The 67,972-nt window shown below is 48.0% G+C and overlaps 19 protein-coding genes across 19 annotated transcripts; 7 read left to right on the forward strand and 12 right to left on the reverse strand.

Annotated features, from left to right (window-relative positions):
* Nucleotides 1-14,467: 14,467 nt before the first annotated feature.
* Nucleotides 14,468-14,847, forward strand: MYCFIDRAFT_80885 (uncharacterized protein; the record flags this gene model as incomplete). The annotated part of the gene is made up of 2 exons (XM_007932650.1): nt 14,468-14,512; nt 14,569-14,847. The coding sequence occupies 2 exons, from the start codon at nt 14,468-14,470 to the stop codon at nt 14,845-14,847; spliced, it is 324 nt and encodes a 107-aa protein (XP_007930841.1).
* Nucleotides 14,848-15,907: 1,060 nt separating this feature from the next.
* MYCFIDRAFT_144047 (uncharacterized protein) lies at nt 15,908-17,705 on the reverse strand (the record flags this gene model as incomplete). Its single annotated transcript, XM_007932651.1, has 5 exons — nt 15,908-16,328; nt 16,401-16,603; nt 16,666-16,797; nt 16,854-17,156; nt 17,214-17,705. 5 exons carry the CDS (start codon nt 17,703-17,705, stop codon nt 15,908-15,910), a joined length of 1,551 nt encoding a protein of 516 aa, XP_007930842.1.
* A 927-nt stretch (nt 17,706-18,632) lies between these two features.
* MYCFIDRAFT_144851 (uncharacterized protein) lies at nt 18,633-20,096 on the reverse strand (the record flags this gene model as incomplete). Its single annotated transcript, XM_007932652.1, has 1 exon — nt 18,633-20,096. A coding segment is annotated over one exon (1,464 nt), but the record flags the coding sequence as incomplete, so codon positions are not given.
* Nucleotides 20,097-20,863: 767 nt separating this feature from the next.
* On the forward strand, nt 20,864-23,659 carry MYCFIDRAFT_178616 (uncharacterized protein; the record flags this gene model as incomplete). Its single annotated transcript, XM_007932653.1, has 19 exons — nt 20,864-20,926; nt 20,953-20,983; nt 21,034-21,169; nt 21,200-21,219; nt 21,240-21,310; nt 21,353-21,407; nt 21,428-21,530; nt 21,559-21,587; nt 21,619-21,657; nt 21,681-21,690; nt 21,731-21,759; nt 21,783-21,801; nt 21,849-21,876; nt 21,911-21,954; nt 21,990-22,130; nt 22,174-22,399; nt 22,450-22,871; nt 22,912-22,954; nt 22,982-23,659. The coding sequence occupies 19 exons, from the start codon at nt 20,864-20,866 to the stop codon at nt 23,657-23,659; spliced, it is 2,187 nt and encodes a 728-aa protein (XP_007930844.1).
* A 921-nt stretch (nt 23,660-24,580) lies between these two features.
* On the reverse strand, nt 24,581-26,098 carry MYCFIDRAFT_37303 (uncharacterized protein; the record flags this gene model as incomplete). Its single annotated transcript, XM_007932339.1, has 1 exon — nt 24,581-26,098. One exon carries the CDS (start codon nt 26,096-26,098, stop codon nt 24,581-24,583), a length of 1,518 nt encoding a protein of 505 aa, XP_007930530.1.
* A 4,007-nt stretch (nt 26,099-30,105) lies between these two features.
* MYCFIDRAFT_36838 (uncharacterized protein) lies at nt 30,106-31,093 on the reverse strand (the record flags this gene model as incomplete). Its single annotated transcript, XM_007932313.1, has 3 exons — nt 30,106-30,204; nt 30,264-30,375; nt 30,432-31,093. 3 exons carry the CDS (start codon nt 31,091-31,093, stop codon nt 30,106-30,108), a joined length of 873 nt encoding a protein of 290 aa, XP_007930504.1.
* A 74-nt stretch (nt 31,094-31,167) lies between these two features.
* MYCFIDRAFT_178619 (uncharacterized protein) lies at nt 31,168-31,555 on the forward strand (the record flags this gene model as incomplete). Its single annotated transcript, XM_007932654.1, has 2 exons — nt 31,168-31,265; nt 31,306-31,555. 2 exons carry the CDS (start codon nt 31,168-31,170, stop codon nt 31,553-31,555), a joined length of 348 nt encoding a protein of 115 aa, XP_007930845.1.
* Nucleotides 31,556-31,882: 327 nt separating this feature from the next.
* Nucleotides 31,883-32,713, reverse strand: MYCFIDRAFT_36825 (uncharacterized protein; the record flags this gene model as incomplete). The annotated part of the gene is made up of 3 exons (XM_007932311.1): nt 31,883-32,263; nt 32,336-32,487; nt 32,557-32,713. 3 exons carry the CDS (start codon nt 32,711-32,713, stop codon nt 31,883-31,885), a joined length of 690 nt encoding a protein of 229 aa, XP_007930502.1.
* A 483-nt stretch (nt 32,714-33,196) lies between these two features.
* Nucleotides 33,197-34,803, reverse strand: MYCFIDRAFT_80892 (uncharacterized protein; the record flags this gene model as incomplete). Its single annotated transcript, XM_007932655.1, has 2 exons — nt 33,197-34,495; nt 34,552-34,803. The coding sequence occupies 2 exons, from the start codon at nt 34,801-34,803 to the stop codon at nt 33,197-33,199; spliced, it is 1,551 nt and encodes a 516-aa protein (XP_007930846.1).
* Nucleotides 34,804-35,182: 379 nt separating this feature from the next.
* On the forward strand, nt 35,183-37,018 carry MYCFIDRAFT_190754 (uncharacterized protein; the record flags this gene model as incomplete). Its single annotated transcript, XM_007932656.1, has 2 exons — nt 35,183-35,321; nt 35,385-37,018. 2 exons carry the CDS (start codon nt 35,183-35,185, stop codon nt 37,016-37,018), a joined length of 1,773 nt encoding a protein of 590 aa, XP_007930847.1.
* Nucleotides 37,019-37,124: 106 nt separating this feature from the next.
* Nucleotides 37,125-38,003, reverse strand: MYCFIDRAFT_80894 (uncharacterized protein; the record flags this gene model as incomplete). The annotated part of the gene is made up of 1 exon (XM_007932657.1): nt 37,125-38,003. The coding sequence occupies one exon, from the start codon at nt 38,001-38,003 to the stop codon at nt 37,125-37,127; it is 879 nt and encodes a 292-aa protein (XP_007930848.1).
* Nucleotides 38,004-38,828: 825 nt separating this feature from the next.
* MYCFIDRAFT_80895 (uncharacterized protein) lies at nt 38,829-39,587 on the reverse strand (the record flags this gene model as incomplete). Its single annotated transcript, XM_007932658.1, has 1 exon — nt 38,829-39,587. The coding sequence occupies one exon, from the start codon at nt 39,585-39,587 to the stop codon at nt 38,829-38,831; it is 759 nt and encodes a 252-aa protein (XP_007930849.1).
* A 10,637-nt stretch (nt 39,588-50,224) lies between these two features.
* Nucleotides 50,225-52,177, reverse strand: MYCFIDRAFT_37349 (uncharacterized protein; the record flags this gene model as incomplete). The annotated part of the gene is made up of 6 exons (XM_007932340.1): nt 50,225-51,037; nt 51,105-51,278; nt 51,331-51,501; nt 51,575-51,690; nt 51,750-51,963; nt 52,016-52,177. The coding sequence occupies 6 exons, from the start codon at nt 52,175-52,177 to the stop codon at nt 50,225-50,227; spliced, it is 1,650 nt and encodes a 549-aa protein (XP_007930531.1).
* Nucleotides 52,178-53,611: 1,434 nt separating this feature from the next.
* Nucleotides 53,612-55,304, forward strand: MYCFIDRAFT_190757 (uncharacterized protein; the record flags this gene model as incomplete). The annotated part of the gene is made up of 2 exons (XM_007932659.1): nt 53,612-54,956; nt 55,009-55,304. The coding sequence occupies 2 exons, from the start codon at nt 53,612-53,614 to the stop codon at nt 55,302-55,304; spliced, it is 1,641 nt and encodes a 546-aa protein (XP_007930850.1).
* Nucleotides 55,305-55,392: 88 nt separating this feature from the next.
* Nucleotides 55,393-57,376, reverse strand: MYCFIDRAFT_157276 (uncharacterized protein; the record flags this gene model as incomplete). The annotated part of the gene is made up of 1 exon (XM_007932660.1): nt 55,393-57,376. The coding sequence occupies one exon, from the start codon at nt 57,374-57,376 to the stop codon at nt 55,649-55,651; it is 1,728 nt and encodes a 575-aa protein (XP_007930851.1). The 3' UTR covers nt 55,393-55,648.
* A 583-nt stretch (nt 57,377-57,959) lies between these two features.
* Nucleotides 57,960-58,726, forward strand: MYCFIDRAFT_212396 (uncharacterized protein). Its single transcript, XM_007932661.1, has one exon. The coding sequence runs from the start codon at nt 58,203-58,205 to the stop codon at nt 58,599-58,601; it is 399 nt and encodes a 132-aa protein (XP_007930852.1). The 5' UTR covers nt 57,960-58,202; the 3' UTR covers nt 58,602-58,726.
* Nucleotides 58,727-61,140: 2,414 nt separating this feature from the next.
* MYCFIDRAFT_178626 (uncharacterized protein) lies at nt 61,141-64,695 on the forward strand (the record flags this gene model as incomplete). The annotated part of the gene is made up of 5 exons (XM_007932662.1): nt 61,141-61,177; nt 61,206-61,476; nt 61,540-61,566; nt 61,596-64,642; nt 64,670-64,695. The coding sequence occupies 5 exons, from the start codon at nt 61,141-61,143 to the stop codon at nt 64,693-64,695; spliced, it is 3,408 nt and encodes a 1,135-aa protein (XP_007930853.1).
* Nucleotides 64,696-64,727: 32 nt separating this feature from the next.
* MYCFIDRAFT_178627 (uncharacterized protein) lies at nt 64,728-65,545 on the reverse strand (the record flags this gene model as incomplete). The annotated part of the gene is made up of 7 exons (XM_007932663.1): nt 64,728-64,813; nt 64,842-64,886; nt 64,914-65,046; nt 65,098-65,154; nt 65,199-65,315; nt 65,397-65,461; nt 65,494-65,545. The coding sequence occupies 7 exons, from the start codon at nt 65,543-65,545 to the stop codon at nt 64,728-64,730; spliced, it is 555 nt and encodes a 184-aa protein (XP_007930854.1).
* A 34-nt stretch (nt 65,546-65,579) lies between these two features.
* MYCFIDRAFT_178628 (uncharacterized protein) lies at nt 65,580-66,836 on the reverse strand (the record flags this gene model as incomplete). The annotated part of the gene is made up of 9 exons (XM_007932664.1): nt 65,580-65,859; nt 65,930-65,992; nt 66,065-66,280; nt 66,310-66,380; nt 66,419-66,437; nt 66,466-66,513; nt 66,542-66,589; nt 66,618-66,633; nt 66,665-66,836. 9 exons carry the CDS (start codon nt 66,834-66,836, stop codon nt 65,580-65,582), a joined length of 933 nt encoding a protein of 310 aa, XP_007930855.1.
* Between the last annotated feature and the right edge of the window lie 1,136 nt (nt 66,837-67,972).

Here is a 67,972-nt window from a genome sequence, read left to right on the forward strand (position 1 = left end):
GGCTTTCGCCCATTACTATACTAGCTATATATACCGGCTATATTTTAAAGTTTGCCGTACCTGCCTTTTTTAGCCGTACCTACCTTCTTTCCTTACTCTAACGTTACTATAATATAGGCTTACGCGACGCTTACTCTATTGCCTAGCGCTACCGCGATACTATCTCTCTCGCTTTATTTAACCTTCGTATCGATACCTATACCTCTACGCTCTATATCTACTATCTCCGTAATACCCTCGCTCCGTACGCGCTTTCGTATACCTTCGTAACGCACTTTTTTCCTTAATTCGACGACTTTTATAATACCGAGTCTACTTAACTAAGTTACGACGCCTCGTAAGAAGGGACCTACTACTTCTACGGGTCGTAATAAGACCGGAAATAGTAGAACGAGTATAGTATATTACCGTAAGAAGGCTACTACTACTACCGCTAGATCCGGTACTAGAAAGGGCGTCGCGAGTAAGGCTCTACGTAAGACAACGGCGGGCAAGGCTCTACGTAAGACGACGACTAGCGCTTCTACTACTAGTAGTAACAATCGTACGAAGCGTCGATAGCGCCTAGGAAGTAAGTCCTATTTATAGCCGGTAGCGTAGCCGGTAGCGTAGCCGGTAGCGTAGCCGGTATTCTTACTATCTTTTTACTAATCCTTCTTTAGCCGTAGCCCTCCGTAAGATTCGGAAGTATTAGAAGAGTTCTAATCTCCTAATCCGTAAAGCTCCTTTCTAACGACTTGTTCGCGAAATTGCCTAGAATTATAGAACGGACCTTCGCTTCTAAGCCTCCGCGATAGGCGCTCTTTAAAAGGCTATAGAAGCCTACCTAGTTCGCATCTTCGAATACACATTTCTCTTCTACCTCTTTTCGGACTATACTAATACTATTTTAGCGGTTAACCTTATAGCTATCTACGCGAAGCGTATAACGATTATAGATAAGGATTTTAAAGCACTCGATTAGATTCTAAAAGGCTAGAATATCTATATTCGAGATAGTGTATAAGAAGGGTTATATTAGTAGGTAGATAGGGTAGTAGTAGGTATAGGTAGTATTCGATAGAGAACTAGGAGGAGAAGGAGGAAGGTAGGCTAGTTAGCCTAATGCTAAGCGCTAAGCCCTGCCTAAGGCACTAAGACCCTAGCTTCACTCGAGCTAGTTATATACTAATTACGTATAGCCTCTAATATACGCTTCCCTTCTAAAGGCCGCGCCCTCGTAGCCTTTCTATATTCCAACCTCGACCTCCGTTGCTACTAACTTAGCAAGTCTAATAAGCTACTTAGCCGCGCTAAATTAAACACTTAACTACCTAATTATATAACTATATTAAACCTCACCTTCTAACACAATGTCTAACTTCTAACTGCGCTATCCCTATATATAATAAACTATAAAGTAATATATATCTATAAGAATTGAGGGCCTTCGACTAATTATAATACGAGCGCGTCTTCCCTACTATAATAGGTAGACGTACGAGGTATTGTAGCCCTGCCTCCGTTCTAAGTAATGTCGTACCGAGTTCTTTACGTCTACTCTTAAAAGACCTAGAAATGTCCGCTTCCGAGGGTTGTTCTTATTATTACGAGGGCTATTATTTACTATCGTGGTTTCGCTAGCCCTAATTGGCTAGGTTTGGCAGCCTTTAAGTGTTAATCTTATCTTATCTTTTCAAAAAATACGGTTCTTTCGGTTTCTATAGGTAAAGGCTATTATAAGTGTAGTAGTTAAGGTTCGCCTCGCTTAAAGGGTCGGAAAGATCGAGGAGTAACTTATTGTCCGTAAGATCGACCCCGGCTAGCTTAGCTCTATAGTTTTTGCCCTTAGTTAGTCTATTAGTCGCTTAATCTTTTAAGCGGCTTAAAGTTTTAACTTAGCCTTAAAGTTTTGATTAACCCCTTAGTGCCTTAGGCTCGTAGTATAGGTAAGGTTGTCTCTATAGGCGTAGCGATAATAGCAAGTAATGTTAATAATAGTAGCGCTAGTCGCCTTAGCGCTAACTTCACCTTCTTCTAATTTCCTTCTTTAACTAATAATAACTCGGCAACACCGTTACTAACATAGCTGTATCCTTCCTCTCTTAAATAGCAATACACTCCGCAATACTATTACTAATATAGCCGCGCCGGCCGCGCCGATTGCCTAGGCCTCGAGGTCTCGATAGAACAAGGGGGCGCTAAGAGAAGGGTCTTATAGGATGCGCTAATAAAGAGGTAGTTTCCTAAAAGAGCAGCGAATAGTTAACGCGTTATAGCGCGTTTGTTAGCACTCGGTGCGCGTTCGCTATAGTAGTGTAGTCTTATTATCCTAGTTTGCCGGCCTCTAATTAGTTAGTTAATAGCACCCCGGGGGTAGCATTGTCCTAGGCCCTAGTAGTAACATTATAGCCTCTTAGCCTTCTTCTTGTTCTTTATACTAGTCTAATACTCGTCTAACAACTTAGTTATATCCTTAAAAGAGTCTTTAGCCTCCTACGAGTCCTATTTAGGTAAATAGCCTTGCTATCTTAGGAGGTACTCCTTCTTGCCTTATCTAGTCCGATGCTTTAGTATACGCTCTATAGACTATAGCTCTTTACTATCGGCTAAGACTTCTTCTAACTTAGTAGGCGCTTTATCGCCTTCGCGCTAGTAGTATAGTTTAAGGAGGGATATATAGAAGGTATTGTAGATAGTGTGATAGGGTAGAAGCTATAACTAGTAGGCCTGTATACCCTTAGCCTCTCGAATGCGGAATAGGCTAATGTATCTTAGTGCGAGCTTAGGCCTTGTTTTGCTATTAGGTAATAGGTGTTTGCGGATGCGGAGGTTCTTAGTGCTAAGCATAACTATGTCGCCTTGCTTAAAGGTTATTAGCGTATAATGCTTATTATAATAGGTCTTTTAATACTCTTAAGCCTTTGTTAGCTTCTTAGCTGTCTTAGTATAGATTTCTCGCATCTTTTAAACCCTCTTAATAGCCGCTAGTGTTTTAGGGGTTAGTGCTTAATACGCTTCCCTTTCCTTGCGCTCGGCCTCGAGCGAGGTAAATAGATCTTATAGTAAGGCAGCGTTCTAGCCTATTATAGCGAAGAAAGGGGAGACCTTAGTAGATGAGTGGACACTGTTATTGTATACGAATTTAGCTGGTTATAGGAGGTTGACCTAGTCCTCGGGGTTCTTATTAATGTAACTACGCAGGTACTACTGTAGGGTAGCATTTTGCCTCTTAGTTTGGCTATCTGTTTATAGATAGAATGCTATAGACAGGCGATGCTTAAGTCTTAGTTGCAGGCATATTTCACTCTAATAACAAGACACGAATATCGAGCCTCTATCGGAGACTATCCCTTTAGGGGTTCCCTAATAGCTATAGAAGATGTTGTTCTATAGGGCTTTAGCTATATTAATAGCAGTCTAATCCTTCCGAGTAGGGATATAACGAGCCCCCTTAGTAAATCGATCTACTATAATAAGGATAGCACCAAAGATGTCCCTGCTGCCCCTACGCTTAGTAGGCGGAAGGCCTATAATAAAGTCTATTATAAGCTCTGCAAATGGTTTCTTTAGAACAGGAAGTAAAGCTAGCTCGCCGAATAGTAAGTGCTTAGGTGCTTTGACTCGCTAGCAAACTGTATAGGTCTGCACACATTCCTTTATATACCGCTTACTATTTAGCTAGTAGTACATATGCGATAGGAGCTCGTACGACCTCTCTATACTATAGTAACTAGCGAGCTCACTATTATAGTGCCTCTTCAAAAGTTCTTGTCTAATCGATTGTTTAGCGGGGACATAGTATCTGCCCTTGAACTTTAAGTAACCCTTGTCGTCGATCGACTAATTGTTATTACTCTTACTAGATCGAGTCTTTCGTCTACTTATAAGCCTATCGATACGTTTAGTAGCAAAGGCGTCCCTCTGCTAAGTACGTAACAGCTCGTCTATAAACGGTTAACTATCCCTATTTGTAAGGTTATTTAATAGTACCCTCGCTATTAAACAAGGTACGCATTATATATATCTAATAGCACTAGTAGCTAGATTAACTATAGTAGTGCTATCGCTATTACTATATATTGCGATGTCGACTAGGGAGTTATTATAACTTCTCCTATCTATATCCTTAGCCCTTGCCTTAATACGCACTGTTAATATAGTAAGAGTATTAATATGCTTTAAGCCGTCGCAGAGTCCGGTAAGCCGCTTATCCTACGCTTGCTTATTAACAATACGGGCTATAGTAATCTTATGCTATAGGGTTAGAAACAATAAATTAATAGATTGCTAAGTCCCGCTATCGTAGTTAGGTCGCCTCGATAGGCTATTAGTAGGGTTGCTTACGCCTAGCCGATATAATATATTAAAATCAAACCTAGCGAGGTAGACGGCCTATCTAGCCTATCGACCTATAACCCTAGTAACCTTAGTAATGCTACGAAGGTTGTTATAGTCCGTATAGACCTAAATAGGGTGCTAAGCACTATCGAGATAATAGCGCTAGTGTTTAAAGGCTTCTACGATTGCTAAGAGCTCTTACTCGTAGGTCTCGTACCGACGTTCTATATCGATTATCTTCTGTAAAAAGAAGGCAATTAGGTGCTAGTAGTAGTTACTATCTAACTGCTAAGACATTATAGCTAATATAGCGAACTATAAAGCGTTAGTCTTAATTCGGATCTGCTTGTTTAGTACAAAATAGTGTAATAAGGGGACCTTAGTAAATCGCTTCTTTAAACCGTTAAAAGCGGCTTGTACTCTATTAGTCTATTTGAACTCTCTAGTTAGGTTAGCCTTAGTTTTAGTAAGCTTAGTCAGGGGTATTATATACTGTAAATAGCCCTTAATAAAGCGACGATAGAAATTAGCGAAGCCGAGGAACGACTATAGCTCCTTAATTAACGTAGGAATAGGCCATTTAGTAATAGTTTTAATCCGATCAGGATTAGCCTTAACACCCTTAGTTAATATAAGGAAGCCGAGGAATGATACCTCTTTAGTAGCAAAGGTACATTTAGAAGGCTTACAATACAAGCTATAGGCCCGTAGGCGGTCGAGCACCTTACGTATAGCGGCCTAATGTTCCGCAATGTTAGGTAAGTATATATAGACTAGGATGTTATCTAGGTAAACTATATAGAGGTGGTCTAATAGGCCTAAAAGGGCCCGATTGATATAGGACTAGAATATTATAGGGGCATTAGCTAGACTAAATAGTAAAACTAAGTACTCGAAATAGCTATAGCGAGTGCGAAAGGCTGTCTTCTATTTATCGCCCTTGCGAATACGGATGCGGTAATAGGCGTCCTTAATGTCTAATGTAGTATAGTAGTAGGCACTAGAAAGGCGATCGAGGGTCTCGTTAATAAGCAGAAGTAGACAGCGGTCTTTAATAGTAACAGCATTAAGTCTACGGTAATTAATATATAGGCGCAGGCTACTATCTTTCTTTAGTACGAATAGGATAGGTGCACTAGTAGGACTGTTACTATACCGAATACAACTATTAGCTAGGTTTTCTTCTAGGTACTTACGCAATATAGCAAGCTCGCGCTTACTAAGGTTGTAGAGTAGTCTAAAAGGAACCTCTTTGCCCTCTATAATATTAATCTTATAATCCGTCTCTTTAAATATAGGCAATGTCGATGCTAGGTAGTATTTAAACACATTAATATAAGTCTCTCGAATAGGCTCTAGTATACGAGTAAGCTAATTAGGGTCTATGCTATTAGGGGGCATAGGCTTATCGTTATCGCCTAATAGGTTAACTGTTAGGTTAGCTACGGCAGGTGTTAGGTTGCCGATGAATAGGACCCTAATATCGTTAGGGCACTCGCTAATATCGATGTGTTTAATGTCCTCTTTCCTAGCGATTCTAAATCGCTACTATTAAAGGCCTAGGTCTATAACTATAGCGTAGTACTTAAGAATAGGGTTGCTAATAACAATATCGGAGGGGAGGCTGTCTATATCTACCGCGTAGGCAGTAAAGTTTAGTAGGCGCTTATTACCGAGGTCGTCCTTTAGGGCTATATAAATATAGTAGGCTCTATAGGTTAAGTGCCGAGCGTTATTAAACTAAGCAAGGGTTAGCAGGTTAGTCCTAGGCAATTGTCGGAGGTCTAATTACTTAGCTAGGCGATAGTTGATAAGGGTACTAACTAAATTTCCTAGATCTAGCGTAACCTTAATTTTATAATTATTCCTATATACATCCCCTACAAGATAGGTGCGTATAATAGCTAGCATAATATCGATAGTCTTACGCCGTACAAGGCTAACAGTTAGTGCGGCGCTTATTCTTTTTTCGACTAATTAGAAGGTTAGCCTATAGGGGTAGCGTTAGCTGCTAAGAGATGCTTTCGGTGCTTAGCGGTAGCACGGTCGACTCGGGCCTAATCCCTAGGTTTGTCGCATTAGCCTAGTAGATAGCTAGTGCTGTCGCAATTAAAGCACTTCAATCTAGTTAGGAGGTTGCTATAGCTACTATTAGTCGAGCGATTAGCGTTATAAGGATACGAGCCCCTTCTACGGCCCCTATTACGGCCTCCTCTATATAGCCGTCGGCTACGGCCTCTTCTACGGTTATTGTTACTGTTCCTATTATTAGCATTATTGTTTTAGTAGGAGCCTTAGTTGCCTCCGCGGCTACGGTTGTTAGATAGTCGTATCTTAGATTCTAACCGTTACTAAAGCTATACTGCACGCTCTATAGTTTCTACTTTAATTATGAATTAAATTCGTATAAGATTAGCCTATTTAAACACACGGCGACGGTCTAGTTTAAGGACAAGCTCCTACCTCAATTTGGGGCGTATTTCGGAGATCTATATAGAGTCGGTCTTAGCCGGAAGGTTATCTTCGAGGGTCTTTAAATAGGCCTTAAATAAGCGAGCCGATTAATTACTAGTAGTCTTTTGTTTAGCTCGAAGGTACTAGTCCTAAGCGTATTGTTGCCTTAGTATAGGGTTTCTAAGGGTATCTAGTATAATAGTCTTATAGGTTTTCTACTAAACAGCGGCCTAATCGTTAAGGGAGTCGAAATAGTTATCCTACGTGCGCTTTAGGTCGCTATTAATATACTGTATAGCGTAAACAACTAGGGAGTAGTCGTCTAGTAGCGCTCTTAGTATATTGCGCTAGTTAAGTTTATAGTTACAAATATAGTCGTTATACTGCTTTCGACTAGAGCTATTAAACACAGTGCAATCCTTAAGCTTCGCATCCTTCTTTTAAATAGAAGGTCCTACTACTAGCTCTAGTCTAGCAGTAGTTGTTAAGGCTTCCTATAGGCGGCGAATCTCGAGGAGGTTATCCTTTAGCTATTATTCTTAACGTAGGGCAGTAAGCCTGTTTTAGGTAGCTTCTTAGAGTCTCCCTACTAGTTAGGGGCTAAAGGCTAGTTAGCTATATCGACGGTTAACGATATTATTAAGAATGTCGTCGATAGGCAATTCTAGGTCGTTACCTAGAATTATAGGTTCTTTAGCAGGCTTAGCAGTAGGCCCTTTAGTAGGAGGCACTTTAGTAGGAGCTTTAGTAGGCACTTTAGTAGGCACTGTGCTACTAGCGTTATTGTTGCTAGCGCTGCTAGCGGCAGTACGGTTGTTGTTTCGTAATAAACCGGCTATTATAAGGGGCGACACTAATAATGTATTATTAGCCCCTAAGATACGGATATAGCGGAATTAGTAGATATCGGCCTAGTATGCTTAACTTAGTATAATAGGCCGTGTAGAAGGCCTTGCTTAATAATTGGTACAGTTGTTTTAATAGAATAGTACGTATAGGTCCCGTTCTTTAGGCGTAATATAGTTAAATTAATAGTTTTCGTAGCTATACCGCCGAAAGCTTGAAATAAGGACTATCTAGCTGCTGCCCTTAAAGGGTAGATCGAATACTATATAAGAAGGGTTATATTAGCAGGTAGATAGGGTAGTAGTAGGTATAGGTAGTATTCGATAGAGAACTAGGAGGAGAAGGAGGAAGGTAGGCTAGTTAGCCTAATGCTAAGCGCTAAGCCCTACCTAAGGCACTAAGACCCTAGCTTCACTCGAGCTAGTTATATACCAATCACATATAGCCTCTAATATAGTGCTAGGTAGGATAGATATTCTAGTAGGAAGGATATTCGTAGTATCGTCTATAAGCTTTTCTATATACGAAATAAGCCGCTATTATACGGCGCTATATACCGCGCTCTAAATACTCTCTAAGTATATATATATATAGTATAGTATGCTTTATTAGCCGTATAGAATAGAAGTCTTCGAAAATCCCGTTAGTACTAAGGAGTTAAAAGGCCGGCTACGCTACCGGCTACGCTGCCGGCTACGCTGCCGGCTACGCTACTAGCTACGCTACTAGGGTTTTTAAAGAACTAAAAGAAGATAGATATTCCGGTTGATTTGTATTAGTTTAGATTTTAATAAAAAGAAAATAGGGAAAAATAAGGAAGGTTAAAGAACCTAATACTTATAGTTATAGGCATTATCCCTGTTTTCTAGACTATATTATATACCTGCCTTCGCAACTCTACCTAATACTCCCTCTAAATATCCTTATACTCTACCTACTAGAAATTCAACTAGGTACCTAGACCTATAGCTGCCTCTATATCTTTTGCTATCTTCTATAGGTTAAAGGACTCCTCTATAGCAGCCTCTACCTCCTTATATAATACGAAGTTACTGCCTACCCTATCCTTAATATCTCCTAAATAACTAAGAGTTCTAAGGAACGAACTAGTATTCGGCCTTAGTATAGCGAGTAACTAGTAGAACGTTCTATAGCGCTGCCTTATAGCTCTTTTATATACTATACCGATACCGAGAGAGGAGCTATCCTAGTACTTAATGTTCGAGAATAGTTTAGTTAGAAAGTGCTAGAACTTCTTAAGGAGGGCTTCTAGGGAAATCGATAAGTTCTACCTAGATCTAGATAATAACATTCTACCGAGTAGTTAGGGAATTAAATAGCGAGCGAAAGGATAAAATTTATATCTAATAAGTGCAGTTTCTAAACTAAACTATAATAGCTTATATATATATATATGCTTTTAATTAGTTAGTGCCCTTAGCTAATTGTCTATAGATTTAGGGTTATATAAGCACCTTCCTATAACTAAAAAATGCCGGCTACGCTACCGGCTATACTCTCGTATCTTATAAAGGGCTTGCTTCGAGTTACGTAGACATTCTTACACTTCTTAGAAACCGATAAATTCTATAGTTCGAACTAGCTAATCCTATAGTTGCTTAGCAAACCAACCTAAACTAAACTAGATCTTCGGCTTAGCAAACTAAACCAAACTAACCCGAACTACTGCGGGGTCTATTCTTGTCTTTCTTTATAAGCTCTATAAGGGGTACCGCTGTCTTAGAGTAGCCCTCGATAAATTTCCTATTATAGTTAGCTAATCCTAGGAATAATTGTACGTCTTTAACGTATATAGGCGTTAGCTATTCCTATATTAACTTGGTTTTTTCTAGATTAATCCTAATTCCTATAGTGCTAATAATGAATCCTAGGAACTTAACTTCCTTCTTATAGAATTCGTATTTCTTAGGTACAGTCTTAAATCCTACTTAAGTAAATCGTTTAAAGACGTCCTATACTATTCGTATATAGTCCGCAAGAGCTCCCTTAGTATAGACTAAGATGTCGTCTATATATACGATAACGTATATATCTAGGAGGTCTCGGAGGACTTCGTTTATAAGGTCTTAATATAACGCTAGGGCATTCGTAAGTCCTATAGGTATAACTAAGAATTCGTAAAGCCTATATCTTGTTCGGAATGCTGTTATCTACTCGTATCTAGCTACTATACGTATTGCGTAAAACGCGTCGCGTAGGTTAATCTTCGTATACTAGTCTAATCTAGTTAATCGGTCTTATATTTCTTCGATATTCGGTAATAGGTACTAATTCTTAATCGTAATATCGTTAAGTCGTCTAAAATCGACTACTAGCCGTCCTTCGTCTAATCCGGCTTTTAGAACGAATATTACTAGTAAGGCTACCGAGGATATCGACTTCCGTATCTAGCCTTTTTCTAGTTTCTCTTTTAGCTACTTGTCTAGGGTTTTAAGCTCTTTCTTAGATATTGCGTATAAGGGTCCCTATAGAGGCTCTTTCCTAGGCTGTAAGTGTATCTTATAATCCTATAGTTAGTATTTAGGTAAGGCCGCCTTACCTCTCTCCTTTTTAAAGAGTCGCTTCTACTTACTATACTCTTTAGGAATGTCTAGGTCCGAGATTCTAGTTTTATTCTTTAATAGCGTATAACTTCTATCCTTCCCGTAATTATTATTATAACCCTCCTAACCTAACGGTAGTATCGATCTGGGTTGAATACGGTTCTCCGTAATTCCTATCGACGTAAACGTCTTATAAGTCGCCCTACGTTTGTTAATCTTATCTATCTACGAACGCTGCCGCTATATAGGTTAAATACCGATTATATAGTCGTATTCCTTAAATATAAGTACTTCTCTTCTCTAGTCTACGACTAGGTTATACTTTCTTAACTAAGGTATACCTAATATAATATTATAACTAGCTATATTAGTAATATCTAAGACAATTTCCTCGTAGTGCTATTAGATAGCTAGTAGTAACGGTATCGTCTCTCGTTCTATACTAGGTAGCGGTAACCTATCTACTACTATAAGTTTATACGCTCCTTCTCTTCTACTTCGGGTTGCGATCCCTCGGCTTTTAACGAATAATTCGGAGGCAAAGTTCCCGCTCGCTCCGGAATCTATTAATATACTCGTCGGGTACCCGCTAACGATAACTTTTATACGGAAGACTGCTATTAATGCTTAAGCGCTTTCGGTATTAAGGAACTCTCTTAGAACGCTCTAATCTAGAGAGTTAGTCTGTTTCCCGACTAGTTAGTAGCCTAACGTTATTCTAACTAGCTACGGATCCGTAGTCCTACCGTTCGTGCTTCTTCGGTATATAATTATTATTTTCTTCGAGGGTATCGTTATATATATCTCGTCCTTACGCTACTATAGCCTTTCGGTATTACTAATTTAGTCGCTAGACCGCCTAATGTATATCTTAAGTAATAATCGTCCTCTCGTTAGGTAGAACGTATCCGTAGGGCGTAATTATACTTCCTATCGGTACTCGCTTTATAATAAAGTTATAGTACGTATAGTCTATAGGTATCCGGAGGTAATTCTAGAATTTTGCCCGTAAGCTTATCTAGAAATAATTGAATTAAATAGGATCGACCCTCTATTATCTATTAACCTTTAGAAACATTTCCTCGTATTTGCGTACTAGATATAAGGCGATTGTTGGCGCTACTATAGGTATATCTATTATAAACGTAAGGATCGTATCGTCGTTAATCCCGAATTCGTCTTTACTTTCTTTATTTGTAGTTTCTTCCTCGGTATCTAGACTTTCCTCTAAATCTTCTTACTATTCCTCCTCTTACTAAGAGGACTCCGGTACTTCTAGGATAGCTCCTAACTCCTCTTCGAGAGGGAATAAAGCTTCTAGATCTCGGTTTTCTTCGTCGTCGGCATTTAAGTAAGATTTATTAATCGTTTCTTCTTCTACCTAGGATTTCGTATCTTCTTATATAAGTCGCCTATTCTAAGGGAAAAATCCTATATCTATCTTAGTAGAATAATAAATTTAGTATTAGTCGTCGTAATAGAATCTCTAGTAAAGGGTTCTATATATAGGTTTTTGTCGTCGTGCTATTATATAGATTTGTCGTAGCTCTTTCTTTACGACCTCTATATAGGTCCTTAGCGCACTATTAATAGAGTATAGCCCTACTACTATTTAGTAGCCTCCTCTACCCGAGTCTTTTCGTTATATTATATTAAACTGTTCGCGTCGTACTATATTCTTACCGCGGTAGTTCTATACTATATAGCCTTCCTTACTATATATATAGCAAGTTAATCTTCCTACTTTCTTAGGCGAACTCTTGCTCTTTTTTCCTTTAAATACTCGACCCTTCTAGGTAGCGTCTAGCTCTATTAGTTACGCGCTATAGTAGTTGTTTCTCTTTAGTTTATTATAGGTACTATAGTTTCGTCTATTATTATATCTAGGAGTATAACTAGCTTTTCTAGAAGTCTTAGAATCGTAGCGTCGTTCTAAAGCTCGTTTATAGAGCCTATCGTCGAGATCGATCGTAACCTTAACTAATATTCCTATATTATCTATTTTTCTACCGTCGTATATAAGCTTATCCTTAACGTTGTCCTTAAGACCTTACCGATATATTATTATAAGAGCTTCGTCGTCCTAATCCGTAAGTTAGGCGTATTCCTAGAATTTAGCGGCGTAATCGGTATATAACCCCTTCTAAGTTAAGTGTTAGATAACCCTAACTGCGGTAGTAACCTCGTTAGAAGATCCGAAGACCTTCTTTATCGTACGCTTAAGATATTCGTAGCTTGCGAAGATTCTATTCGAATTATCGGTCCCGTTACTATCTAGATAGGTCCTAAGAAATAGTTTAACCTAATACTAAGCCCTACCTCGTATAAACGTTGTTACGAAAACTAGCTTTAAGTTGTTTTAAACCTAGTTAAATATAAAATATATATCTATCTAGCTAACCTAGGTATCGAACTTGTCCTAGTCGCTATAATAAAAGTCTAGCTTTCCGATCTTAAGGGAATCGTTTCTAGTATAGGTTCCTAGTATACTACTAATACTAGAGGTAGTACGTCGAGTACTACCTATCTCGCTAGGGGCGGGAGTTTCCCTTCCGACTTGTAATAAGGCACTTATCCTAAGGGCGTTTAAAGTGTTACGGTTACTCGCGATAGATCGTTAGGTAACTTCTTATTACGTATAAGCCGAGGCTTCTTTAGAGAGGCTAATATAAGCAGGAGGTAGAGATAGAATAATTAGTATAAAGGTAATTCTAATTAGTAAGTAGGTAATATAAGTTAAACGCCTCGAGCTATAAAGGTATCCCGGCGTTCCTAAATATAAAAGAGATATCTTGTCTATAGTCGTAAGCGACGTAAGCGACGCTATCGCTCTCGACCGCTCCTATCGCTCCTAGTAAGATAGAGCGATAGCTTAGCCCGCTAGTCTTAGCGTCGCTCTAAGATTATATAAGGACTCTAACTAATTAGATCCGTAATAACAAGCTAGAAGGAGCTAGTAATAGCGTATTAGAGCGTAACTAATATATTCTCCTTTATAATATTATTAATAACTTTAAGAAAGACTTCTACTATCTAGTAAGAGTAGTATAGTTAATAAATAACCTCTCGAAGAAGGACTATAATAACTATATTTAGTACCTCTATAAGTACTATTCGAAGGTCGTCGGTAAGGCCGTTTAGTAGTTATCGATTAAATAGTAGCTCGAGAATATAAACTTAGCTAATAATAATAGTAATAATAATAACCTATAGGCGTAAATTAACTAGGTACGCGATAACTTCTTAATAATAATATAGTAGACGACGATAATAATATCGATAAGTAGGTTCTTAGCTTAATAGCTAATCTAGTAGAAGCTACTTATATAAGTAAGACTAGGCTTAGTACGTAGGCGCCGCCGCCGCTATTATTCTTATAATAACCCTTTATTACGACTTAGCGTACTACGCGCGTATTAGATAGCTTCTAGTTAACTACTAGTAGTAATATAGAATATATTAGTCTATATATATTAAAAAGTAAAGACTACTTACTAATATAATACCTAGCGTAAATACTACCTTCTACGCTATTTATACCTTCTATACGAAGCCGCTTATAATATAATACTACTATCGATACTATAAGTAATAGCTAGTCTAAGAACCTTTTGTAGAATATACTAATTTGACTACTTTCTAACGCGGATATATAATAGTAGAACCGCCGCTTTAATCTATACTATAATCTATAGATAGGTATATAAGAGTACTATAATAGATAGCTACTATAGGCGCTAACTAATAAGATATTAAAAGAGTAGGTAGAGTAAGTACGATTATAGCGATAGTAAGGTAGATAGATAGATAATTAAGGCAAGAGTATATTAATAATACCTCTATTTTACTATACTATTAATACCTTACTAATACTTTAGCTTTATTTTAAACTAGTACTAGTAGCGGCGATAGTAGGTACTAGTAGTGCTAGTAGTACTAGCGGTGCTACGCTATTCCTAAGGAAGAGCTAAAAGTAGGTGCGTTTCGTTATAATTATTAGGAACCGCGTACTTCCGAGGGCACGTGCGGCCTTGGCGGTGCCAGAATACAGACACCCCTCGGGCGACGTACCTAGGCAGGAGTGCAGCCAATCAGCGCGAGTTGCTGATGTGCAGACACCCAACACTTGTGGCTTGGCTTGGGTTGGCTTGGCAAGGCCAGCAAGCATGACCTCCGATCTGACTGGGGGCACGAACTCAATGGGAAGCCGGCGAGTCGCGAAACAACAACAACTGGTTACTGCACCGCACAGGTCAACCTAAACCCCGGTAGCATTATTCAAGATGAGCGAGTCGGAGAAGGTGCAGACGCAGACTGTCGAGTCCAAGGTACGTACATACTTCCGCATCATGTCAATGTCAATATTGGAATACCACACACATAGTCCGACCCACCGAGAACTAACCCACTTCTTCCTCATCAGACCGCCGCCGACTATCTCGACCCCACAAACGAGCCAGAGCCGTCGGAAGAGACCGGCCTGGGCACGCACTTCGGCAGCACTTTCGACCCGAACATGAAGAAAGAAGCGCCCAAGCAGCCAGAAACGGCCAAGTCGGCAAAGGAAAAGCTCGCCACCACGTCTTCCACCATGACCACTGCCCAGCTACAGCAAGCGGCTACCGAGGGCGATCCAAACAACTTGATGCAGACCAAGAGATAGAATGGATGACAGGCACTCAGAAGCCGGCAGAGGGACCGAGCGAATTCATCATTAGATACACCACCAGCTCAGCGCGGAGAAAGGTGGCGAAAGCACGACGTATGGACATTGACCAGGGATGGCATGTTCTGGCCGCACCCCAGTCCGACGTCTCCCTACGCACAATTCATATACCCAGTGTATTCCGCATTTGCGCTGCTCGTGTAGTGCCAGCTCCCCAAAGGTGCCAGTGTTCCCTCGCCATACATTCGAAATCCTGCATTTGGAGCAGTCACTTCGTTGCGCCACTGTTCGCCCTGCTGTCAGCTCGCGTCAGCTAGGAAGCTGCTAAGGTTCCTACGCAGCACGCAAATCTTCCTTCTGCACAGCCAGCCAGCCCGGTATAGCCATGATGGCGAGAACAGTAGACGTGAGTCTGAACATGTTGACGGCTCAAGGTCTTGATGTAGCGATAGACACTGCACTTATGAGTCTGACCAAGACAGATTTGTTGCTCGCATTGCCTCTCGGAGAACGTGAGGGCACATCTACAGCGCTCAAGCACTCGACCCGAAGTGGAAGCTGGCCGAGGTCTCGCTATTGTGAGCGTACAGACATCGATCGCCCAAGCGAAGAGGAATAAGAGCATTCGCATGACAATCCCTGCGACGAGGCACGATATGGCGCTAGCTGTACTGCTAGCGAGGCAACAAATAGTCGGAGAGCGCAAGGAGCGAAGAACAAGAAGTCCAGAGGCGTATGTGGGAGGAAGATTAGGATGGGTCAATAACGGCCCTCCACTCCTGCTCCTGCTTCGTGACAGCAAGCACGCACGGACAGCGCGAAGATACGGGGACGAGCTCGGAGGAGACCAGATGCCACGACGGAACTTTGTCGGCAAAGGAATCCAGGACGCCTTCTTACTCCCTGGTGCATGCACTCGTGATCAAATCGTGACTGGCTTCTGTACACTCGCTGCGTAACACTTGCCAAAGACTATCACTTCCCGCCCTCTCTGGAACTGTCTTAGATGTAAAGCTCATTTCAGCTATGGCATAGCTCGAGAACTGATCAGGCTTCCTCAAACTCCTTCAGCCGCGAGAACCGTCCCATCGTTCGCGACCGCCAGCTTTTGTCTCTTCAGAGACTCCTTCACAGGCCGTCGGGCCTCAAAGATCTTGTCAAGCTCCTCTAACGTACGACCTTTCGTCTCCGGAAGCAGAAAGTAGAAGACAGTTGCCTGCACCGCACACCAGACGATGAAAACGATGTATGTCTTCCATCCGATGTTGTGGAGGGAGATTGGCCAGGCGAATTGATTGAGCAGACCACCGGCATTCACAGCCAAGCTAGAGAAAGCCATCCCTTTAGCTCGCCCCTCGAAGGACAACACCTCGACCGGATAAAGTGCTTGCAGGGGCGTAAGACCAACAGAAAAGACGGCTCCAAAGATGAAGATGCAAGCAACTGTAGCCTTCGCTGCAGCATCATTCGTTTGCCCACTAAAGTTTCCCAGTTTGACCGTCAGCAACGTTCCTAGGACTACAATCGGGTGCACAGGATGGTATACGTACGTTTCATTGAATACTCCCGTAGCAGCAGTCACGCCAATCCAGACGATACAACATCCCGTCATCGAGAAGAGCATCAGCGGTCTTCGGCCGATACGCTCAACAAAAGCCGCGCCAGTCAATGCGAACGCAAATTGGAAGCATGCGTAGCCAAGATTGATGTTGGCTTGCTCAATACTGCCGGTATATCCTGCTGTATTCAAGACCTGTTTCGAAGGTCAGCAAACGTTTCAGACACTGAGGTGCCCTCAAAAGATTGCTTCCTTACCGCAGGTAGGAAGTAGGAGAGCACGCCATTGCCTGCCCATTGGGCGAAGATGCTGAACACGCAATTGCATAGGATACGATATCGACCAGACCTGGAGGCAAAGAGGGCTGAGTAGTCCCAGAATCGTTTGTCCTGCCGAGCACATGTCAGTTTGTAGAAAATATTGACAGCGGTGGTCGAGCACTTACTGCACCATTCGTGTTGAGATACTCCTCGTACTCAGCAATTTGAAGCTTGACCCATACGCTTTCAGGGTTACCGAGACCATGCCATTTGGTGAGCGTGTTGATGGCCTTTTCGCGCTTATTGTTCACGAACAACCATCGAGGACTTTCTGGGATGAAGAACACAAAGAGCACGATCAGGCCAGGGAAGATGAGTTGCATGTATACCGGAATCAGCCAAGAAATATTGCCGGCCAAGTTGAGACCACCTCGAACAGCGCCAGCGGCTAAGATTGACCCGGTGAACCAGAAGGTGTTGCAGTACGCCTGGTGAAGAGTTAGCGCATGACTACTGGTCGCTGGCTAGCTGAAAGCCCTTCTTACCGTAATGATCCCTCTCCAAGAAGGATGTGCGGTTTCAACAACGTAAATCGGTCCTGCTGCAGATACGATTGAGACGCCAAAGCCTAGTAAGAATCGACCACCTTTCAGCTGTCCGTCATCGGCAGTGAATACTGTGGTACCATTGATGATGGTGCCCAAGATTATCAGGCAGGCACCAATGATCATTCCAACTTTTCTGCCCCAGGAATCGATGGCCGGGCCCACAAAAGGCAGAGCGCAAACACCTCCGATCTGATACATGGCAGAGTTGATGGCCTGCCATTCTCCGTCGACAGAACCACCAAAGAAGTCCAGGAACCGGGAATTAGCAGTCAAGCCCCCGAATAAAGAGCCATCAAAGCCGTTCATGGTCTGGCAAAAGCATCCGAGCAAGAGACATCCGATTAATCTCAGCGTCGTCGGATGGAAAATTCTGGGGGGCTCCTTGAGCTGCGCTTCGTGAAATGCTTCACTGCCTTTCACAACACGCATGTGAACAAGACCGGGCTGCGACGTCGTCAATCATCAGCGCTCATGGTCCCAGCTGAGTGGCTTACCTCCTTCTCGTTCACGATCTCCACCATACTGGTCGCATTCTTCTCGTCTATAGTGCCCGACATGCTGGACAACACTCAATGTGTCTTCGACTGATGTTCAGGATGTCCCTTGAAGATTGTCGCATCAAGCTCCACTCGTGGCCCTCTGCAAGTATCTATACGCTCCCCGCCCAGGCTTTTGTACTACACCAGACAGCTGCACCATCTAGAGCACAACGTAGCGTACCTTGTCTGACCCCGGACAGTTCTAGGAACACGGAGTGTTGGTCTCCGCAGAACGCCACGGTCTGGGCTTCGGAGATGCGGTCCTGCTGGCCGCTCAACCGTTCAGAATAGAAGAAATGCCACCCTGACAGCTTCACTGACGCTACACCATCGCTTGCAATTTGAAGGATCGGTGTCAGAGGCTGGACTTGTGGTCGTGGCGCTGGGGTAGCGTACGTGCCGTGCCACAGAATATCCACATCCGGACGCGGAGCACTGCACTCCGCACGTTGATGGAGAAACAAGCTTTGGAGACTTCGGACGCCATCACAGGCTAATGTCAGTCAAAAGCAGAATGGCGGCAACTGTTGGACGAGATGTGGGAGCACACGGAATAAATCGCGAGGAAATGGAAAGATTGGAGCGCACCAGAATGTGACCGACATTCAAGAACAGCACTTCCCGAACCAGCATCTGAAGATGCATCTTGACAGGCAACGTGGTACCCTCAGGCTTTGTCAGACAAGGGTATGTTTATGTTTAGCCGCTCGCAGTGTTTGAGAACCACATTGCTGGCAAAGACGCCGAGGTGCCTTTTCCAGCCAGCTCATATGACCACAGAGAGCGCACATGGGTCCAGAGTTCGATTGATCCGCGCTCATGTGACAAACTCCACGTTGAAGAGATCTACGGCTTGTTGGCTTCCATCGATCCAGTTGTCAACAAAGGTGTACATCTCGTCAACGTTCACATCGGCACAAGCATCCCAGGCTGCACTTCGCTCGCTAGCGAGGCTGTGTGATGTGTTCTGGGAATTTTCAAATGCTTCATGCACGTTCTCACGACGGATTACAGCTGTATGCTGCGTGCGTAAGCCTTCGTTCGCTGGTGTTCGAGACCCGACGTAAGCCTGCGCAACAGACGAGAATATGGCGCATGCATTGCGTAAGCGAAGAGTGCTCTCTCTTGGCTCTACGACTTCTTCTAGTGATTGTTGGAATCGAATGAGAAGATCGAGATCCGAATGGTCGAAAACAGATATGGAGTGGAGGAAGACAACGACCAGAGGAGTGAACGACCCGTACAGGAGGAACCAGGTCAAATACGCGTTCACTAGACGACCTTCGCGGAAGTCGCGAACCGAGGGGAAGATCTCCAGGTGAGCAGCCAAGCCCTGACGGGCTGCGTCGTAGCATTCTTGGGTGATCACGCCGGCAGATTCAATGGTCGCGAACGTGCTTCGGTGAAGCGTGGCCAACAAGGAGTAGTAGATCACCACAGTCGTTTTCCCGCAAAGTACATCGTAAATGTCGGGATAGATAGTCTCCGCTGTCGCTTGCGGTCGTTGGTAGAGAAACCAGTGATCAAAGCCTCGAGACAGTTCTTTTACAATTGCAAGTCGCTCCTGAGGAGACTTCTTCAAGGCTCTCGCTGTATACAGACGTTCGGAGATTTGACCTTCCAAGCGAGCCAGATTGACGAAGGAGATGAGTGACTCGTCCCAAGCGGTAAAACGCGAGTCTTTACATGGCATGAGCATATCGACGTCAATGTCGTCGTCCCTTATGGTGGATGTCTGACCGAAGGTGAGTGCCAGATTCTTCTCGTACCCAAAAATAGTCCAAAACGTTCTGAGTCGGTCTTGCACCTCGTGTTCAGGAAGATTTGTGTAGCTGCCGCGCCTGTGCAGACCCATATTAAGAACATGTCGGGCGGCACAAGCCATGATTGTCCATGATCGCTTCATATTAGAATTCTCTTGAGCTCGACAGGCAGCGATGCGCAATGCCTTCACGTTCTCGAGAGTGGGGTTCGTCCATATCTCGTGGAACTGGAGGCCAGCATCAAAATTCCGCTCGCATTGCTCATATAGCGCTTGTGGATCTACACCTCGGGGGATGTTGAGATCAGGGTGCAGCATCCACTCTATCATCAAGAAGAGCAACAGACCATGCATCATAGTCAATGCTCCAACAGACATGGGCTGCGTTGGAAAGTAGGCAGCACGGCAAAGCGTCTCCACTTCGTCGATCTGTCCGAGTCCATAGGCAAGTAGCACTGTTGATGGGTGCGATTTAAAGGTTTTGAGGAGAGCGAGGACGTGGTCTACGGGTGGTAGCTGAATGTCCCTTGCATGGTCAATCGTGAGATGGACGGTGGCAGATTTGCCAGGTGAAACGGCTGTGTCGGGAGGACTGCCGCGTGAAACAACCTCCCTTAGATGTCTAAGGCCTTCCTGAGCAGCGACGAGTTGGGCATGATCTTGAGCAAGTGACTGAGAGACTTCGCCGGCACCGAGGGCTTGAGCAGCGAAGCTAGAGACTCCCTCATACACGGCCGGCAAAGTGTCAATCGTGGCTGATGTTTCTATAGAGGGTCGGGGAGATGTCGCCTTCGGGCTACCGTTACTGGCACTACTGCTGTCAACCGATTGTCGATTCGAAAGTGCGAGCAGCTGTTGGACGGAGCTCTGGATCTGCTCGATGTTCTCTGCAAGCTGGTTAAGATCCAAGGACCTGTGCTAGGTCAACAATGGTGCCGCACTCTCGGAAGAGCAACGCTTTCGTGCCTCACCCATGCGTCGTCGTCGGCTGTCGCACCGCAGTACGCTGGAGGCCAGGTCCTTGCGTGGACGGCTTGCAGTCGATGCCGGAGGTCGAACAGGACGAGCACGGATACTGTTTATCGCAACGAATCTGATTCAACGGCTTAGACTAGTGGAGATGGATGGACTCTCGGACGATACCTTTCGAATCCTGCAATTGAAGCACTGCGCATGTGTCAATAAAAAGCGACCGGTCTTCAGAGCGCCGAAGGATACTCACGGCTTTTGGTATTACTGAACGACTCCTCTCCGCTGCCATGATGTCTTTATCATTGGAATGAATGATGGGTTTGCCAAGAGAGCTCATGTCAGGAGTCAAGGTTTGCTGTCGGCCAGTGATGTGTGATGTGGTTTCGCGCCTCCATTCACACAGAAATTACATGTGATGCTGCTCATGAGATCATGTCGCCCTTTGGCCGCAAAATGACCCAATAACAGGTTGTGGCTGCCTCAGACGTCTTCGAAAGCGAAGCTACAGTCACGGGGAATAATGGGGTGGTCATCCACGGCAGCAAGGACAGGCCAGGACAAGGAAAGCCACGTTCACGGATTGTTCCTTCTGCCGAGGTCGATGTCCGAACGCCCTGGCCGTGGCCCGTATGTCAAAGTTTCCCAGCAAGCAATGAAAAGATGGCTACTGGTGATATATCATTGCTTGAGCTCTTCACTCGCGAAAACACTTCTTTCTGATCACCTCTGAGCTACACGACGGCGAGCCAGCGCCTGATCACGTCGAGGGGGGAATATAGAAGAAATGCTTCCATCTTTTCAAGGAAGTGGATGGCCTTGGGCACGGCACCATTGAGCTCATTGATCCGGATTCAAGATGTGCGGATCCTAGCATTGAGCTCATTTGGATGATCCGAATCCAAGACATACGGATCATACATCTTTGAAATGGGCTTCAGTCTTACTTACGGTGCTGTGGGGATGGTATGAAGTTGTCTCCTCGTGTGCGACCAAGACCACCACCACTAAGCACTATAGCAGGCAAGGAGAGTAGCTCTAGTTCAGGATGAGCGCCGAGGCAAATCAATAGTCGTGTTCTCCCGTAGAAGTTCGGGATTGATGATGCTGGGTCCAATATGATATCGACGAAAGACCCCCAACGGTGCCAACTTGGGCCTTCGCAGAGCATTTGCCTTTTGAAGTACACATGACAGCAGTGACATCGTTGTCGGTGATGTCAACCTCCTTTCAAAGCCATGCCATGCCAAGACGAGTCTTTTGCTAACCCTTTCTAGGCTACCGATCATCGCTTGCTTGAAGCAGGACGCCTGATGAAGCTAAATTGTATGTATCCTCGATGTTGCCTTGCAATGACCTCCTAGATCTTGCACATACACAAAGCAGTTCGGTATGGCTTGCTTGTCCGGTGTAAGACAACCGACCTCTTTGCAATAATTACAGTCCCGCAATATTGCCATTTGCTGGAATTCCAATCCTCAGCGTCCCGCAACAGTCGAGTCCTGGCGCACGCTGGAACGGATCGGCAGCGCCAATGGCGGAGGACATCGATATGGATATCGGTCCCACGACACTCGTGGCGTTGTGGAAGGATCGTAGCGCTGCCGGTTGTGAGCACATCATTCAGAGCGTCATATGCATTCTACATGCTTGATCCCCAGCTCCTGCGCCTCTGTCTCAACTTCAGGTGTTCTTCGCGCAGGCGTTACCAGACGATGCATTCCATCGGACTCATTTTACCTTTCCTGGCTTTCGTCGAGTCCGCCTTTGGACAGCTTGGCCAGTCGAATGCAACCGCTGGAGCTTTCACTGATATTCTGCTGTGCAACCAGACTTTTGCAGATGCGAACGGGGTTAGTCCTTCCTGTCTTGACTTGATCGACCTGCATACTCACCTTGCAAGACTGGCGTCTTCACAGTCAATCCCAACGTCGATCAAGGAACGCAGACGGATCAACCAGATAATGACACTGGGAAGACAAGACCTGTAGACCTGGCGGTCACGCTGGTTGAGGAACCCAACACTTCTCGTCTTCAATTGACAACATGGCTCAACCCCCGAGGTGCCAACTACAGCGACGACTTTGGCCTCGGCTACGATGTATGCGGCATGGCTATTGGGCCTTTTCCAAACAACACGCTATACAGAGCACAGTCAGATAATGGTTCCTGCTACTCTGTGCTGGATGAGACCTGCGTCAACGACATCAAGATTTTGGCGCAGCAGTTTGCCTTGGAGTTGACGTTGAATCCAACGCCGTATCCTAATAGCAACCTCACCGTCGACTCAATCAGCACGGTGTGCTCTGATATCGCTGCGAATTTGTCTTCGAATCTACCGAAAAGCTGCAAAAACTATTTTAAGGATGATACAACAGTTAGCAATGCTACTCGTGAGTATCCCCATCGTCTCCTCATGACATACCTGACACAAGGCAGCTCTGACTGGATACAACTCCTCCATACTGTACGCGAACTGCTACACGAATGTGAGCCACAATGATGCATACTACGCGATCGAGACCTCTTTCGTCGATTACAATGATGCCAACTACAATCTCCTGGGGCGAATCGCTGCACCAATTCTCGCCATTTGGATGCCTATAGCGAATGCCGAGCGACCAAGCACAATTCAGTATGCTACCGCTGAATTGATCTGCGCAGGAGTAAAGAAGTTCAATCCGGGCAGCCGGGTCGCTGCATCGCTGCCGTCTCCGACCCCAGTCGGAAGCGGTGGTGGATTGGCTGGAGGCGCGATTGCTGGAATTGTTGTTGGTGTTGTGGTCGGTGTCGCTTTGATTGCAGCTTTGGCCGTATGGTGGTTGGTTTCTCAAAGACGAAGAGCGAGGAGTAATGCGGCCGTAGAAGTGACACCGCCGGAGAAAGGAACAAGTGATTACTCTTCAACAGGAGCAGGGCCACCTGGCGATGTCAAGGTCAATGAACAAATGTCACCTACGGAAGCTCCGGATACGGCCCTATCGGAGCTGCCTCCATCAACCTCTACAAGGTCAGAATTGGACACAGGAAAGGGCGTCGAGCGTTTCGAGCTGCCTTCGGAGGCCTCCAAACCTGTGGAGCTTCCTGGGAGCGGAGCGGCCGTCCGAAATTAGCAGTCCAGTTATTCATTGATACGATACGAAAAGAAAGACGGATATATGCTCCATAAAACATGGAGGCAAGCTGCTCACGTAAGCTGGTGTTCCGTCCAAGATCGTGGTTTCTCGTTGCATGCCTTTGCACTGCTCCAACGGAAGTTGCTGGAATATATAGCAGCAATGCTTCACAGCCCTGAATTGCGCAACACATTTTTCGGTGTGATTGCCGTCCAGTGGCTACAGCACATCGGATAACGGTGTTTCCAACCGACCACCGAAACTGAAAGCCGATAAGGACATATTGTATGCCTATTAAGGTAATACTGGACCGGCCAGGGCAGATTGCTGAGCACTGGAGGAGCACGTACTTTGCGGAAATTTGCCGGAGTGTTGGAGATATATAATATGATAGAGTCCGAGTTGCCGTCGTTTTCTAGACTCTATATTGGCAATCCCATTCTCGAGACACCGAAGAACTGCTTGTAATACTCGACCCACTACATATTCCGGAGGAAACAATAGCAGCTAGAGATAGAGATCTGCGAGCACGTCTCCGAAGCTTGCGTCTCGAACTTTTCGTTGAAGATCTTCGATGAGACCTTTACATTAACGCCGACCATTGGCAGGGACTTGCGTGGTCCTGAGTTGCGATGCTAAAGGGTTTCTCAACCTCTGGAGCTCCGCTCTTGGATACTATTTCACTGGTAGATTGCGTGATGCCGATTTTGCCGATCTGGGCATCCCGAGAGCAGAATATTTGCCGTTATCCAAACATCGAAAGTGGCCTATCTTGCAATTTAGTACTAGAGCTTCAACTTGCGGCTTGCTTGCCACAGCGACGCAGGCTACACAAGAAGTAGTGAAGCACTTTTGACAGCAGACATGCATCGCAAGTGGGAGAGGGTGTGCAGGTGTACCCGTCGACGATATTCCATTTCATCTATTGATCTGCGTTGATGATTTGAGCGTGGTACTTCGTCCTGGAACTCGTAGCAACACGGTCATCGCAAAACTCGAGAGAATGCTGGCGAGCAGGATAGCAATCATAACCCAGTTCGAACCAATGTACACTGGATCCCTCGTTTTATCAGCAGGCCAACCCGAGAACAGGGCATAATTTGTCACAACTGAGCCCAAATTTCCAAGACCAGACACTAGAGCCGTGGCAGCTGCCACTCCAACCTCACCATGCCTCGGTTGGAATATCTCTGCTGTCCATGTCATAGTGATAGGTACGGTAGGTCCCAGTCCGAAACCAACTACGAGAAGCCCAAAGTAGCGAGCCCATTTGGCTGAGGTGGAATCGCCGGCATAGGTAGTGATCAGGAGACCTATGATCTGAAGAAGCGTGGGGATGCTGAACCAGATCGCTCTTTGCTTGTTAAAGTGGTCACTGATTGGCGTTACGCAAAGAATTCCAATCAAATCACAGATCCAGATGGGCGCGTAGAGAAGACTGAGCTCCACGCCACTGAAAGTTGGATTGATCGCTTTGAGGATTACAGTGCCGTATGACTGAACTCCATTACCAACACCAACCACACCAAAGTACATGACAAGCAAGGGCCAGAAGCGCCAATCAACCAGGACTTTCCACAGATCCCGCATTGTCCAGTCAGAGCTGTGGTATGCAAGACTAAGCTCTCTATAGTGAAGCACTGCATCTTCGCCTTGCAACGCTGGCTTGGTCAGTGGCAAGAGCTTGTTCAGCCAAGTGGATTTCCTCTCCTCGTCTGGCGCCAGCGGTCTTTCCGGAAGCCACCAGATCAGCGCAAATCCGCAGACCAGAGTTACCAGACCCCAGATCAAGAACATCCATTGAAAGCCAACAAGACCACCATCACCATCCAGCTTTTGGAAGCCAGCACTGACAAGACCGACTACGGCTGCAGAGACTTGAGAAGCAGTAAAGTACCAACCCACACGCTTGGCCATCTTGTGCGGAGGATAGAAGAGAGTCAGAAATAGCGACATTCCTGGCCACATGCCAGCTTCTACTGCGCCAAGCAGGAGTCTCAGCACATAGTAGCCTGCGGCGTTCTTCATGCCCACCATAGCTGTGCCGATGATGCCCACACTGATCACAATACGAGCAAGCCAAGCTGAAGGGGAAAGCTTGCTCATTGCCAGGTTGGAAGGCACCTCGAGAACAACATAGGACACGTAGAATAGTGCCAATCCCGTTGACACGCGGTGCGATGAGATGCCAAGATAGCTCCCAAGATCGTGGCCATTACTGGTGTTCATGGTCTGGGCCAGGCCGACATTTGATCGAACGGCTGAGCAGAGGAAGTAGAGGGTCCAAAAGGGAGGGATGATTCTCAAATCGAGCTTTCTGTAGATCTGGCGCATGCGCGACGGCTCGACAGGTTCGCCATTCTCAGGGGCCTCTTCGTTGATTATTCCCGCGTCCTTGTAGGGCTCTTGGGAGCCGGTTCGAAGTGGCCCAGCCATACTTGTCATCTTGCAAGACTTGTACAAGTCGGTCAGAGGGGTAGCCGATGTGAGGAGAAGGAGAAGGCAGCATGTTGATATGAGTGCGTGTCATCACCAGTGGGACGATTTCTTTTTCACCGAGAGCGGATCCTTCTGTGCAGTCGAATTGCGAAGCTTTGCGGAGCTCGGCCCGTTTCCCTCTCGCCATTCTATTCCATATCCAGGGTTCCGTCACACACTTCACGCCCGCTGATCGCGGGGTTTCTAGCCATACGTAAAATCGCTTTTTCTTAGTAGGCCACACGTAAAACTCGATAAGTGGTATATTCCAGTCCTATATAGATATCTAGGTAGGTGCAATATTAAACCGCGAGTCTAAATATAATATTAGCTAGTTTATCCGAGCGTATAGTAGTCGTAGGACCTCGCTATCGCTATTTCTTATATAATCCTTAGTAGGCGCGTCCACCTTATTCTAAAGCGTATATTCCTCGTGTTCCTCCTGTTTCTTATATTCTACTATACGGATCGTATATAAAACTCGGTATAGGGCGTAAAAGGGGCAAAAAGGTAAAAAGGGTATAGGCCGAGCGGTTAACCGAGACGGAGAGGGCAGAGAGGGTAGTAGAACGCGTCGTTTCGAAGTACTACGAATTAGAGGCTAAATCGGATAAGAAGAAGGTTAGCATTCGAGCGCTTTATAAGAGTAAGAAGGCAACTAGCCTATATTCTCGTATTTACTAGCGGTTAAGAGGCCGTAGATCGCTATTTAATCGTCTATTAACTAACACTAAACTAGACGAGTCTTAAGAGCTAGCGCTAGCGGATTATTGTCGAGAGAGGGACGTAATAGGTATATTCTTGCTAGTAGCGTTAATCGTTATCGTAGCGATAGAGATACTAGTTAGCCTATTGCTAGAGGGGATGCCGAAGGATACAATACCGCTATTTAGTATAGACTAGGCCGACCGCTTTCTAAAGCGCTATAGACTTAGCAAAGTCAAGTCTAAGCCGATTAAGGTATAGCGGAAGGAGGCTTACGACCCTTCTATAATAAGGAGTTAGTTTAACCGCTTTAAGGCGATAATTTCGCGACTAGGTATAAAGCCGCGGAATATATAGAATTTTAATAAGACTGGCTTCCGAGTTAGAATAGGTAGTAACGAGTATATCGTTATAATAGATACGAAGCGGCGCGCCTAGACCGAATGTAATAGCAACCGTACGTATATAACTATCGTCGAGACCGTTAATGCCTTCGGTAAGGTAGTAGATTATTAGTTAATTGTAAAAGGTATAATAGTCTAAGAACGGTAGGTACCGAAGGAAGGTAAGTCTATTGCTACTACCTAAGGCAAGAACGACGTTACCTACTAACTAATATACCCTCGTTCTTAGGCAAGGACAACTTCTTAATTACTGTTAATAAGTCTAGATATATAACCGACGATACTACAATGCACTATATCCGCTAGTTTAAGCGGAAGACAAGGCCTAAAGATCTAGAAGAATAGAGGGTGCTTCTATACGATAATTACGGCTTCTACTGCTTTAAGGAGTTTGCAGCCTTTGCAAAGCGGCATAAGATTTAACTATAGGGCCTATAACTACACACTTTACACTTTATGCAGCTGTTAGATATTATCCTGTTCTAGGTATATAAACTGAGGCATAGGCAAGCAGTGTTAGAGGCTATATACCGTAGTATTAGTAAATTCGGAATACCTAAGTTCATCGAGGCGCTCTCGGCTATTCGTAGCAAGACGTTTACCTCTTATAATATAAGGTTAGTATTTCGGAAGATAGGCATATTCCCAATTAATAGGGAGGTCCCTTATAGGCATATTCGAGATTAGTATAGAGCTACTAACTATAACTAGAACTAGCAAACAATTAAGGGCGAATTAGTATAGGAAGAAGTCCGCTATAATAAATCGCTAGCAATAGCGGAGGTCGCTTAGTAGGAGCATATCGCGTCGGTTAAGCAATAACGTTCCGTAGAGCCTACTATTATCGATCTAGAAGGCTAGGCTTACGCTAATAGTCGCTACTACCTCGGGGATCTCGAAAACTTAATTGCTTAGGGCATGCTATCGTTACCCCCTACGCTACCTTAGCGAATACCGATACCCGAACTGCCGCAATAGCTCCTTAATACTACGACTAGCCCTCGTACGATTAAGGCGTCTCGTAGTGCTATACAAGCTTGTAAGGACTTCCGACGTTCTTATCTAAAACTAGCCCTATAGGGTATCGATCCTATATTACTATTATTTAACCTATTTTCCTCGTTACCTATAAAGCAAGTAGAAGAAGCCTATACTATCTTAGTTAACGCGGCTATCTGTAAAGGCGAGGAATATAAGCGTAAATACTAGTCTACGAGCATTATTAAGCGAGCAAAGAAGCGATAGAAGGAGCAGCCTAATCGGCTTATAAGGGTAGGTGCTATCGAGGCGAATAAATTGCGCTTACAAGTTACGTAACAAGACAAGGACCTAGTTAACAATAACCGCCGGAAGATGTTATAGGAGGTATAGAATACTATTAGCAAGGCACGCTTATATCGGCTTAAGTGCAGTAAGGCCTTCCGTATCGTATTTAATAACAATAGCAAGACTAAATAGACAGACGTTAACCTTTAGTCTATCGATAAGCCGCTATAGCGTATCTTCGACCTATAGCTTCTCGATAGCAATAATACCTCGAAGAAGACTAGTAATCTATATGCGACTATTCTTAGCGATTACAGGCGCCGCACCGATATAACTAATAGCGGTATAGTTACCTATAGCTAGAGTAAGCTAAGGATACTGCTATTGCCGACTCGTACTTATAACTATAAAGGCGATATTATAGTATAGACTATTAAGCCAAAGCGGCGACTAAATAGCCTATTCGCGTAAGAGCCTAATACTCGATTAGACTAGCTCTAGCAAGACGAGGCGCTGCTTAATAAAGATACCGTATATACTGCAATTTAGCCTTATTTAGTACCTCCTCGTCGCCGCTACGAGTCTATACAAAGCAAGCGATATTTCTACGAGCCTCCGAAGAAATCTAGTCGTTACAAAGGCGCGGTTGCTAGTAGCAAGAACAACCCTATTAAGCTAGAAGAGGTAGATAGTAGATATAGTAGTAGTTAGCTATTTACTTAGCAAGAAGAGGTAGTAGTTATATAATAGACATATAGGCCGACCTGTAAAGTGATTAACTATATAGTTGACGCGAGGTATACGCGGAGGCCGATTGTTAGCCTATTCTAACTACCTGTAGTCGCAATTTAGTCGCTAATATACCGGAAATCTACTGCTTCTTAACCCTTATCGCACTTATATTCAATTTCCCATTATATGTGCTCTACAACATTATTGTTATCGAATTTTACGTGTGGCCTACTAAGAAAAAGCGATTTTACGTATAGCTTGAATCCCCGAGCTAGGGCGAGGGGTGAAGTGGGCTGACGCAACCCCGGATAATCGATGGACAGCTGAGCGGGTGAACTGTGGAAGATCGAAGGGAGTGTATACACACGCGAAGACACGAAATGAGACAATTTGGCCATTCCCGAGTCAATACACCGAGCCGGCTCATTCAGCCTCCGCAGGCGCATTTCTCCGCGTCGTTATATACCTTCGAGGCCCACACAGCTCGTGCGACCAAGGTATTCATGATACGCATCAAAGAATGGTCCAGGAACGTTTCTAGCGCTCACGCTGATTCTAAGTGTGTCACGACCAGGAGCACATCATGCTCTAGTAGTCGCTGCAGGCGCAGGAGGAATCTGATCACGGGCAAGCCACAACTTGGCCCAGTGCCGCTTCGGCGGTGTGCATTCGCCGTGAGCATTGATTGATTCAAGACTTCTCAAGATGGCAAAACTGACGCTTCGTCTGGCTCGATTCCTGCAGCCTTCACACACACACACTAAGGCAGTCTTTATTGATGTCTCAATGTACGACGACAACAATATACATGCAACGGAGCTCACATGACGTGGCAACATCTGTTTCGTCTCCAGGCAGTTACTGATATGCGTGCGGCGCGACTTTGTACTTCCAGAATGTTTCTGCGCAATGCCCATAGACCATGTTTGCTTTGGTGCGTTTGTGCAAAGCTTTGATCTGGGGGTAAAGATGGTCAGCAACAAGCGCAGTCACGCAGCAAGTCAGAAGCACAATACCATCTGATGAGAAGCGACCCAATCATCATGGTCACGAGCCAGCCAGCCCTGGGGCACGTCTGCTTCGTAATTCTCGTGAACATGGTATTGATCCGTCGTGAAAATCCAGGTTCTATGACACCCATGTTAACTGAAAAGTCGAGGCCGCTTTGGTGCCATATACATTACCCGCTCTCCCTAAGATTGACTTGCATGATCATTAATCCCGGCGTGTGTCCCGGAGAATGCCTCAAATTAATGCCAGGAGCGAGTTCCAAAAAGCTACCATGTACTGCCTTCCAGTTCAAATTCGGATCCAAGTCCTTGGGTAGATAAACACCCAGATCAGACTTGGTAGCGACGGAGTAGAAAGCATGCTTGATCTCCTTCTCGTGAACATAGATTGGGACGTCAGTGCCCTTGAAGTTCTCCAGACCGCCAGCATGGTCGATATGCAGGTGGCCCATGATCACAGCCTTCACGTCCTTGATTTCGTGGCCAGTCTTGGCGATTTGAGCTGGTAGCTCATGCTCCTCGGTGTAATCGCATCGAGCGAAAATGTCATTGGTAGGTGCACCCCAGACTTCAGGGTAATTTTGCCCGGCACCGGTCTCAAACAGGATGAGACCTTCAGTGGGATGCTCGATGAGCACGGAGATGATTACCATCTTGCGCCGAGGAGCTGGCTTGTCCGGTTGAGAGGCGGTGTTGGCTGTGACGCCACGCACGAAGAAACCATCATCTGAAGCATACGGAGTTAGGCAAGGTCTCAGACATGTTGTATGCCTTGTGGTCGTTCGATTTACCTGCTTCGATGTTTCCGCAGTGTAGTAACTATCAAGACTCGACATGAGCAATCTATCTATTGCATTATCCCGACGATCTCATTTACCCATAGCTTCGTGCCCTTCTATCTGTAAGTCTGATGTCATCCGTTTTCAACATCCATACTTACTGGCGGTGCCTGGTTGACGATGTCAAGACCGAAAGGAGCTGCCATTTCGCTAGTTTGAAGAAGAGATGGTGATTGCGAGCACGATTTGTGCAGTCTGTTGTAAGCTAGGGTGAGGAAGATGGAGGTAAGTATGTTTCCAATGCCTGGAGCACCAAGTCAGCCCTCGGTCCGGCTCGTAGTATTGCACCTGCTGGTCCATGTCAAGAATCAGTCAGCTGATGAGTGCATGGCAGTCCTCCCCTCGTCCGCTCCGAATGTCATTTGTGGCATTTTTGTGGAGCAGGCAAGCTCATTATTACCTTCCAAGAGCTCAGAGCTGAACGCCAAAAGTGGCAATTTTGCGGAACGCCATGCCTGAAATGGGAGAATCTCTGTATTCATCTAATCATGATATTTCATGGACATAATTTCTTCCATTCCGGCGCTACGGAGCAGATCCAAGGCAGTCGGTGAGAGATGTCGGGTGATAGGTTGCAGAGCTTGGGCGGCGGCGGATAGAATAGGCACGAAAGAGGCAATACCTGATGTCTATTAGCGTCACGCGTTCGAGTGTGCAAGTGACTGATAGATAGCAATTTTCCCAGCACTGACTTCCGAGGGCCATTCCATTGATTCTTGCACGCCATGATTCCACGTAGGAGGGACGGGGCGCAGCTGAGCAGCATAGTTGGGAGTCAGCGCGGCATTAAGATGCTCGTTGCTGTAGGACTAGGCGATTCCAGATTTGCCGACCTGCCAGGAGAGATGACACAGTGCTGGCCGAGCCGACGAAGACCAGGCCGACGGGGATCCAGCCCACGGCAGAGCCGGGAATGAACAGGTCGCAGCAGTCAATGATCAGCTGTGTATAGACGCGGGAGTCGATTGCAGGCGTCACGACGGCCGGCTTCTGCTCCGGCGTTTCGTCAATTTGCGTGGGCGCTTTGGCGGTGGCCGACAAGATTCGGGATGCGATCTGCCATAGGCCGAGGATGATGGAGAGTACGAGGGCGTAGAACCAGGCTTTGTTGGCTTCTCTTTGCACGTTTGCCGCCCATTCTGACGCGGAGACGCCGAGTGCATTGCCCTGCGCCATCTGAGCTTTCCGATGCCGATGCCTCGCGCAGATGCAGGCAGGCAGGCAGGCTGGCTGGCTTACGATGCTTCCCATCTCGAGGAAGAAGTAGAGGCCCAGGAAGGAGCATTTGCCAACTTCAAGGAGCGTGATCACAGGCGCCTGCTGCTTGCGGAAGGCGTGCAAAGCGGCCACCCAGCACGGATGCCATTTCAAGAAGCGGAAGTAGCGTCGGCCTGTGTCACGGTGCATCAGTGTTCCGCCATCCGCCATCCTCCGACCATCTCCTCGACAAACACACCCACCCAGAGCGAACTGCGCTCGCAATTTGAGCACCGTGTCGACGTCGTCAGCAAACGCCGGCAGCCCGCATGCGATGGTGCAGAAGCCTTGCAACAGTCTCAGCAGCTTTTCCAGCCCAGCCGCGTCATCTGCATATCGAACGAGGCCGGCGAGAAGCATCATCGCGAAGCACAAAGGGAAGTGACAAGTCCTCGTGTCTGGTCCTCGGAAAGTTTTCGTTCGCGTCGCGTCACCGCACGGCTGACAAGGCGAACGAACGACCGGGATGTCGATGTCATCCCTGATCAGCCCCTCCGAAGACTTCGCATCTCAACCTCAACCGCGGGACAGACTTCGGATCGGAGTGACTTGGCGGGATTATGAGTCGGATAGCAGGGCGGACATCGAGGCATCAGCATCAACGCTATGAAGGATTGACGGCCCAGCTACAACTATCGCTCGAGGTGCTCAGCAGGCTGGGAGCAAGAGGGAGGCCGGAAACTTGAAAGGACATGGAGCGCAGGAACAACATTCTGCATGGGAGAGAGAACATACCTCGCGTAGCAGAGAAAATACCATGCGTAGCAGAGAATATCCCACGCGTAGCAGAGAACATACCACGCGTAGCAGAGAACATACCACACTCTACGCGACGACGTCTACCTAGTATGAGTAACGGAAGGCTGGGTTCTCGAAATCCGTCTTGTCCTCCATGATGCCCTCCGTGAGCTGCGCACCTTCTGGCGCCCGTCCATACATAGCATCTCGCTTCCTGTTCCGCCGTATCAGCATCGCCCGGATGATGAACGACAGCACGATTTGGCCAGAAGCACATGCCATAGTTACCGTGCATCCCGTGGAATAGGTCGGTGCCTCGCTCTGGAGGAAAGCATGCGGTCCGATGATATTGCCCACGCAGTATGCGAGGAAGACCAGCGCCGTCGCCGTAACTCGCTTGCTGTACCCGCCGACGTTGTTTGCAGGCAGCTGGAGAGCGATGACAAGAGAAGCCACGTATGCCCCCGAAATGTAGTTGCAAACCAATAGGCCTTTGTTATGCTCTGCGGTGTGCGGAAGCTGCCACAGCAAAGCCGTCGCAAGAATCGTTGGGCACACGTACAACGCCATGATGTACGTTCGAATGTTCTTGAATTTACTCGCCAACCAAGGACCTCCGAAGACGAAGAAAACCTGCCACATTCCTGTCGGTATGCCGTACGCCGTCGTCAGAAGCGGTCTGCCCCCGGCCAAGCCCTTGATAATGAGCTTGGAGAAGTTCGCCAGACCGCCATTCACCGTCTCGTTGAGCAGTACGAAGAAGAAAAGTAGCCAGACCTGAGGATCAACCAATGCCTCCTTGACCTGACCCATCTTAATGGTCGCGTTGAAGACACCGGTTTGGTTCTGCTGCGCTCGAGCGATCAGCGTGGCTTTTTCGTGCGAGCTAAAGCGCTTCGCCGTCATGATGTTGTTCGGCAGGAAGAATAGCATCATGACACCCCAGCACACTGTCAACCCACCGGCGAGGAGAAATATGATTCTCCACACGTCCCAGCCCTTGGCCTGACCAACCGCGAAAAACAGAATCCCACCGACCGATGCGCCGACACCATTGAAGCAGTAGAACAGTCCGGCTCGAGAAGACTGCTCCTTGCGAAGATACCACTGGCCGACGATCATCATGAAAACTGGCGTGATCAGCGACTCGAAGCAGCCGAGCAGGAATCGGCAAATGGCTAGTCCGACGAAATTGTGGCTCGATGCCATGATCATGAGAATGCTGCCCCAGCAAATGATGGCCACGGACACTACAGTACCAGTCGGTAGCTTCTGCGCAACATACGACATGGGCCATTCTGCGACAAGATAGCCAAAGTAGAAAATGCTCACAAGCCAGCTATACTGCTTCTGCGTTGTATTGGTACTCTCGAACAAGTCGAAGACGGCCGCATATGACAGAGACTGGATGGAACATCGTCAGCATCGATATCTCATCGAACGTCTACCACCATGCTTACCTGCTTGTCGATATACTGGAGCAGATACGTACCGCAGAGGAGCGGCATCAGCATCCAATCAACTTTCTTGACCAGCTTCTTGATGCCGGCAGTGTCTGCCAGCATGGCATTGAGATCATCGTGCGAGATGTCATTCGTTCGAAGGAATACTTCAGCCTGATCCAGGTCCTTGATTTCGCCCTCCTTCAAGCTTCCACTTTGTGACACGGTTGTCTCCAGGCCACCCTTTCCTAGACTATTCTTCTCCGCCATTTGGATGTCGTGCTCTTGCGAAGTCGTCATTCTTGCTTCCTGTTCTATTCGCTCCTCTCAAGGACGTTTGAAAGCCAGCCAAAAGGCGACGCAAGAGCAGGCGGCATCGAGTAAATAGATTTCAGGAGCACATCCGCCACTGCATCGCGACCTGTTTCCGAGTCCTTGCCCGCAAGAATCTTGCCCGTCCTGGATCGCCTATCAAGACCCCGGGATGATGAAAGCGGCATGTGGGCAAATGTGCATTGTGCATTGTGCAAATGAGAACGCCGAGCAATAGCCGTGGCGCTAGAATGGCGCGCACCACAGAAATCCTGGCGCGCTCGAGCACCGAGGCACACGGAATCGTCTTCTGTTTCTGCATGAAGTCGTTGTAAAGATGTCGGACAGGAAAGGCGTACAAGAGTCTGATATTGCACGGCCTCGGCGGAATTCAAGGCATCAGTCTCCCATTCCGAGATCCACAATCCTTCTGGCCTCGTTGGTCGCGTTCTTGGTCGGTTACAATTTTGTTCCCAGTGTGCATCGGAAGGTTCAGACCTTTTTCTCTCTGGAGAAATGGAACATCGATACCCACCCAGAGGTCACAATATCTCAAGGCACATTCATTGGCACGCTATTGGAAAGCAACAATCATCCGGTACCTATCGAGGCATTCCTTGGCATTCGGTACGCAGAGCCACCAGTTGGAGAACGACGATTTGCTCGAGCTGTACCTCTGCCGGATAGCAATGCTACGATTCAGGCTACGGAATACTCTTCACGTTGTCCTGGGAAACAGCTACTCCGGATCCCAGCGACACCTTGGCTCGAACCGTCCGAAGACTGCCTGACTCTCAATGTCTTTCGATGGAGAGGCAGCTTCCAGAACGCCAAGTATCCCGTCCTCGTATATTTCCATGGAGGTGCCTTCAACAGAGGCTTCGCTGCCATGCATGATACCGCCTCTATGCTGGCCAATTCCGAAGAGCCCTTCATTGCAGTATCCTTCAACTACAGGATTGGCGCCTTGGGCTTCTTGAACAGCCAGCTTACAGCCAAGGAGGGTCAGCTCAATCTCGGACTGCACGACCAGAAGCTGGTACTCGAATGGGTTCAGAAGCATATCGAAGCTTTTGGCGGTGACCCGAACGATGTAACAATCGCTGGTCTTTCGGCCGGTGCCCACAGCATCGGCCATCATATCTTCGACATCAATGAGAAGAGAGAGCTCTTCCACAAAGCCGTCATCGAGTCCGGCGGCGCAACATCAAGAGTCGTCCACCCAGCAGACTCCAAGCTTCACCGGGTCCAATTTGAGAAATTTGCCGCTGAAGTGGGATGTGACCTCCAGGAAGAAGCTTTGATTCTGCCATGCCTTCGCCAGGCTTCCACGGAGGCCGTCCAGGCTGCCCAAAGCAAGATTTTCGATGAATACAATCCTAGCGTGAGATGGGCCTGGCAGCCAGTTCTCGACGATGAGATTATATCTCGCCGACCACTCGATGCATGGAAGTCTGGCAGATGGCACAAAGTCCCAATCATGACTGGCTTCAACCATAATGAAGGTACCATGTACGTGCCCAAGAAGATGTCCGACAGCAGCGAATTTACCAGCTTCTTCGCGACACTTCTGCCACAGCTGAGCAAGAGTGATCTCAAGGCCTTGAACGAGCTTTACCCAGATCCTGCCATGGACAAGGCATCCCCATACGTTGACACGAGGAACATATCCGCGCTTGGGGTTGGCAAACAATATAAGCGAGTCGAGGCAGCCTACGGCCAGTATGCTTATGTGTGCCCCGTGCGCCAGACAGTCAATTATGCCAGCCAAGGCCAGGGGCCATCAGTGTATCTCTACCACTGGGCTCTGAACAGGACCGTCCTCGGTGGTGCAAACCACGGTGACCAAATCTTCTACGAAACAATGTCGCCCCTCGTGCGTGAAATCTCAGCGACTCAGGATGAGCTCGCCAAGAAGTTCCTGTCTTACGTGACCTCATTCATAACCACTGGTGATCCAAACGCTCTTGAAGGACGGAAAGCAGTGCAGAGACCCAGATGGGAGCCATTCAGCAGGTCTGATGGTGGTGGTCGAACCATGATCTTTGGTCTCGGCAACGACGAACCGGCCGGCGGGGACAATGTTGGGGTTGCTGCTCAATTTGTACACGATCAGTGGGCGAAAGGAGCTTGCGGTTTCTGGTGGGCAAAGTCAGAGGTTCCGGAGGACTAAGCGATTGCGATGTCATATGACTTGAGACGAGTATAAATTTGAAAACAAGGCATGCTCCTGGGCACATTGTTGTAGATGTACCGTTGAATATCGACAGTCGCGAGACTCATTTAGACGAGACCGAGATCCTTCTCGCCGTGAAAACCACAAAATACGGATCTTCGACAAAGTCTTTCCAGAATTCCGGGTCTTCTTGGAATAGCTCCGTTTCCTTTGGATCTAAGTTCTGTACGTCGATGACTCCGAGCGTGTTGGGGATATATGTGTCGCCTCGCAGGCTGATCTCGGTGGAGCAAGAGTAGAAGGTGAAGGGTGGCTTGGTATTGACCAGGACCTGGCACCTCACAGCGCGTGTCGCTGTCTGTTCGATGAGGGTTGCCCTCGCGCCATATTTGCCATCCTGGACGCAGCGGGACCATGGATTCTGGATTCTGGCGCCAATCATTCGGCCTCCGGGCTTGAGGTATGCAGCAATGTTTCTCCACATAGAGACCAACTCCTCCACTGTCTCTATGTGATCGAAAGGAAATGAGCCCATGATGATATCGTAGCCTTGGATCGGTAGCTCTTTGATCTGCTCCCACAGAGGCAGCACTATGTCGCCGCGATACCAATGGATTACCTCTCGACCAGCCTCAGCCTCGATCTTCTTTCCCACTTCCATCATCGCCTCGCTGATATCAACAACATCGATTCGATCGGCTCCCCCTTCAATTGCAACGCGAGCATGGTCTCCAGTCCCACCGGCAATGTCGAGAATTCGGAGTCCAGTGCAGTTTCCGAGTGCCTTTGATATCAAAGCCTTCTCCATCTTGCCATGTGGGAGGTCCTTTGGGCTGACGTACTGCTGGGCGATACCATCATACTGGGTGGGTTCGAATCCAGCGTAAGTTCCAGGCGTTTTCCGTCTACGCGAGCAGAGTTCTTCAGCTGTGCACAAGAAAGCATCCGCATCGAATGCTCGAGCAATGCTTTCGGTATGCATGTTGACCGTATTATTGTTGCTGATCCGTGATGATCAAAGCGGCTGATGTAGTCAGGCGGCTGTCTCAGCGCGTATATCTATGGTGACCGCAGTAGCCACGGAGATCGGATGCGTTTCAGCCGCTCAAAGCTGGCGAGTGAGGTGGCCAAGACAAAGCATCACTGGGTTGCTCTTCCTGGTGCAGGGTTGCGTTTAGGAAGGCTCCCAGACAAGCGATCTGGGGAATTGGCCAGGGACGGCGATGGAAGCGAGGTAGGTCCGCCAGTCAGAACTGATGTCATGTGCTGCAACAGCCTTGGACCCGAGCACGGCGTGGTCTCGGAAAGCGATCCTTCTGAATTGCCTTCACTGCCCAGCCCACGGCTTCGGGTGCTCAGCGTGCCGAAGATATTTGGGTGAACACGGAAAACGTGACGATCCATGTCAAATGCTTGGTTTTGACTTTGACCACATTATTATCAACAACCTCTCGCCAACTTGGCTTACTCGCACCGTCTGATGACTGTGACGAGCTATTTTCGATGTAGTGCATCATCCTGGCAGGTATATATGACGGCGGGATGGCCTCAGAAACACAAACTTCAATTTCTTCGGCTACGTACGGACGGCTCTGCCTCTGAGACACGCGGAAGTGGTGATCACACCTCCGACAGATGCTCTTCGGAGGATTGACATGATCCGCTTCTGGTCAGAGTTCTGTTCCAGGCCATGCACACCGACGGGCAGACACCTACTCTCCCGGCTTGAGGGCATCAGCCAGCGGAACTGGTTGGAAGGGATAGCCGATGTTCGCGTATGATCATGGATGACGATGGCAGCGACGAATCACGCTCGTTTTGGCTTCGAGCTGCCGCCTCGACTGGTGGAGACAATGATGCTGATGGCAGAGAGGAGCTCCCAGGCGAGCACCGGATAGATTGACCCGCGCTGCCACAGTCCAACAGGTGTCTTCCAATCCCATTCGGGCAGGGCAAGGAAGCGATAGAAGCTGTACAGACCACTCATGCCCAAGCCAAGGCTGAGAGCTCTGAAGGCCGTGGGACTTTCGTGGCGGCCCAAGTGGGTGGCGACAAGGGCAGAGAGGATGGAGTTCAGATTGCCCGCGATGGAAACCAGCGCCAAGCCGGTCCAGTGCCATCCGATGATCTTCCAAAACTTCTCGCGAGGGCCGCCATGGATGCAGCCCAGAAGGAGCATGCCAGCAGCGAACAACAGGGTCAGCAGGAAGCGGAAGGTGCGGAGCGTGGCAGTGTGTTGCGTGGCACGCGTACGGCTGGCGTACAAGAGGACGAGCTGGGCAACAGCGAAGATGGCGCCTGCTTGGAAGAAGTTGTAGTTTTGTGCTGCGAAGCGATGCGAGGTGACATTGTAGTGTTTCAGGGGATGGACCTGTCGGTAGTCGACGCCCAGGTCACTGAGCGACTCGATGGACCAGTCGTACCTTCGCTCGCCATGCTCGAAGCCGGACTGCGCGTAAAGCTCCAAGAAGGCCCAGCCCGCAACGCTCGCCACATACAATGCCGCGGGGAGCAGCACGAGCATCGATCCGGACGTCGGCGCGTGGGCGTGGGCGTGGGAAGCCATTCGGGGGTGGGATGAAGAGGGAGAGCAGCGTGGTGTGGGGGAGGAAATGCTGCGCTGCGGTCGATAAATACAATACCGTCGGCGTGAGAGGGAGAGTGCTGGCCTACCACGTTAAATGCTCGTCGCCCTCGCCCTCGCCCTCGCACCGCCCCGCCCCGCCCCGCCCCGCCCCGCCCCCTCATCTCACAAGGTAAAGGTATCGCCGCCGGTGCCTTCCTTGTTCGGGCTTTTGCGTTTGCGCCGGCCGACGTGACCCGAAAGTCTAAACGACATCTCCGTCTTCGTTGTCCTTTCCTCCTTCTTGCTCCTGATGGATCATGTCAGCTGCGACGGGACAGACGGGTGACAGCACGGAAGGTCTCGTGGAGGATGCGATGTCATACGTGGAAAAGCGATGAATGTCATTATTGACCAAGGCCATGCATGCCCCATTCCATCCCTTTGTAGTTGCAATTTTCATGCCCAATTCTAAGGTTTCCGGCTAGAAGGGGTGGCTTCGGGTGCGGCAACCTACGCACTGACCAAATTATTGCCTTAGCATCAGATAGACCCTGCTCTTATAGTAGATAGTATATGAATAGCTAGCTCTTTTATATAATAGTATAGCTTTAGGTCTCTTTAGTATATTTCCTTAGTTAAGTAACGACCGGCTTACTAACGAATAGTAGCAATCGGACGAGGAAGAAATAGTAGCTATAGATAGTGGTTTGTCGGCTCGAGTAGTAGCAGGGGAAGCGGATTCGTATAGTAGAGACGAGTCGTTCGATTCTAGTAAGTTTATAGTATATAATAGTACTAGACTTCCTAAGGAATAGAACTTCTAGCCTCTATAACTACCTAATAGTGCAAATTCGTACTAGTAGCGGCAATTTCGCATCCCCGAGGTCGATAGGCTATTAATACCGGAAATGGAACCTAATCCGGATTATCGGTATACTACTACTAGTAATAATATATATAAGGAGTACGAAGGACGTCGAGCTAAGTTCGGCAAGGCGTAGGACCTTCCTAGGCGCGTATAGGAGCTGTTTTAGACGGCGGAGGTGAAGGAGATAGTTACTAGCTTCTTAAATAAGTATATTTAATAGATATAAGACTATAGACTTACTAACAAAGATAAGAGGCAAGCGGCTAACGTAAAGGTTATTAAATCGTCTAAACTAGACATCTTCCTCGGTCTAGTATATTATATTAGCGTAGTCGGTTAGAATACGCTAGGCGACTATTAGGCGGATAATCTATTAATACCGTACTACCGAGTAACGAGGTTTATAAGGAAACGACGGTTTATATAAGGAAATAGGTATATAGCAACGTATAGAACACCCTCTACTAATCGCCGTAGTAGAAAGTAGAACTAAACCGTACCTTTCTTAGAACAGGGCAGAGTGTTTACTATTAACTAGGCTACGTACGGATAGCATATATACCGAGCCGGTAACCGAGTATATCCGTACGAGCGACCGAGCTTTTCCGCGTATACGCTAAGCAGGCTTTGCGCTAGCGAGACAGCACCGTAGTATACGTAATAATATCACATAATTGTTATATAGGCTTGCTAAGGCATAATAGGAGACTTTACTTACTTAGGTTCTTATAATTATCTCCTTCCCCCGGTATAGCTATCCTAGCTATAGGGTAATATAGTAAATTATACTATTTCTTATACTCTGCGCTATACTTGCGCGTCTTATACGCACCTATCGCTAGGCTATAGTTGCTAGGCACGTTATGATTTGCCTCGTAGTTGCTTATTTGTTTGTAGATTTAAAGCGCGGCTACTTCTAGCACTAACTAGAGGTTGCTTAAATTTCTAAGAACGCGGTAGCTACGCGAGAACGCAAGCTGTCCGAAAGCGAGGCGAGTATTTAAAGCATTCGAAGCCCGCTTAAAAACTTCTTCTTTTCCTAAGCGCTCCGAATACCCCCCGCCTACCCTCTACCTACTCGTATCTTATGCCCCCCTAGTATTACTTAAAGATTTTTCTTTTTTGAATATCTATCTAAAAAAATATTACTAGTATATCTACTCCTTCGCGTGCCTCGGGCAAGCGCGCCGTAGGCGCTCCGCCCTCGATACCTACTACGCCTACCTAGCGCCCTCTAAAAGTCCTAGAGGGCTACACCTATTGCTTTAAGCATATAACGGCTAACGGTACGTATTCTCGCTACTTACTACGCGCTTGCGCTTCGTAACTAACTCGCTTTAGTAGACCTAACTAAGGTTTGTATAGGTAGCAATATAGACCCTACTACTAAGCGTAACTACGATCGCTGCCGCGGTAGCTATTATACCTATACTCCGCTTACGGCCCGCTTACTAGTGTCGCTGCTAGCGCGTATTCGCGCCGCACGCTCTACGCGCGACCTATACGACCTAGACGGCTACGACTCTATCGAGGAGTCTAACGAGGCCTTAGAGGTACTCTAGGCCGAGCTAGACTCTATAGTCGTACGTATGTTCCTTATACGCTCCGCTTGCGCTTCGTATACTAACCTCGACGTTAGTTATCCTATCTGCGCTATACGTCTTTTATACTAATAAGAATAAGGTAACCCCTAGCGGCAAAGCCCTAGCCCGCAAGGGGGCCGCTAGCGGGTCCCTTACGGACGTTAACCTGCTCGGTGCCTTCGAGTACATCGGCACTAACCTAGCTAGTTTGGTAGAGATTAGTCGTTAGGTATAGTTTTTCCTATAGCCTTGTTTCGCTTACGCTTCGTATACTAACTGCACTAGAACCTCGCTTAGCGCGTCGGCGCTAAGGCCGTCGCCGCTATCGATGCCGCTATAGGTATCGAAGAGGAGGAGGAGGCTAAGGATTCTAAGGATAAGTAGGGTAGGCGGTCCGCCGTCGCCGCGCCTATACGGCGCCTTCTTTATATATACTAGGCTAATAGGCCTTTTTTAGTAGCGAAACGAGTACGTATCTACTATTTTTTCTTAAGTTTTATTTTCTTTTGTTTTAATTACTGCCTACGCTTGCGCTTCGCTTAAGCTTCGAACTCGTCTAACGCTATAGAATCTTTAATATAAATAGCTAGCTCCTAAGTGTTGTATTCTTTAGGCTAACCTCGCTACTTAATAAGGTAGTACGCCTTCCGCTTCTTTATCTTCTTTGCTACGATTGTTTCTACCTACTACTTATTGCCTTTAGCGACGGGTATGCTTACCTTATGCTCCTCGCTATCGCGCCTATACTAAGGCTCGAGGAGGGAAATATAGAAAACATTGTAGATCTTTATGCTTAACGGTAGTGCTAGGCGGTACGCCTACGCTCTAACTGCGTTAATAATGCGGAAAGGCCCTATATACTTCGGGCTAAGTTTCTTCTTTAGGACATCTAAGCTAATATTCTTTATCGATAGTAAGACTAGGTTACCTATACTATATGTCTTAGCAGTGTAGTGTGTATTATATTACTTGGCCTAGTATTCTGCTGCTTTCTACTAGCGTTCCGCAAGCGTTTTATATACTTGTTATAGTCGCTCCGTAGCGTCGATAGCTACTAGTGCCCTTCCCTTAGTTAGCTCGTCCCGAGCTAGTAGCTTATTTGCGCTCGGTATCAAATTAGGGTTAAAGCCGTAGAGTATCTTAAAGGGGCTTATACGCAACGTAGGATAAACGCTATTATTGTAGGCAAACTTAGCCTAAGGCAATAGTTTAGCCTACTTATCCTAATTCTTAGAGTAATAGTATTGTAGGTATTACTCGAGGGTCTAGTTCGCGCGTTCGGTTTGCCCGTCGGTCTAAGGATAGAAGGCTATACTAAGCCTGCGCTTTATATGCGCTTCGAAGCAGAAGTCGCTCTAAAACTAGCTAGTAAATAGCGATCTACGATCGCTAACAATGCCTAATAGCACTCTAAAACGCCTAATTACCTCCCTTTAAAGGATATCCGCGAGTTCTACTACTATATACTTCTTCGTCGTTAGGATAAAGAGGCTTATTTTCGTATAGCGGTCGACTATTACGAGGATCGTAGTATATACGTAGGCACCGAGCTTGCTCGGCGGGAGATCGGTAATAAAGTCTATCGTTAATTCTTGCTATAGTCGGGTTAGTATAGGCAGCGTAGCGAGCTCGCTATATAGGCGATAGCGCTTCGCCTTCGACTATTAACAAATTCTATAGGTGCAGACATAGGCCGTAATATCCTCGGCTATTTTCGGCTAGAAGTACTTTCGGCGTATTAGGTCTATAGTCTTAGCTATACTAAAGTGTCTAGCTAAAGGGTCGTCGTAGTATATACATATTAGCTACGTACGCAATGCGTAGTCCTTAGGGACATATAGCGTATCGCCGTAGTAAATAAGGTTACCCCGACGAGAATAGCTAGGCGGGAGGTTAGAACTACTTAACGAGGCTAAGCTACCCGACGGTAAGCTTATCTCGTATAAGCCTCCTCCTCTCGCTTGCTCTAACTGTTATAGAGTGCGTACGAAACTAAGGATTATATTAGGCGTCTCGTAGTAGGGCCCGTTATTCCTAACGATAGTAGCCGCTACTCTTACGGGACTGCTAATAAAACTCTTGCGTTCCGCTAGCGCTATACTAGCGTCTCGCATCCCTATATATATAATAGAGATACGTTTTACAATCGGCTCGATATCCTTAGGCAGATTTAACTATAGAGCTAGTTTCGACTGTAATATAGGAAGAAGGTTATTTACTGCTTACGACTCGCTCTCGTAGTCGCTGCGTCGTAAAGGTACATCGGCTAGATTTCGTTTACTAGCCCGATGTTTAATAGTAAAGTCGAAAGGTATAAGGAAGGTTGCCTATCTTGCCTGCCTTCCGATAAGCTACTTTATCTTTATAAAGCCCTTAAGATTAGCGTAGTCGATAACTACGCGGGTCGTATACTAGGCGCTGTCGAGGTACGGGCGCTAATGCTTAAAGAACTCGACAACCGCTAGGAGCTCCTAGTTATAGGTCTTATAATTTGTCTCGGCTAGGACTATTTTTCGTAACTAGAAGGCAATAGGGTACCAATTCCTATCTTCGCTCTGTTATAATATAATTCCTACTAAGGCGAACGTAGAGGCATCGGTTTCGATATATAGGGGCTTTGTAGGATTATAGTATCGCAATATCGAGGCCGAGCTAAAGGTAGCCTTTAGCTAGCGGAACGCTTGCTCCTCGCTTTCGCCCTACGGGACCTATCCTAGCTTTCGGCTATTTACGGCTCCTTTCGATAGGGCGGTTAGCGGTATAACGATTCGGGAGTAATTTAGAATAAACCTCCGATAGAAGTTATAGAATCTAAGGAAGGATTAAACCTCCTTTAGCGTTAATAAGCGAGGCTACTCGGTAATAGCGTTTACCCTACGCTAATCTATCGATACGCCTTCGGTGCTAACGATAAACCCGAGGAATTCGACTTCTTTCTTCTAGAAGGAACATTTCTTTCTATTCGTATATAAGGCGAACTTCCGGAGCCGCGTAAGGATAGCGCGTACGTCTCGTACGTAGTCCTCTCGCGTTTTGCTATAAATAAGAATATCGTTAAGGTAGACGATATAGCAAATATTAATAAGGCTAGCTAATGCCCTATTAATGTATCCTTAGAACGTAGTAGGGGCATTAGTAAGCCTAAAAGGCATTACCTTGTACTCGAAGTGCCCGTACCGCGTACGGAACGTAGTCTTCTACTCGTCGCCTCGCTTAATATAGATACGGTAATATGCATCCTAAAGGTCTAAGGACGTATACTATTCGGCGTCCTTAAGCCTATTAAGCGTTTCGCTAATAAGAGGCAGGGGGTAACGATTTTTGATAGTAATCTCGTTTAGCCCCCTATAATCGACGTAGAGTCTTAGACTGCTATCCTTCTTTAGTACGAATAGGATCGGCGTACCTGCCTCGCTTATGCTAAGCTAGATCTAATCGTTGTTTAAGGCTAAGCTTAGGTAATTACGAAGGTCGCTAAGCTCTCTTCCTAAAGAATAGTAGAGAGGTTTGTATAGCGGCTTCGTTCCGGGGATTAGGTTAATCGTATACTCTACGTCTTCGGGGAGCTTGCGTCTCGCTTTAGGCGTTATTATAAAGACGTCTTCGAAGTCTTTAAATTCTTCTAGTAAGGAGGAACCTTTAGCGATGTCGCGGAGCTAGCGAACGCTAATCGTATATACGTATAGGGCGTTACGCATATCCTTCTAGAATTCCTATAGTTCCCGTACGTATATCGAACGCGCTACGGCTTCGTTCCTATAGGTCTAGGCATCTATCGAGCTATCGACGATTACCTTTTAATCGCGCCTCTAAGGCCTACTAAGAATAATATTAGGGAGGGGCATTTCGAAAGTATAGAACACTCCGGTAGTAATGCGTTCTTAGCCTATAGAGTCGGCGATCCGTAAGCGTAGATAATACGCTCCGTAGTAGTATCCTCGGTCGCTTTAGAAACTATCGGCACTAGGTAGCACGGCGTTAATAATCCGCTAAGGCTAGTATCGTAGAACGAATTCTTAAGATACTACATTAATATTAGTAGCATTATCTAATAAGCATTCGACGGACACTTCCCCTTCTTACGTAACAATTGCTCCGCGTACGCGTCCCGTAGGTACTACTACTACTAAGCTACTTAGTTAAGATTCCGCACCTATCCCTAGCTCTTAGGAGGTGCCTTGTCTTTTCCCTTAGCCTTCGAGTCGTTCTTCTTTTCTTTAGCGTTAGCGGCTACCTTGTATACTATAGGGTTATCGTCTTTCTAGAGATAGCGGTTCGGGTACGCGTTCTTATAATAGCCTTTCTAGCGATAGCTATAACATTCGACCTTGCTAATGTTATATCCGCCTTACGAGTTATCGCCCTTCGTATACTTTCCGCCTACGCTACGGTCGCGATTTAACTACTACTTGCGGGCCTAACTATTAGATCGACGCTTCTTACCTTTACTGCCTCCGGTTTCATCGTAGTTACGATCCTTGCGTTTGCTAGACGGCTTATTAGGGGTCTCGATGCGCGTCGCAAGCTCTACGAGTTCGTAACGCGTCGTTAGCACCGTATAGTATTTAATAATCGCGCTACGAATCGCCGGCTAGAGTTTAACGAGGAGATAGCGGATCCTATACTCCTCGCTATAGTCGCTAAGTTAATCTTCGAGCACTGCGAGCTTAAGGGCAAAGCTTTAGACTAACTGTCCCTTACGCTAACGGGCCGCCTTATACTCGAGGGTTACGTCTAGTATACGGTTTATAGGGTCCTCGACGCAGTCCCGATAGAAGGTTTTAAAGTCCTAGTAGGTGTAATTTTATAGGTCCTTAAGGCTGTTTTTATTATACTATCGCTCCTACGCATCGCCTATAAGGTATATAATACTATAAAGTACCTTGCTTTCGTCTATATAATAGGTAGCTCCGGATAGTATAAAGGTAATAGAGAGTTCTCTAAGGAATCGCCTCGACTCCTTAATCGTATCGCCTTTAAAGGGCTTAGGTTCCTTTAAGCGAGGCTTAATAGCCGCAAGACTAGCGACTATATAGCTTATACTAGGTATAGTAGCTACGCTTAGCGCACTTCCGGAAAGAGGTAGTCGATACGAGACAGATTTAGCTCTCTAAGATTTAGGCCTCTAAATCGACTTATTAGCTAATTCTTCCTCGTTCTCGTCCTCGTCTAGAGATAGGGTCCTTATAGGACCCTCGCCGGCAGTGCCGCTACTCGGAGCTAGCGCATCGCCTACGTCTCTAAGGGTACGAAGACGCGCATTCTCTCGCTTAGCTTCTTAAGCCTATACTTCTAGCCTAAGCACTTCTTGCTTAGCTAGAAATCGTTCGAGCCGTAGGCGGGTCGCTTCCCGGCGCGCCTAATATTCGGCCTCGTATTATTGTATCGCCGCGTCGTTTTCTAATGCTATAGGCGCTCCTAATGCATTATTCTACGCGTTTCCCGCGCCCGGCGCGTTCGGATCGCTTGCGTTTATCTTTCGGGGTTCTATAGGCCGCTACGAAGGGTAGACGGTTTAGAACTATAAGGAAATAGGTATATAGCAACGTATAGAACACCCTCTACTAATCGCCGTAGTAGAAAGTAGAACTAAACCGTGCCTTTCTTAGAACAGGGCAGAGTGTTTACTATTAACTAGGCTACGTACGGATAGTATATATGCCGAGCCGGTAACCGAGTATGTCCGTACGAGCGACCGAGCTTTTCCGCGTATACGCTAAGCAGGCTTTGCGCTAGCGAGACAGCACCGCAGTATACGTAATAATATCACATAATTGTTATATAGGCTTGCTAAGGCATAATAGGAGACTTTACTTGCTTAGGTTCTTACAGTTTAACTAGCTAAAGAAGTTCTTTAAGGCGAGCGACGTCGACAAGGATAGAAACCTACCTATTAAGGCATAGTATAAGAAGCTAGAGCCTATTAGCACAATAATTAAGGAGTCCTTTAAGAAGTACTACGTACTACGCGGTTAGATGTCGATTAACGAGATTATCGTCCGCTTTACTAGTAGAAGCCGCTATATTAAGGTAATTAGAAACAAGCCTTATCCGGAGGGCTATAAGCTTCTCGCTCTATATAATACCGGCTACGTATATAATTACACGTTTAACTTACTCGTTGCTAGCTTCGAGAACGACCGTCCGTTAACTGCTAAAGAGATAGCTAGAGTACTAAGTAGTTATAGCAATAAGGAAGAAGTTATAGTCGCGAAGGGCTATATTAAACGGCTGTCCGCAACGGCTCGAGCTACACTCCGCCTAGCGCTTAGTTTACTAGGCGGAGGGCAGCACTGCATCTATATAGACAATAGATTTACTAACGTACTATTATTATCGTATATGCGCTTCGCTAGCATTACCGGTATAGGTACCTATAAGTCTAGTAGTACAGATTATCTAGAGGTATTAAGGGCGGCTATAAAATAAGGCCGTAAAAAGACGAGACTCCTACCCGGAACGCTAGCAGGCAAGGTTACTGCCTTAGGCAACGGCGCTGTTCTATCTCTTCTATAGTAAGATAGCAACCTCGTTTGTCTTAATATAATAGTATATACTAGATAAGAGATAGACGAGATAAAGCGGCGCGCGCCTATCGTACGTGCTAGTACAAACGCTTAGAAGAAGGACTTTATAGCGGCAATCTATAGACTAGTACCTAAATCCTCTAACGGGCGGAAACTTATTAAGCAACTACGAGTCGCTATTAATTACAACCTCTATATAGGTAGCGTAGACATATACGACTAGTTACGCTCCTATTATCCGACTTAGCTTATTATCTATCGAAATTGGATGCTACTCTTCTACTAGTTACTCGACGCTATATATATTAACGCCTACCTTCTTACTAAGGCTCGTTACGGCGATTTATACGCCTAGATAACTAAATCCTCTTACTATAACACTTACCGCCTATTTCGGTACAAACTAGCGTAGAATTTAATACTTTCCGGCGTAAGAGACCTATATAGACCGCATAAGACAAGCATAAGAATAATAGAAGAGATAGTAGCGCAAATTGACCCTCTAAGGCGCCGGAAACTAGCCAATTCTAGTACGCCGAAGCTAAGAGGTCCTTATATTAAGAAGGACCGCACATTGCTTCTAGTATAGCTCTGTTTCGACAGTAAGTATACACCTATATCTATAGGCCGTAGATAGTATTAATTCTATATATATAAGAAGCGCTGTTAGAGTTAGCAAGGTAAAGAGTATAGGACAAGATATTAGTATAAAGATTGCGGTTAGAACCTATATTCTTACTGCTATAATATCTTCTACTACGGCATACCTAGCTATCGATAATAGCTATTTCCAACTACTAGAAGAGGCACTAAACTATAGAAGGCTCCGGAAATATCGATAGATATAGATCTCGATACTAACGGAGAAACTAACGAAGAATACCTCGTATAACCTCTAGTTCTTGCTCTATACGAGTAGCGTACGCCTTAACCTCTCGTATCTAGTTTAATACCTTCTTAACCTGCTTCTAAAGGTCTAGATTATCGTCGTTATTAACCGTTTAAACACCCTTATAAGCGACCTACGGAGCTCTCGGCGGTAGTAGATTAGCGTATCTCTTAACCCTTATTTTAACCCTAGGTACGTCTAGGTCGTCCGAGTCCTACTCGGACACCTCCTACGTTCGAGGCGCCTCTTCTTCTTACTTTATTACTAGTAATCTTAGTATAGAAGGCGGGCTAGTAGAGATCGTAGAAACCTCTAAGGGGTACGGCGAGGAGATAGGCTCGTTGTCCGTATACTAACTCTATAGCTTAGTTAGTTATAGAGCTTAAATTAGCCTTCTATACGGTCTTATTTACTTACTTCGGCGACCTCTATATAGTCTATATTGTATTTACCTATAGTCTACTATATACTAGTCTAATCTAAGGTCTTAGAAGCCCTTGTTACATACTTCTCGAATAGGCCTAGTTGCCGCCTCGGAAACCTTTACCTACAGTGTCCGGAAGGCTAATATTAACTTCATGGCTTACAGGGGTTGAAAAGAGACTTTTGCAACACAATGGGATACCTCCAAACACACCAACGGCAATTGCGGCTATTCTAACCCGCATCATCTTCCCTTCCATTCTGCATCTCATCACGTCCGTGACGTAAGTCATCCAAGCCATCGCAGACATCTTGAAGTCCATCCACCTCTCTCCCGAGCCCTTGCGCTAACTCCACAGAATATTGAACCGTCGCCATCCCGTCACCGGTCTTGCGGGAGGTTCGGGATTGTGCTCGGCGATGTCGATGTATTTCTGAATCGGAATCTGCTCCAGCGCAATGACCTTCGCCTTCGTAAAGAACTTGTATCCAAAGTACAGGCACGCAAAGATCGGAATGTTGATGTAAGACGAGACAAACGTCTCGGTGTCCCAATGGCCTTTCATGAACGTCGAATATCCGCCCGTCAGCAACAGGATCTGGAAAGCGATGACCCCAGTCCATGCGAGATACGGCTGCCCAAACCCTTTCCAAGGCAGTCGATCACGACTGATGCCTTGCTTCTGCATCCCGTAATAGAACCTCAAATACACCGCGCAGATCGTAGTCCAGTTGACTAATGTCGACACAGACACCAAGTCTTGCAGCCAGCTAAAGACAGTCGAAGCATTGTTCGAGAGCGTCATGTATCCTAAACACGCAAAGATGCTGAGGAAGCCGACTGCGACGTACGGTATCCCGAAGCGACTCGTGCGCTTGAACACTTTCGGTGCGCGTCCATCGCGAGCCATGCCAAAAAGGATTCGTGAGCATCCCAGGAGTCCAGAATTGCCCGATGACCAAGCACTGGTCAGAACTGCGGCATTGATGATAGACGGCACCACTTTGATGCCAGCGCGAGACGCTGCAATCACGAATGGGGATTGCGCGGCATTTCCAGTCGATGCCAGGAGATTCTTGTCGTTGGAAGGTACGATCAGTCCTACCATGAAGATCGAAAGGACGTAGAAGATGCCAACGCGCCAAAAGATGCGCTTTGCCTGCGAACTTGTTGTCAGTGCCGGTGCGAGATGTTGAGTCGGTTGGCTGATGAAGAAGAAATCGTACCGCAATGGGGATGTTTCTCCTGGGATTCCGAGTCTCAGCTGCGGCAAGGGAGACACTCTCAACGCCAGCATAAGCGTAGACAGCATTGTTGAAGACCGTCCAAAACCCAAGGAATTTGCCGGTGGATCCACTGACTCCAAGATACTGCACGAACGGTCCTGGGTTGCGCCAATACTGTTTGTTGAGTGAGATCTCATCACTTCATCTCGAGCAAGCATCGACTTACCTGGAAGCCATAGGCATGGCGATCAGGCCCTCCACCACATGCGATCACTAGCGCCATCATGTTGACGCCGAAAATGAGCATAATCTTCAGCATTGCAAAAGTAAATTCCAGCTCGCCGTATATTCTGACAAGGACAATATTGGCCAGGAGGAGTGCAGCTCCGAACACAGTCTTTCGAGAGTGGCTGTGTCAGCTCAACGGGAATGAATGGTGAAGAGAGAATTTTCAGACGTCGAGGACTTACGATCCATACAGCATTGTTTACCGAGACCCAAAAGTCCATCAGCACCGCTGCCGCCACAATCTCTGCTGGGATGGAGACTATCGTTGAGTAGACGGTGTTCCAGCCATTAGCAAATGCTTTTTGGGAGCATTAGTAGAAGACAGATGAGAATGGAGAGATTAGTGGCATTGCATACCTAGCGCAGGATCGACAAAGTACTCGGCGTGTCTGATGATGCCTCCACTGAGCGGTACCAGCGCGCTCATTTCAGCGACAGAGAAAACTGGTCCTGTCACCAGAATGCCAACGAAGAGGTAGCCGAGAAAGGCGCCCAGTGGTCCTGCGTTTGCAATGGCTTTGCCACTTCCGAGAAACAGACCTGTGCCAATTGCGCCAGCCAGAGCGATCATCTGCACATACGATCAGTTTGCAGCGGTGGTGCCGTAAGGTAATCATGAATACCTGTATGTGCCTTTGATGGAGCCCGCGACGAAGGTCTGCTTTCTCGGCGAAATCAATGGGCTGACCATCATGGTACACAGGTGCTGCTTGTACGTCAGGATGCTCTTCGAAGTCTGACGACTTGTCATTTGCCTTGATATCGTCATTGAAGTAGTCAGGCATGATCGAAGGTGATTTCAAAATTTTATCACACAGCGCTTGGGATCAAGCTTGGTCGAAGATGCGAGATATATGTGTGTAGCACATGCGGCCAAGAATCGGCCAGTCTTGCAATCAATGAATCAAAGACAGACCAGTCTGATGGCGGAGCGTATCAGCTCCACGTATGAGCTGGTCTGCTTCGAGGAGGTGCGTTCAACTACCGCGAATACAGGCGATCTCATCATTGCTCATGGCAAAGCTTTCTGGGTTGCCATACCAGGTAGTTCTAAGGTTGCCGCTCGGTCCGCGCACGAGATCCACCAGGATGTGGATAGATGCATCTATCCTCCCAAGCTTGCGTGGTCCACGGAGCTCCTCTGGCGTAGTTCTGTCATACTGCGTCGAATATGTCAATAACGATCATAGGCAGTGAGGTTCACTGAGCATGCTGTGTTTTCTGGCCAAGTCGTCCTCGATGTTCTCATGAAAATGCGCTATCGTGGCGGGTGAATAATTATGGAAGCTGCATGGGAGATGCTAGGGAACACATGTTCTCAACGAATCTCAAGGTCAGGCCAGGCCAGGCCGTGGACATAGTTCTAGAAGCGTGGTGGGCGAGGCAAGGGTGTTCGAATACTACCTTCAACATGATCGGGGCCTCATGGGGTCAAAAGTCGATTCTTGAAGGCGTGCTTGACCCTAGTACTACGCTCATCAGTGTGCTGTTGGTCGCGATACCAGCGCTGGAGGGCCCGGTTCTGTTCATCGGTGGTCGCTTGGAGGGCGCTTCTCTGCCACCGAGCACGGAGAGCATCACAATACCTTCTCATGATGGGGCGCGGAGAGCACGAGCACTACCTGTATGATAGCTGCGGATGGGAATAACAATGTTGGAAATTCGTGATGAAAGGGACGAGAATCAGATACAGTACGATATTAATACAGTAGGTTTCGGGTTAGGTTCGGGTTATTCTATTCTAGGTTCGGGTTAGGCAGGTTGTTCACCCTTCCCTTCCCTTCCTTTCCCTTGCCTTGCCTTGCGAATTGAGAATGCTGACAAGCCGATTGTAACAATTGTTCTGAGTTACATGTATCAGAGCACACATGAAGCTCGACGAATCTGCCTCCATCTCGGCCGAGCTATTCTACTGACTTGGAAGTAATGACGATGCCTGTGACGATGCCTGTGTGCGCGTCGTCGTCGTCGTCGTCGTCGTAGCCGGCCAGGTGGTCGCATGCGTCGTCAGCATGCCCATCCCATCCCATCCCATCCCATGTCCAGGCCCAGTTCGACCATCGACATGAGCGCCATCTCGTGCAACGACGACAGCAACGACGACAGCAACGAATCGAAGCCGATCGTGCTTTGCTTTGCCTTGCCTTGCTTCTCTTCTCTGCCCATCGTCTTCCTCTTCACGCATGCAGTCTTCTCGCGACCTTAGTCACTAACATACAATGCCACGCTTGAGTAGCCTTTGCGCTCTCAGCTCCGCCCTATTGGCAGCAAGTGCGCAATGTGCCCCAGAAGTTCGCAGACTAGAAAATGCGAACTATGTCTTCAACGCCATCCACAGCTCCATGCGCCAATGGGGCTCCTCGTTGAGTCCAGGCCACAACGGCATGTCCTTCTTTATCGCCACACTTCCCAAAGGACAGCAGCTCTATCACGGGACCGGCCGCGTCGAGCGCATCAACGACACGGAATGGTTGGCCTTCGAGCCCGAGCATGCTCTCCACTTTGCTCGCTCACGTCGAGCACCGCCGCCTGGGAGAGGCGGACCGCCAGGACACGAAGGCGAACCTTGGCATCCTCCGCAGGAAATGGACGACGAATACCCACATTGGCATTCCGCACCTCCAAAGCACGATCTGAAGGCCCGACATATACCTGGCGATCGTCCCCTTACCCATACGGCCGCTCAAAGGGCGAGAGCCGATTCAAAAGCCCACCGAGAACCATTGCTCGATTCCGAGCTTCCACCAGACGGCGACCTATCTGGGTACCTGCACACATATCGTGCAAAGCATGATATTCGTCTTTTGTATTTAGATGGACAATCGGCTGCCAAGTCGGATCTGGGTACCCTCGACTCACAAGACGTAGTGCTCCTGCACGGAAGCCCACCTCCTCGGGAAGACAGACCAAAGCACGCACGAGCCAAGATCTTTGGACCACCAAAAGGCGACGAAAAGCGCGGCCCTATGAACGAGGCCTACCGCGCCGCCAAGCTGTGCGAAATGGCTCAAAAGCAATGGCAAGGGAAGGTCGACGGATTTCTTCGAATGGAACTAGGCTTCGAGATCATCCTCTGCTCCTTTAAAGATCATCTAGAAGTCGAACGTATCACTAGAACACAAAATGGTGGCGGCCGCGGCGGCTTCGGTCCAGGTTGTGGCCATGACATTTCCGCCTTGAACTACTACCAAGCTGTGGCCTCACGTTTTGACGGCATAGGTGGCGATCGCGTGCGCGTGGACTACGAAAAGTTCGTGACACTCTTCACCTACCCTCAAGCACACTACTTCAATGACCGCGGCCTGCCTCGCGCCGTCAACGAGTCAAAGGCCATTGTTCCGGTCCTGGATGCCGTCACCGACATGATCCTCGACGAGAACGAAGACCCCACAACCAACTGGCAAGCAGTGACAGATCTGGTGGTGTCCCGCTACTCCGACCGAATCGAGCGTATAACATCCGGATCCATTCCCTCCTCCATCTCAGACCTCCGAAAACTATTAGAAGCCGCCTTGCGACCATTCATCGACTACAGTGCACGCAACGCCACCCTCGAAACTTTCCGTTGCGCAACCCAACCAACACCTTCCTCAGCTCCAGCCTCCTCAAACCACAGCCTCTCACGCAATCATGTCGGTCACATCAACCCTCTGCTCTCGATTCCTCTTGGCGAGCGAACAGGACAATCTCGAACATGCGATTTCCATGATTCAGGAGCTCAAAGATTGGCTCGGCTGGTCGACCTGGAAAAGGTGTAGAGGATGCGAGGTAGATGAAGTGTGCTTTGTGCCGATTTGGCCCATGGGTGGTAAAGAGGATATGGAGAATCCGAGATGTATCTCCAACGCGAGCGAAGTCGGAAGCGGATATTGGGGAGGACATTTTGGAGGACCACCGCCTCCGCCATTTTGAAGGCAGACAATCCTACTTTTGACACCGACAGAGGCGTTTTGAACTGCTTGGAGTGCGCAGAAGGCACCGGTCGATTTGCATGGAGACTGTAGTTTTTCATACCCAATGCAATCAATTCTTCTATCGCGTTCATACATTAATTCATGCTCACGTACCATGACCCGCCAACACCAATGCTCAAGCCAGATCAATAATACAACCATCATTGCCGCCAAACCCCTTGCTCAGGCACTTTGACCTCAATAGTACACACCTTGATCGTACCAATCCAGAAGCGAATCCAATCGTCTACACCAATCACTATCCCTGCCACCGCCACCTTTGGCTGGCGAAAGATCACTGTGCTATGGCGACTCATTCCTCAACCCAACTTTTCCACTCTTTTTCATTATACCCAACTCAATCAAGCGCTCCCAGATGCGATCTTTGACCATGGCGTCTTTCTTCTCGAAGCTTGTGCCATCCAAGAGACCTAAAGAAGGACAAGAGTGTGCAAGCATGAGGTGACAAACTCTGCGACGCAGCTTGGTGGACTCATCCAGACGGTCATGGTGGATTTTGTTTGTCTCTCGGGAAGATTGAGGCGGAAGGACGTACTTGGCAGCTTCAATTGATTCACAGGCTTCGTCTTCGTCTACTTCCTCCTGTTGGCGTGAGTCGCGACGCACGACGCTAGTGTGAACCGTAGTCGCAGGCGTGGCAGTGATCGGAGCATAGAAGCCTTGTGTCAGGATGTTGTCTCGAAGATCCAGCTCCCGAAGTGTGGAAATCTTGGACAGGGTGGCAACACTCTTCCGGAGACGTTCCAGACGGTTGCCACATACTGTCAGCTTTTCGAGCTTTTGGCTATTGAGAAGAGGTCGGATGTCCTTGAGCGAATTGAAGTTGAGGTTTAGCGTGACGAGGTTGGGTAATTTGAGACCAAAGTCATCAGGCAACTCCTGCAAGCCTGCTGAAGCAAGCTCGAGGTGCTGCATGCTGAGGAGCGAGTCAGGAAGATCTAGCGAAGGCACATTGTTGCCAGACAGCCTCATTGTTCGAGCATGCAGCGGGTGCTCCAGAATTTGTAGGCGCTGGCCTTTCTGACGCAGTGACTGGCAGCGCATGGACAAGACATCTAGTTGCTTACAAGCCTCAATGCCAGAGACAGTAGCGAGGCAGTTTCGATCTAGGTGTAAAGTTCGCAAAGCTGGCATACTGACCGTGTTCAGGCGTCGAAGCTCACAATCTTGCAAGCTAAGGTGCTTCAGATTCGGCAGCTCATGTCCAGTCTCAAATGGAACCGTGAAGTGATTGCCGTCCAGTCGCAAGGTGTGAAGCTTTTCCAGCGCATGCAAGCCACGAACACGGCAAATTTCATTACCGCAAAGATCCAATTCTTCCAGTCGTTGCCATTGGCTGTATTCGAGCTCAAGACTACGAAGCTTATTTCTTCTTGCTCTAAACTTCAGCAAGCCATCGAGACCAAGTACACCATCTAGGCTTTCGATATTGTTGTCGTCCGCACGAAGCTCTCGAAGGTGTATCAAACACTCTAGGCCAGTGACGTTATCCATCTGGTTTCCGGAGATGTCCAAGTATTGCAAATTCATCAAGTGCGTCCAAGGCGTAAGGCTGCTCAACAAACAGTTCTTGGCGATCAGATTTCTCAGGGTACCTGGAGCGCCCTCAAGGTAAGAGATATCGTTACCGGAGACGTCCATATCTTGCAAGCCGCCGCAAAAGTCGTCGAGCCCGTACACAGATCGCAATCCCTGATCATGCAAATCCAGTTGCTTGGTCGTCGCCCAGTGTGGCTCGTGTTGCTTCACATCGGTCAAGGTTTTGACGAGATCCTTGATGGTGAGAGCATATCGGTCATTGACCTCACCAGCAGCATGCTTCGCCAGCCGTTGTGCAAGTGCACGCTCCGTCGGACGTTCGTGGTCCTCTTCATGCACCGTAAAGTCAGGCAAGTCGGACAGGATGTGGTTTGAATCGAACTTGATTGGCGACGATGGAAGAAGTGCATTGGCCTGGTCGTACGGCTGACGTTTACTAAGAGGTCGAGAAACGCTGAGAGACACGCTCATGATGCGGTCGCCTGGCAGTGGCGCCACGAATGAAAGTTCACTCTGCTCGACTTCATCTTGCTGCGTAAAGCGGCTCGTCAAAGTCTTCCTGCGAAGGGACACCTTACGAGTCGGACGAGACGTGATATTGCGACATCCAGAATCGACAGTGGATTTGGCGGGACTTTGGCGTAGTTTGGGCGACTCGATGTGCTCGCGAAGCTCGTGCACATGCTCAGTGTCATCGGCGAGAGCAGCTGATTCCGTGCTGTGTCCATTGACCTCTTCAAGAGTCTCGTCGCCAACGTCCTCTTCATCGTCCACTAGCATAGACTCTCGCTCCTCCGTAATGGTTTCTTGAGGCGGAAAGAAGCTCTTCTGCGTATCCGCAGACTGAGGTCTTGCGAGCGTGCTTCCCTGGCTACGTTGTTGAAGTGCAGCGCGAGCAGCAGCGTATGCCAGAGGTTGATGTCGCGCTTTCCCTTGAGCTGCAAGCCTTTGCAAATCATCGTCACCCCAGGATGTGGCGCGCGTCTCGATGATCTGCTGCTGACTGGAACCGAAGGCTGTGTTTGTCCATCGTGAGGGATCGGAGCTGGAGTATGTATGGCGAGATTTGTGACTGTCGCTGGTGGTCGTGCGAGCAAGGACAGTCTCTTGAGATGTCGTCCGGGCCTCAATTTGCTCTTCTCGTGCGAAGTCATGAACTTCAAGCACAGACGGTGCCCCATCGCCAGGCAAGACGCTAATTCTCCTACCTTGGCTGCTTGTCTTGCGAATCTCTTCTTCCTTCCGCTCGTCGACTGGCAAGTCAGAGATCTCTCTGAATGGATCGTCGTCACTGGTGATGATGCTGGGCGGCTCAAGGAAGCTTCCATATGGTTTCCTCTTCTCCGGGCTCTTGGACTTCACCCACTGTTGTCTATTCTTGTCAAAGTACATGCTGCCGACCTGCTCACCAATAAGATGCGCCACAGCATCGGGTGCTAATGTACCAACATTCTCCGACTTGCGGGTGCTGGTGGTATGGAGGGTGCGGCCGGTAGAAGTCGCACTGGAGTGCTGTGTCGACTGTGTCTGGTTGGAGCGCTGCGAAATGGGCCGCGAGTCGTCGTCCTCTTGTTGGAACTCAGGCATGGGGCCTCTGATGCGTATATTGGAGTGCTCGTCAACTGCTATGATGCTGTGTTCAAAGTGGTCGGATGCAACCTCGTCCACCTCATCCACGGCTTCGTCCTCCACGTGAAGCGATGCGACAGACTGAGCTATGAACTCTGTGTCGTCTTTTTCCTGAAACTTACGCAAGTGGCTCACCACTCTCGCGTCCGTATGCTCCGAGTTGCGTGATCTCCAGCCGCTGGCAATTTCCCGAGAAGGCGGCCGGGAAATGCGCAATGCAGATGGGTCTGGGTTACTACCCTCAAACCCGCTGTTGCCCTCTTGGTCACTTTCGGCGACACTGCCGAGACCACTTTGACGTCCAGCCTTTTCTCGGATCAACCGCATCACCATGACGGCCTCGTTGAAGAAATCCTGAGTCGTCACCGACCGCTTGCGTTCAGTCATGTCGCCTGAAGCCTTCTGGACCCGTAAACTAAACTTGGCTACTTCGTTGGCGACAGTGCGTGCTTGTTGGTGCATAGATGGAGGACTGGCAGTTGCCATGGAGGATTCTATCTGCTCCATAACCGCCTCCAGTCTCTCGGGTTCCTCAGCGACGAATTGCTCAGCAGTCTCACGAATTTCGGCCTCAATCTGCTCCCGTCTTCGCTGGCTGGGGGTTGGATTTCGGGGTCGAAGAGCATCTTGCAGCTTTTCAATTCTATTCGAAGTGGATTTCCTGGCAGCCAGGGCATCTTGCAAATGATCGTGATAAGATCGATTCATCTCTTCGGTTCCAGCTTCCAACTCTGAAGCGTGCAGCGTCCTCCGTCGTTTCGGGGTCGGTGCTTTGTATGGCGAGTTGCGTGGTCTCTTTCCCGCTGCAACACTCATCACGGACGGCTGCTCAAAAGCCTTGCTCACATCTGTGGCGTCTTCCACGGTCGGTTGCAGATGCTCCTTCTTCTTGGAAGTGGCATTCGTCGTTGAGCCGGCGGAGGGCAGCGCACTTCTTCTGCTTTTGAACTTGAGTGTGTTCTCCTTGGCAATGGGTGATGTGTTCAAGTTGAAGATCACAGGCGATCGAGCACCTGGCGGAGGAATGTCTGAGCCAGGAGAGCGGTCGCTGTTCTGCCTGTCCGAGTCTGAGGCACTTGTTATGGTGATTTCAGCATGAAACTTGTGATGGCTCAGGCTCCCACTTCCAAACGAGGCGCCGGACACTTTTCGCTCGGCTGAGAGCTTATCGCGCCCTTGATTTGCCTCATGCAGTTCGCTCAATGAGGAGAGATCAGGATCTAATTGGCTCATTCGTCGCAGGAGTCGATTGCTGGTGAAAGTGTCATGTGGGCCAAATAACTTCAATGGGCTGCCTGACGATTTCGACTTTGGCTCGGAAGGCTCAAGCTGCTGAACAGGAGTACTAGGCGGGTTGGGTGACAGTCGAGCAACTCTATTTGGTCCAGAAGATGGGATGGGCGAAAGGTGACCACTGGCACGCCGCACGTGCGCAGGCTCAGCACTCGACTGCGATGCGCTCAACGGCCTCTCCTTCCATGAACCTTGTGCAGAGCAGCCTCCTCGCCGGAATTGCACATTTCCGCCCAGGTTCGCAACAGAAGGCGGCGTGCCCGTTGGCAGATTCTCGGACAGAGACAGGTCCGGAGCGGCATTGGATACAGGCAGCAAGTCGCCCTCCGGCGCATGGGTGAAAGCAGATTCGTCCTGAAGCTGACTAGCTGCGTCCGGACAAGGCGTGTCTTCTTGGCTAGTGTCTTGGCTCGACCTTCGCAGTTCCATGTGGTGGAACTTCTGAACGTAATGAGAGTCGAATGCCTTGTAGTCAGTCTTGCCATCCATTGTGGTGTGCTTAGAGATGAAGACTGGGCTGAGACTTTCGCATTCAGTTTGCCCGCTGACTGTTCTGTTACCGATCATATTATGCTCAGTAGGCTCCAGTCGTTCCGGGCTCACAACAGCGCTCTCATCTGGGCCGCTGTCCTGACTGACGGATGGATGTGAGTCGTCAAGGGCAAAAGGATTGCTGCGAAAGCTGTGTCGGTGGAGCTCGCTTTGATGGTGCTGCTGGCTCTCCATCTCGTGGGCCAACGCAGTCGGCCGTTCTTCGGATGCTTCCTGCTCTGCTTCTTCATCAGCACGTCGCTTCCACCGCGGTGGGCTAGAGGGTATGTCGGCGACAGAGGACTCGTTCAGCCAGTTCATGCCACTTCTGATCTTGGGCTTAGCGTCTGGCTCTGGCTTTTGTGCGAAGATGCTCTCCAGGGCATTGGCGGCGAACAGATCGGTCTGATGGCCATATGGAAGTGGACCCTTCAGTAGCCTTCGCTTCCACTCCAATGTCTCTTGCTGCTTGGTGGGCGATGCGCTTTTCGACCGCTGGGCCACAGCAGCAGCACAATGAAGCACCGAGTCTTCGCTTGTGCCGGAGAAGGATCGCGAAGGCGCCAGCTTGCTCGACTGTCGCTGTCGCTGCGGCCGGATGGAGTTGCTGCCACTGCTGGTGAGGGTGGCGAGTGGGTGGCGTCGCTTCTGTGTTGATGTGCGCGATGTCGTTTTCTGGGATAATCGGCGGTGGACTGATGCGGGAATCTCCCACGCTTCGTCGAGGCCTTGCAGCCACGGCGCGATGTTGCTCATTGTCGAATATGGATGCGTGGTGCGGGATGTGGGACGCGGATGGGGGAGAGGAGGTGATGTGGTGTCAATTCATGCTGGATCATCTGATGAGTGTGCCTTGCTCTTGCGCTTTCCCTCATCGACTCGAGATGTCGGCCATATGTCATGCGTGCGTCGCGTCGCGTGCGACGTCTCGCTCACTCTCGAAGCCGGCCGGATGTTTTGTGGTTGGTCGTGCCTTCCGACGCGGCTGTTGCCCGCGCGACTGCCGCCTCGAACTCCAGCGCACCTCCTCCGAACAAGGCCACGACACATCGACGATTGATTATCGCCATTGCCACTGCACTCGCCAATGATGCCGGACACTGGATGTGCTTGTCACGGTGACGATGATCCGCACTCACCGACCGCGCGGCTACGCGTGGAATTGTGCTTCGGAATTCCAGAATACTGAGCTGTTCCGGCAGATCAGCGTCGACGAGCACGAGCATGCGACTGGCAGCGGCAGCGGCAGCGATGAAGTGCTGTGTTCCGACGCGGAGGACGACTGGGCGCTGGCCGAGCGGGCAGCGAAGAGACGAAGGGTCGAGAGATTGGCGCACCACTTTCTCGACGGGCTCGGCTTGGAAGTGACATCGGCCAGACTGGATCCTCGCTCGTTCCGGCAGGCATGCACCTACTCGTTTGCCACGCCCAACGACGCTCACATCGCGCTTGCCGGAGCTGACAGTGACCCCGCGGGGCATTCCGATGAAGACTGGCCCGACCTATGGGAAGTGCTACGCGCAACGAACCGGCACGGCGAGCCCATCGCACCGCACGCCGGCATCGTGGACATGGCACACGACGCGACAGCAGCCGAGGCGCACGCGCACGCGCACGCGCAGTCCACCTGTCAGCGCCGGAGCAGCCGCCGCCGCCGCCTCGTCCGGATTGCACTCGATCCCAGCGAAGATGCGCTTCGGAGAGCAGCAGGACTCCGTGCGCGAAACTGGCCACCATCGCTGCCGGAAATTGCCGAGTCACAGCCACCGTCCGCTCCTGTGACACTGGCAGACGAAACCCAGTCGGCACCCCTCTCTCCACCTTCGACTGCGCAAGACACAACGAGCTTTTCTGACCACCGCCCCTCGCCGACCCCCGCATGGACAAGCTCAAAGTGGCTGCGAACGCGTGCATTCCAGCCTCCGAAGAAGCGGGTCGATGAAGACTGCAGCAAGGACGAGCTTGCTCTGTCATCGTTCAGCCTGGCCTCTCAGCACGCTCGCCCTCGCCCTCGCGCTCTTCAGAGACGTCCGGCTGAACGTGATGCAAGCTCGCCGCCAAGCTTTATCGCAGGACTCAGCGGACAGCCATCCACAGCGACCCGCTCTTTCCTCACCGCGCCACCTCATCCTACCGGACAGGATCTTAGTGCAATCCCTGAAGCTGACACTGGTCCAACAGAGTGTGGCGGACATTTCGAGACCGCACCGGGTGAGGCAGAGGGCCATGCGAACCCAGTCTCTGAGGCTCGAGAGAGCCAACTGCAAGGCGAGAGTCAGACACAGCTTTTCATTTGTGAGGGCATCCTAGCCAAACCCCGAATGTCTTGGGCATCTGTGGACGATGCGAAGCTTGTCCGGGAAGCACAATGCACAGCAGAACAATCGCTGGCGCCCATCGCATCCGAACATGTGCCTTCTATCATTCGGGAATCCGGACAGAACTCTGTACAAAGCAAGGCTATGAAGAAGACGAAGGGCAGATCGACCACATCTGCCGGCAACACGTCTCCTGCGATTGACAACCAACCCAGACGCAGGTCGAACAGGAGGCGAAGTGCACCGTCACAATCGCAGAAGGCTGCTGAGGAGATCGATGAGCTCCCTGCTGAGCAGCGACGTGGCATAACAGTCCAGCGCGTCGAGTACACGGAGACAGCTGGAGGAAAGAACTCGTCGCCCTTTGTGTTCCGGAAAAGAGCGACTCGATCTGCTAAGGCCGATATGACAGAACAAGAGGCGACACTCCTACCTTCGGAACATACACGTCTTCCATCAGTCACACCGAGACGGGCGATGCAATTTCCATCGGATGACAGTCAAGACGTGAACCAAGACCCCTATACACCTTTGGTCAACGAGCACCTGAACACTGTGCTGCCCAAGGACACCACCACCGCTCGCCGTTCTACACTCAGAAGCTCGCTCCGAAATGAGATGCAGGCTCTAGGTGCCGAAATCAGCAGGGCAGCAAACGATTCTTCTTCACAGTCGGAGCCAGGCTCGCAGCGGCACGAGCTACCGCCCGCGGACGTCGAGAATGAGGAAAATGTGCCTTCACAGCAGTACGACGCGCAAGCAGATGAAGGGCAGAACGATGAATCGTCGCATCCACTGCAGATTCCCATCGCCGAACTACCATCAGCGCTACCTGGCACGCAAGCAATGCTCGATCAGGCACATCACGATCTGTTCACCTCGCCGAACAAGACTAATTCAGATCTCTATCTTGGAGAAAATTCCACACCTGGGGCCTTGCCGAATGTTGGAAAGAGTGCACGAAGACCGCTCGGCGCACTATCGCAAGAGCGTATGCCAATACCGAGCACCCAAGCTCTCATCAATGAGTGGCATGGGTGGTCAAGCGTCAAAAAGCCAAGAGAGCCTGGCAAGCGGAGCAGTCTTGAAGCGTTTCAGTCCCCAACGGTGACAAAAGGGAAGGCCCGGGACTCTGCTAAAATCGCTTCCGACCCTTTCGAGTCACTTGGTAAAGATGCCAGACGTAGGAGCAGTCTGCGATTCTCGATGAGCTTTGCAGATTCTGCTGCCAAAGAGCCTGCGAAGAAGCCGTCTTCGCAGCCAGCGCCGTCGACGGTATTGGTTCCGGAAACCTCTGACAAGCACGAGTGCCTGGCGTTCACTGCTCCCAAGCCTAGTGGCAAGATCGCTTCTTCGGCCACCTTCTCATTCGCAGCTGAGATGTCCTCGATTCACCTACCCAGCGCGTCTTCAGCGCCGGCCCAGTCTTTCGCCGCAAGCACGAGGTCGCAACATTCCGTAGCCCACGGGATTGACTCTCTGAGCTTCGGACCACATGAGCATGAACCTCCTCCGTATTTGAATGCACCAGATGATCGTCCTCCAGACATCTCTCTGGCAAAACATGCAGGCACATCAAAACAGCATGTTCAGTCTAGCAAATCGGTCGTGAGTGACTGTCAAACTTCGTGCTACGATCAAAATATTGATGAAGACGAACACGATCTAAGCTTCGCTGCTCCACTTCCACAAGTACCCCATCCTGTCGTGCCAACTCAAGATGAGACACTCCTCGAGCAAGATGCCACGACCATCGATTCCGATGCACCGGCACCAAGCTACGTCCGAAACAACGCTCCAACACCCAGCTATATCCGAAACAACGCGCCCACGCCAAGTCACATCGGACGACAGAACTCAGCTGTGCTCTCAGCTCCGGCACCAAGCCCAAAGGACCTCGAGTATGATTCGCAGGAACTTGCTGGGGCGGTGAACGAGTTGACCAGAGATGTTTTGGGGAGTGTAAGTGAGCTTACGTTTTGAGGACAACGAGGGAAGGAAACTGGAGGGGAGGGATGATGAAATGGACTTCTGGTAGAGACACTGCTCGTTTATTCAGTCATTGGCAATCGAACACAGTCGTGTTGGGCTCGTGAGAACATGATCCATACCGCATGTGCATTAATTATCCAGGAGCCTGAACATTCACGCTAACGAACCTCAACCCTGATATCCCAGGACACATATGAAGATATGGTTGTGCAGAGTTCCTGGCCCCGAATGCATCCAAACAATACTTCCATTGTTGATCTTGTACAGCTCTCTCTTAGACTTCGAAGCTGAGGTTGGATATAGCATACTGATAGCAAGCCCGAATTGAACCCTACAACCCTCCTCATGTCCCATAACAATGCCATATGTCAAGTCCAGCTTACATGCAACATCGTAGTACATGCAGCATTATACCCGGATACTTTCAACAATCTCTCTCGGCACAATGGTGTATATATAAATAGTCGATAAGTCGTCGGTGCAAAACTGACGCTCGGTCATGCTCAAGTAGGTTCTTTACGCATACGAACGTAGATGTCGTAGGAGAGGATGACTTGGATTTGAACGAACTGTTGTGAGGCGAGGGCGACTGTCTTGCCTTGTGCTAAACTTTCATATGCTTGATGAGCAAATATCGCATTTCGGGTCTATGGTCTTCTATTATCGACATGTAACTAGTTAGGCTGAGGACATGTCTCGACCGAGGGTAGACGATAGATAGTGCGCACAATCAGAAGTACCATGATTTTCTCCGAGATTTCGAAGAGTTGTTCGTGACTGACTGCTTGTGGCCCTGATCGGGTGAGTCCAGTCTCCTCCTAGCACTCCACATATGGTAGCCCATTCGGGCCCACGTAGCTTTCATCGTTCCCAGCATCACGGGTTATTTATTGTGAGTGCGTCCATCGTATTTACCAAGCCTCACGCTCTATACATAGCTTGAATACGATTACCGACAACGCTATGTGAACGCGCTTTGAACAGAAATGGATGAAGACATCTATTGGCCTATTATAAAGCTTAATAGTCCGTGCCTGGGACGCTCTCCCTAGTCTGCTTGGGTAGCATTCCGGAGTGACATCCTCAGCACAAGTCACTTGGGCAGAAATTTCAGGGCCTGATGGTTTTACGTGAAAGGCTAATGAACAGTCTCTGAATTGGATGCCCCGGTAGCTCAAGGCAGATGGAAGGCTTCGTCCAAACTTGCCGCGCGAGAGTGGTACCATTGAAGCAATCGAGTCATTTTAGATACGATTGTCACGCGGTTCTCGACGACATTTGCAGCTTCCTAGTGCGGCAACCTTTGCCATCTTGCGTGATAGCCCTACCTAGCTGTGATGAGGCGCTACTTTCGTCGCGACTCGCTAGGATGTCGGTAAGCCGACAGGCTCAGCACGATGTCCTCTGCGCATATGGGATCAAGGTGTCCTGCATAATAATAATGTGACAGTAGCGGTGAGGCTCGAAGCATTCCCAGGCCTGGTCGTCTTTGAGCGGATCGGGTCCCGACTCTCGCTTGACCACGTTGCTGAGAGCTGATAACGGGCTACTCCTGTGATGAGTTCCCAGTCGTGACGAAACGAAGTCAGCGGTCATGAATTGGCACGAGCGCCTTCACCACTGAGTCACCAGGCCTGATACTTTTCTTCACAAACAGTCCCATCCTCACCGAACCTTCTTCGTGACATCGAGCCTTTCTCGTGACATCGAACCTTTTTCATGAGTTCGAACCCTTTTCATGAAGTCGAACCTTTCTCATGAGATCGAACCTTTCTCATGAAATCGAACCTTTCTCACGACATCGAACCTTTCTCACGACATCGAACCTTTCTCACGACACCGAACCTTTCTCACGACATCGAACCTTTCTCACGACATCGAACCTTTCTCACGACACCGAACCTTTCTCACGACATCGAACCTTTCTCACGACATCGAACCTTTCTCACGACATCAAACCTTCCTCTGACATCGAACCTTCTTCATGACATCAAACCTCCAAAAATCTCCTTCTTCACTTCAACATGAAATCCCAGCGCGACGGGAAACACGTGTCTTTCCCCAGTTGCAAGCACGGCGTTTGGATGGAGTATAGGCATCGCTGCCCAAATTCGCCAGGATATTCTACTCTCCGCGGGATACCTACCTCCCATCAGGCTTGTGGGCATGAAGAATCAAACTGCGACCGAGTGCACGTGATAGATTAGTAATTAGGGCTAGCTTCCGAACTTTCCGACCAGCCAATTACAAACACACCTAATAATTCTTCGCCTACAAGCCTGAGAACAAGCCGTGCTAAACTAGCCTGCGACGTACTACTTTTTCGCGACTACGTAAATACAACAATCTAAATAGCGGAGATTATAGCCCTACTAATTGCGCTTTATTCTATCTACTAAACAAGTCTATACGACGTTAGCGCGTTAAGTTTTCGCTATTCTACTAAGCCGACTCGACTATAGCTGTCCGGATTACTAGGCGGCTAGCTACACTGCTAGAAACACCTTAACATATAATATACCGCATCGCCTAGCTAATACTTAGAGGTCCTTCTCCTAACGCCGGTAATTATTGTTTAAGTAGGCGAAAATTCCGTCCGACGCCTACTAACTACTCTATAGCCTTCGAGGGCAATCGATAACCTTCCTATAGCCGACTCGATACTTCGAGGTCCTTCGTAGACTATTTCTAAACACCTTTTGTATACAGTATAAGTCTATCCGAGGTATACTTATTAAGTTGCTACTATATAGCAGACGCGACTCTAAAGCTAAGGTTAAAATACCTAAAAGTCGCTACTAGCACTACTACTATAGCTAGGAGACCGCTGCTACTACCGCTACTACTACAGCTAAGAGACCGCTGCTACTACAGCTGCTACTACAGCTAAGAGACCGCTACTACTATAGCTACTACTACCGCTACTAGCACCGCTACTACTATAGCTGCTAGTACCGCTACTACTATAGCTGCTACCGCTACTAATATATCGAGCGACGATCTATCCTCCTTAACCTCGGTTCTACTATCTAATAATAACCTAGTCGGTAGTACTGTCGCCTATAACTATAATAAGAATATAACCGGCCTAGACGACGATGCTACTTTACCTAGAGGACCTAAGGAACAGACTATTCTTATAGGCGCACAGACCGATCTACTAATCTATTTAAGCAGCGGCGGCATTCTCTCTAACCCTCTAGATCAATTAGTTAGACTAGCCGGGATGGATAAGATTAGTAACTTCTAGGATAAGGCATCCGTAGATAAAGACCTTAGTAAGGAGGATAAAGAGATGTCCGAC

Source organism: Pseudocercospora fijiensis (assembly GCF_000340215.1).
Source record: "Pseudocercospora fijiensis CIRAD86 unplaced genomic scaffold MYCFIscaffold_9, whole genome shotgun sequence".
Lineage (NCBI taxonomy): Eukaryota > Fungi > Ascomycota > Dothideomycetes > Mycosphaerellales > Mycosphaerellaceae > Pseudocercospora > Pseudocercospora fijiensis.

Coding starts and splice junctions, on each gene's coding strand:
- MYCFIDRAFT_212396 (XM_007932661.1), top strand. CDS start 58,203: ATGATGCTGGGCGGCTCAAGGAAGCTTCCATATGGTTTCCTCTTCTCC.